This window comes from Rattus rattus, chromosome 12 (genome assembly GCF_011064425.1).
Source record: "Rattus rattus isolate New Zealand chromosome 12, Rrattus_CSIRO_v1, whole genome shotgun sequence".
In the NCBI taxonomy this organism is placed as follows: domain Eukaryota; kingdom Metazoa; phylum Chordata; class Mammalia; order Rodentia; family Muridae; genus Rattus; species Rattus rattus.
Window position 1 is genome coordinate 38,261,811 of NC_046165.1, and position 72,089 is coordinate 38,333,899.

Below are 72,089 nucleotides of genomic sequence, written 5' to 3' on the forward strand. Positions count from 1 at the left end.
TGAGTAGGAATTGCTTATGTGGGTGTACGATTAACCTCATTGTATTATTTTTAACCCTGTTGTAGTGTGTGTGTATGAACATGTGTATGTGTGTGTGTGTGTGTGTGTGTGTGTGTGTGTGTGTGTGTATGTTTCATTGAGCCGAATAATAACACAGAGAGAGGAAAACTAAATTGCCCAAAAGGTCAAAAGTTACACTTGATAGTAGAAGCAATGTAAACAAAGGGCATAGAAATAGAAAAAGAATGAAGGAAACAATTTGACAACGCACTGTCTGTGGTATGATGAATGAGTATGAGATTATGTTGGGTGGACATTTACAGTGTAATTATTCATGAAACTGGTTCCATTGACAGGTAAAATGCTTGTCCATGCTCTGTATTTCTCCCTGTCTTCCCACTGAGGGTCCTACTGGGGAAAAATTCTCAGCATAGCTCTTCAATTTCTTCCATTTAATTTCTACTTTCTTCCCTTTTGTGGAATTTTCTTTTTTCTTTTTTTTTTTTTTTCTTTTTGGAGCTGGGGACTGAACCCAGGGCCTTGTGCTTGCTAGGCAAGCGCTCTACCACTGAGCTAAATCCCCAACCCCCATTTTGTGGAATTTTAATTACTTATATGTTCCAGTCTAGGAAGTTCTTTGGTGCTCTTTACCTGTCTTTCACTGATTTCCACCCCTTGGCTGTGTCCCAGGTTTACAAATGAAGGTAGTGATGTCATTTTCCACTTTAATCACACCGATCTTTACTTCTAGCATTTCTATATTCTTTCCATGAGTCTTCTTCTCTCTGACTCATCTGTTCTTTCACGTTGTCCTCCTTTCCCATTAGGTTCCTCAGCAGATTAGACAGAGGGGGTTTTCAGTTTTGCTCTTTCCATGTCTCCTTGATACTGCCCTGTTTCTTCAAAACTTTGTTTGCCACCAAGGATGCATTAGAATGTACCTTCTCAGTGAAATTTGGGCATCTATCTGGTAAGAAGAATTCACGTCATTAGAGTATTTCTGTGAGGTTTTCTATTTATTTGGTTAACAGGCTGTATTTACAGTGTGCTATAGTCTCCGAGCTTACGATTTTGTTTGGTGTACTGTTTTTTATCTTAGCTGTTGTCTTTAGTTCCTAGAAGTCTCCCACATGAGCAGTATCTGAAGGCTGCAGTTCTTTTTAGCTGCAATCTTGTTGTTATGCAGAATCCCTATTGATTCAGGGTGTGGGAGTCACAGCACAGCATGTGATTATCTCTATCTATGTGCCTCCTTTCATGGCACAGACATTTATCAACTTTTAGATCTTTATCGTTGTTTTGTTTTGCATTTTCCTCTTGTAGAAAATAAGGTTTCTGGAGAGTTCTAGAATTGGGTAGTTTTCTTCCTCCAGGTTTGCTAGAATCCAGTTGATCACATGTGAGTTAGGCTTTATTGCAGATTTCCCTTTATGGAAGTCTCAGTGAAGGAAAGCAGAAAGCCCTGTGCATTGCTCAAAATGACCACACCACCACCACCACCACCACTACCACCACTGCCACCACTACCACCACTACCACCACTACCACCACCACCACCACCACTACCACCACCACCACTACCACCACCACCACCACCACCACTACCCCCACCACCACCACCACTACCACCATTACCACAACACCACCACCACAATCACCACCACCACAATTACCACCACCACAATCACCAGCACCACACCACCACCATTATCACTACCACCACAACTACCACTATCACTACTACCACCACCACCACCACCATCACCACCACCATTATCACCACCACCACCACCATCACTACCACCATACCGCCATTATCACCACCATCACCATCACCACCACCAACACCATTAAACCACCACCATCACCACTACCATCACGACCATCACTACCACCACCACCACTACCACCACCACACCACCATTATCACTACCACCACCACTACCACCATCACTACCACTACCACCACCACCATCACTACCACCACCACCACCACCACCACCACCACCACCACCACCACCTCTGACATGTACTAAAGTAAGAGGAGATCTTTCTCTGGTTACTCTAAAGGCAACAAAAGTTTTATAGCTACACAGGCAAAGTTGACAAAAGTGTCGAGGTTTAGTCAAGGCTAACCCTCCCAGGGAATGCTTTCAGCAAGCATCTTCCTCAGTAATTGGTCCACTGCCAGTTCTTGATGCTACCAAGGTCTCTGAAACCTAAGACTAGTCTGTCTTTTAAGTGTGGGGTGTCAATTTTCCCTGTAATCTCCACCTGATTATTTAAATTGCTGTTGTTCCTTGGCACAGGGTTTCTCTCTATTGTTGAGCATTGCCTCAGTCTTGCTGTCCTGCCACCTCAGCCTAGCACTGGGCTTACAGGAAGTGCCACTGCATCTGGCTAAGAGCTTTTGATTTTTAGTTTGCTTGGCTTTCTCCTCTCATCTTGATGGGAGTGATGACTTCCAAGTTTGTCGTATGTTAGATTAGAAACTGAAAATGGCTCTGGAAATAACCGAAATCTCCAAATTTCTCTCCCTACTCTAAAACATCATGCCTAATTACTTTGTGAGAATTGGTTTTCCATTTCTCTTAAGATAGTCAGCTATGACCCATCATCGTGTATGGAAACCTCTTAATAGATAGATGGCCTCTGTCTTGTGTGCTCAGCCTGAGTGGAGACCAATTACGTGGCTCGTTTTAGTTCCTTTTTACTGAAAGAGGAAAGACAGTGGGATAGAGGGGAGAAGAGGAGAGAGACAAGCACAGGTCTAATTTCTAATAGAAATTGCTAGAAATTTATGTCAGTGGAGTTTTAAAAATGTAGACTACTCTAGAAATCTGAGAAATCCAACCTCATATACCTTTTGTGGTAATGTAAAGCATATTTTAAATACTTCACATAAGTTTTTGTTTAAAATGAAAAATTATACTATGATTTATTTTGTGTTATTTATGAGAATTTTTCCTTTAAGCGAGTCTCTTTTTTTTTCTGATATACAGTCATTTTAGGTACCTCCTCTGAATCTTGGGTTTTAATAGGAATGATAAGCTATGTTGGAAGCTAGGCCTTAGAAACAGTGTTTTCAAACAATCAGGTTTCAAAATAGGCATGTTGCCAGCTGTCCTAGTAGACACCTGTAATCTCAGCATTTAGGACGTGGAGGCAGGAGGATTACTAGGTTTAAAGCCTGTCTATGCTATATCTTTCCAGGGTAGCAAGTATTACAGAGTAAGAGCCTGTTAAAATCAAGCAAAAAGTACCAAAGAAAATGGATTTGTTTTATAAAACAGTCTTTGATGAATAAGTTGTAACATTGGCAATTTTAAACAATGTAACTAATGTACAATATTAATTAAAGGCCATGGTAGAGGATAGTCTATACTAAAGGCTACATTGTTTCCTCTGCATTTATCCAATACTTATTCTGAATTAGCACCTCTTATTTGTGCTTATTTTCATGAATTTACCAGTCTATTCAGTAAAAGCATGGTTAAAGTGAATTGAATACTAACTCAAATGTATAAAGCACAAAGCACTTGGCTTTGAACTTGTATGATCACTACTTTGTAATGTATTTTCTTTTCTTTTCATTTTTTTCCAATAAAAGTAAACATAGCCCAGTGGAAAAGCAATGTTTTGACTCTTCCTTTTTATTTATTAAGCCACAAAGTAGCCTTGAAAGATTAGTTTTCACAGGATCCTAGAGCTATTTTTCTGTTTGTTTATTACTTTGGAAAAATAAAATGTGTATCAAGATAATTAGGCATGGCAGCTTACTTGATAGTTGGCTAACAGAAATTAACCTTTTTTCACAAGGCTATATATGAACATCCAGCTGTGTGCTTTAAGCTGAGCTCTGGTCCAAGGGACTGTCTTAAAGAATGTGAAGTTTAGGGGTTCTGGCACTGGAGAGCAAGGTCATTTCTGCTCTATTCTTGGCGATGTGAAGCTTTCCATGAACAATCCGATGTTTTTGCTTGGGTTGGGATCTGTCTATTGATGTGTTCATCTCCGAGCCATCTCTAGAGGATGTGAGTACTTTGGGCAAGAATGCTGTTTTCCCTTCTCATTTAATGGTTGAAGAAACTAATGTACAGTGAAATGATGTGGACACAGGCGGGGCAGGAAAATTGAGATCAGTGAGCACAGTCCTTGTGTTTGAAGCCTGTTGTTTCACCATTAGGCACTCCACCTAGCCTCTAGCCTTCTGGAATTCAGAATCAATCTCTTCTTCCTGGGAACTTCTGAGACTCTTTATCTGTATCTCTTTTATAGATTATGTATCGGGTATGACATAGATAATATATCGGGTATAAATACATGTTTTATCTTCAGTCCCACTCTGTGAGGCTCTTGAAGACTGAGGAAACCTATTCTTCAGTGTGCACGAAAATTGTCAACTCCAAAAAAAGTTATCTTCCATACAGAAGTTGCATAATTCAAACAATTATTTATCATAGATAGTGTGAATGAGAATTCAGAAAGGGAAAAGCAGACATGGGCTTTAGTGAAAGTCAGTGAAAGGACATAGACCAAATGCATCTTTGCCTCCTATGTCTCTGGTGTGAAATTTCTAGGACCAGAGAAAGGGTTCCCTTGAAGGGAAATCTAAAACAACCTCTTGCAGCATTTAAAAATGGAGGAATGAGTACCAGAGCTCATGGAGGCTTTGTTTCGATTTTGAGCATGTATTGAGAAGCTTTCTATTCGGCTATCCCTCAATAGGCACATCTGTCTCAAACTTTTAACAGCATAAGCCTCAAATAACCTAAGTCTCATCTTCTGCCCATCCCAACCCAATTCATACTTATCAGGTGAAAAACTGATAGCCCCACGGTGGCCATCATCCACTCTCCTTCCATCCAGCATGTCCACATCTGACTCCTCCCGTCCCTGACAATGCGGTTTGAGGGATTTGAAGTTGAAACTATATTTTATCTCTGTACCTTCTTCGTATTGGTAATAGAAAAGGTTGGCTGGAAGACAGATTGTGAATGAGAAACTGTGTTGCTCCTAACCTGTAAACCTGGCTTTATACTCTTAAAAGTCAAGTCTGAAAAATGACTTCTGCTGTCCTGGATTGGAGTAACTGCAATTCCTGACCGTTTTCATCTTACCTTTGACATAACACCAGTTGTTGAAGCAGAGAAAAGTGGTGGAAATTCCCTCTACACTGTCTGCCCTTAGGTGTCAACCCCAATGATTAGTTCTAGATTAAAGTTACAATGCTCTTGCTTCTTTCAATTTTCCTTTTTCCATTTCAAAAATAATGATCCTAGGTTACATTTATTTTGGTGATTATCACATCCTATGGGCTCAATATATTTGACTCAAGCAGGTAACCAAGTGAATTAGATATCATAACACAGATGGTAAATACCTCGCTGGTGTCACCAAAGCTTAGTAAGTAGAGTAAGTTTGAAATATGGTGATGGGAGAATAGCTCCAATTCAGTAGGAACAGATTTTGTTTAGCAAAAAAGTCACAATAATCTTCTATGTCAATATCATTTATGTCTGTTCAGAGATCCAAAATCCTAAGCGTCGAATTTCCTGGAGATCAGTGGAGTGTGAAGGAAAGGGGAAAGAGCGGATGTAATAATGCCATGAAGATGTACTAAAAATCACCTGGCTTTACAGAAGGCATAAATGATTCATTTGTAATTTAGGCCATACAAGTGAACAGCTAGAATATATATTAAAAAGATGAATTTTAAAAACTGAGGGAAAATTGGGGACTATTAAATGGAGCTTCTATTCACCCAACAGGCAATGTCTGACAAGTGTTTCTACCTGCTGCCTTAAAATATATTTCCCAGAGTTATACAGTGAGAGCAATAATGCTTATTTCGTAGTTACATTTGAATAACAAATATTCATTTTGTAACATAGAAATCGTGATTGGGAAGCCATTTCTTTTCAGTCTATGCAATGGCAAGGAAAGGCACAGTCACCATGTTACGTTGATTCTGGACAAATGGGCTTGTGAATATCGAGAATGATTTCCTGGCAAGGTAGGATGTCTCAAGGATGTCAAGTGACTTATCACATCCATGGGGATTGAACATAGTACATGTGACTCTGAAGATCAGAATGAGAATGGGAGGATAACATATTTCGGCTTAAAGTAAACAAGTTTTAATCTCCAATACTGTCCAGTGATAAAAACAGGCTGATGTGGGAAGTAGACAGTTATCCCTTGCTTGATATAACGAAGCAAAAACTAGATGACTTTTTTACCTAAAAACTCCACAGAAGAGCTTAGCATCAAATGAGTAACTTGTGTAGATGATTAATAATTCTTTTCAATACTGGAAGGTACCAATTATTGACAAAGACACTTATGACAGTATGCGTTCCTTTTCTTAACACTGCAGTGGCTACCAGCACTCTCAATACTTTTTTTCTGTAAATTGTCCTTCGGATTCTCTCCTGACACTCTAGTCATTAGAAAAATTTCCAATGAAAGCTTGTCCTTGCTCTTCCTCTCCAAAAGGCACAGATGTAGTTTGCCCTGACTCACACTTTCCTATTTCATGGGACACATCACTGGCAGGACACTGATAAGGCCCCATCTGACTGTCACCATTTAAACAAGAAGTAGATTTGACTTTCTGCTTCAGAGTTCAACTCTAGAGGTCCCCAAATTAATTAGAAACCTAGTTTTCTAATATCTGTCCCTTGCAGTATTGTTAAAATCACAAAATGATTCTTAAAAGTTTGGACAACCTCTTTACATTCCAGGCAAGGATAAGAAAAACAAGGGGCAATGAAATTTCTCTGGAGGTTTGTTTATTCCAGTGAGCACATCTATTCGCAGATACGGTTGGAAGCAGAGTTCTCCAAGACATGTTTCTCGGGGTTCTCTTATTAAACATTAGAGAGAAAAGGAAAACACAAAGGACATTTTCTGTCCTTGCAAAAGGCAACAGTTTTCATGTCTCCACAGCTGGACACATGATGATAGTTTTCTCATAGCTACATACTTCCCAGTGACATTCAGCTAACGTCTCACAGGTTCATAGATGTTCTCACCAAATGTATAACTTCACGTTCTTAAAACAGAACAAAACAAAACAAACAAACAAAAAACCCAACTGTTCTTTATTTGTGCAGAAATTTGTTAGGAAAACCACTGAACACAACAAGGAAGGAGGAATGGCCGAGTAACAGATGGTGGCAGTGGTTCAGCGTCTCCTCTGAGAAGGTCTAGGATTAATGGGCGTATGTTTTGTTTTAGTAGGAGCTGATCTTTTTCATGTGATCTTTCAACACCGCCAATGATGTTCTTATTTATTTTTCCATTAATCCAGCAGCTCAGCTTTACAAGTATACGTGAGGTTGTGGTTTGGGGACATAAAAGTGACTGAAATAGATATACTTATATACATATGGCATGTATGCTATCGTCTGGGGATGCATTCTGGGCAGCATTTATCATATCTTTAGTTTCATCCATATGTTCTTCAATGACTGTTCCTCAGATAAGGACTTATAGTATATTATGTTTTGATCTTTGTATTGAGAATGGTGGGTATACAAAGTTTATGGGAAAAACATTTCTAACTACAAACTAATTTAAGCAAAAGTTATAGGTGATTAGATTTAAAAGAGAGAGTCAGCTTTGAATGTGGGAATTTTTAGCAGCAGTAAGAATGAGGTAAATGTAAGGAGGGAGGAGGGACAATGGAAAAAGCAGAGATTTAATGACGAGGAGCTCAGACTTTCTTTATTGGCTTTGCAATCTTATAGCTCAAAAATAAAAGCTATTATGGCCATCTAAGAATACGTTTCTTCATAATCAAATGCAAATAACAGTATCCACTTTCCAACCTTATTGGAAGGCAAGTGATTGTATGCTCAATAAATTCTCATTTAATTAGTGCTTGCTGTAGGAACAAGGGATCAGCATTTAAAAGAAAATTTCATCAGGTGTAAGAAAACAGGGAAATAGAAACCACAGTCAATATTGTTTTGAAGAGGATCTTTGTTACAAGATAAAATTAGTGGGTAGAAGTTTGAGAAGAAATGAAATTTACATACTTTTTCAGGAATACCCCTGAGCTATATATTAGCTAAGGGGAGCTAGTAAGGTTTTTATAGGGACCTTGTGGAGGTGACCTTAACAAAGCATGTGCCTCAACTGTCATTTGTGAATAAGGCATGGGCATCATCAACCCGTGACTTAATGCAATAGAAGCATGCCACGTTTGTGGTATTGTGTCTAAGTGACATACTCGACCCAGCAGAGCCACTGGGGCTCTTCTCCTGCAGCACTGCTCCAAAAATGCACAACTTCATTCTTAGGAGGAAATATTAAAAATGTAAAGTGAAAGAATTCTACCAAACAAACATAAAAACCCAACAGACAAACAGCAACTTCAAACCGCATCAGTCTTCTTTAAAGCTGCTAAAGGCAGGAAAGTCAAAGAAAGGCTATGAGGTTACTGCAGATTAGAGGAAACTAAGAAACACATCATTTGAATGACACACTCCACTGTACAAAGAACGTTAGTGACAAGAGTAGGAAAATTCTGTTAGAATAAGCAGTTCAGTTAAGAATATTATAGCAGTGTGATTCTCCTAAGTCTTTTCACTAATCTGGTTAGATAAAGGAGAGCTTTCTTAGGAAGCAAGCAAGGAGTAAAAGAGAACTCTTATAACTTTTACAACTCTTCCATGAATCTAAATGTACTTCAAAATGAACACTTAAATAAACCGAAACAGGTTCATGTGCAACCAAGGCTAAGGACTCTACCTGAAGATGTAGTGAATCCTCACCAGAAGCTATCTCTTCCTAAACCTGGCTGCCATGTCGTGCAAGACTAATCCCCTAGCTGTTAAGAAAGTGTGATGCTTTTTTTTTTTAAATATTTACTTGTCCTTGGAGTGTCTTTAGAGATAGTGATGGTGAGTGCATTCAAATAGCCTAGCCTTGAGAAGTATTAGTAATCAAAGGAGACTTCTGCATGATGTAGCTGTAGGAAATCTGTATTCCTTCCCATCCAAGGGAGGAACTAAGAGAACACCCTCCACTTTCTTAATGAACTTTCCACATGAAGCATGTCAATGGCTTTCACCCTCTCTTAGAAGCCCAAGTTCTTTTTTTTTAATTTTTTTTTAATCTTTATTAACTTGAGTATTTCTTATTTACATTTTGATTGTTTTCCCTTTCCCAGTTTCTGGGTCAACATCCCCCTAACCCCTCCCCCTCCCCTTCTATATGGGTGTTCCCCTCCCCATCCTCCCCTCATTACCACCCTCCCCCCGACAGTCTAGTTCACTGGGGGTTCAGTCTTGGCAGGACCAAGGGCTTCCCCTTCCACTGATGCTCTTACTAGGATATTCATTGCTACCTATGAGGTCAGAGTCCAGGGTCAGTCCATGTATAGTCTCTAGGTAGTGGCTTAGTCCCTGGAAACTCTGGTTGCTTGGCATTGTTGTTCATATGGGGTCTCGAGTCCCTTCAAGCTCTTCCAGTTCTTTCTCTGATTCCTTCAACAGGGGTCCTGTTCTCAGTTCAGTGGTTTGCTGCTGGCATTCGCCTCTGTATTTGCTGTATTCTGGCTGTGTCTCTCAGGACAGATCTACATCCGGTTCCTGTCGGCCTGCACTTCTTTGAGAAGCCCAAGTTCTTACAATCTGACTTTTTTTTTTTTTAGTTTTGGCAAAGGAGATGCATTTTAAGTTTTGTTTGTTGTATGAGAGGAAAAAAAATGTCTTTAGACATTTTTAGATGTTGTGTATTCTTTAGAGCTGAGGAATTACCTTAGTTTAATTGGGAAGGAAGGAAAGAAGAAACAAAGCAAAAAAGAAAGCAAAGAAGGAAAGAAAGACCAAAGAGGGGTGGGGGGGCAGTTGTCTATTTTCAAAGCCCTGATTTAGAAGTATTTCTTTTACATAACCAATGTTATATAAATGATTGAATTAAATAATAATTCCTTTATTCTATATAAACCACAGAGAGCTAAGGACAGAGACTCCTGTCATTATGTAAAACATTAATCATAACTTTACATAGGCATGCCTGCTTCATTTGTAAACACACGGCATTTGGGATATTAATACTATCCAGCTTTACAAAAGCTTAAAGCTCTTATTCCTTGCAAAAGAATCTGCTGATAAGAGTGGTGATTTATATGTTTAAAATGGGGACTTTTGAGTATTTTAATAAAAAAGCTATTGAGGATTTTCACTACCTGATGAAGACTTACTTCATCTGTAGACTCAGTCACAGTATTCTGAACACACTGCGCTTGTCCGGTCAGTCGCCCCCCACCTTTCCTCATGCCTTTGTCATGCATAACCAGGGCTGATAATCATGTTTTCCTCCAGTGGCATTGTAAGTAGTGATGGCATGCTACGTTTTTTAAAAAAGCAAATGAACTTGATACGTGGCAGGTTCTAAATATATATCACTATTTTGAAACTTATTAATTTTTTATGAGAAGAATTAAAAGCAAATGGAAGAAAAGAAAAACGCAAATCCTATGTCACGTTCTGGGGACACTTTATATAGAACATAGCCTTTAGGATGATGTCGTTATGCAGGTGAAGGCAGACAAGTTAGGTCCAGGGCATGATTGGACAGTGAAACAATAAGGCGGGGGGGGGGCAAAGCTTTTGTAAAGTGGGAGAGAAGGAGAAAAAAAGAAAAATCAAGATGGAGACAGGGAAGGATGACCCAGATCCAGGTGGTCTTGAATTGCCAAGGTAGCTGGGATGGGTATCTATAGGCAAATTTATCGCTAGGTGGGCGGTTTATATCCTTATTAATTGATTGTAATTTTATTGCGTGGATGCATTGTGGATTGAGAGCTTAACATTCAAATCTGATTGTTGGGGTTAAAGTTTGTTGAGTTTTGATTTTACTGTCTAGTTAGGAGTTTATACTTTAACTACCAGGGGCCCTTGCTGGGAGTGTGGGCAGAGTCCGTGGTAGGAAGCTGCGATAGGCCAGCCACTGTTGGACTTCTAGAGCCCTAATTTTCCCAAATAGGTAGAACCAGATAGTGTGAGGCTAGCAGAGAGCCGCCGGGAGAGATACTAATCTGAGATAAATTAGCGCTAGTTCCAATGGCCCACTGGAACCAGAACTAGCAAGGGAGCAACACCGCCAGGGTACATGCAGGAACCTTTCCGATCTTTTTTTATTTTTACTGCAACATTAGCCCTACATTATCATTTGGGTATTTTGGACTTGCTCCTTTATGCCATCCACTCCTCCAGCGTGACCTACAATAAGCCATCTGCCCTACAATAAGCCATCTCTCCTACAACGAGTCTGCATAGTTTTATCCCTGAGTGCCTGAGCAAACCCCAGCGCAGAGCCAGCTCTCTCACTTTAGATCATCACACCCCTCAAAGGGCCTTTGGCATTACTCAGAAGTTGTCTCCTCAGTAACCGTGGCTCCCCACCCAGCACGACTTCAATTTCAAACTTGCATATTTTACACCTCCCACCCTCTCATTCTTAACTGAATACCTCACTTCATGTTTCATTCAGAAAATAGAAAACACAGAATGAAAACCCCATCTGCCCACAACTAAATCTAGAAAACCCGGTTCACTCGCCTTCGTCACTGCAATGCTACCACCTGTTGCTATGGAGGCCAATCTCTCTGCCCAGGCTCTAAGCCCCATCTCCTTACTCTCAACGACACCACACTTCCTGATCTTGCCTTCTAAATGTCTCCCATTACCCCCCACCATCTCCATGGGAATGCAGACATGCGCGTATACATCTTTTCTTCAAATGCAATCTTTCTTTAGCTTGGCTTTCCCTTCAGCTGTGTAGAATTTTCTAGGTCTTTTCAGAGCCTCCTTTAATGACTGTATTTTACTACCTGTGCCTCTTTCCCGTTTACACAGTCTCCATCCTTCCATGATCTGCTTTCACCTTCTATTTCATTGAAGCTTTATCATTAGGTCAGTTAACTCAGTCATGTAGACCTAGCTGGGGAAAAACACTGCCTGAAAATCCAATTCATCAGTTTCAGCAAATGAGAATTTGGGTTCTAATTTAGGTTCCCATTCATAACTTGAGAGAAAGGAAAAGAACATCACCTGTTAAGCCTTTGTGATCTAGCATTTCCATGAACTTGACTAGAACATTGGAAAATAAGCAAAGGCAGATATTGGAACTAAAGAGCATATCGGAATGGTGCACTCTTGCAAATGTCTGGTTATTTGGCATTAGAAAGTGTGGATCATGCTGATTTTAACCTTAGTGGGTTATATCAGCTAAATATGCTTCTTGACTCACAAGCAAAGATAATTTTGGTTAGATGGAGGCCTTAGTACACGCAGGCTGAGCAGCAGCCTGGGGCAGCAGATGATGACCTGAATCGGGCAGGTGCAGCTCCCATCTAAATGGCATAGCCAACGTGTGGATTAGATTAAGTGGAAAATAATCTTTTCATCCTAATTAAGATGTGCCTCAAAACAAGCAGATCTTTAACATATGGAGTGAAAGTAATTGAATTTGAGGAACTCAAGAAATTGACAGAGAAATGTGTCAGATGGCAGACAAATGGAGAGCAGGATTTAGAGTCAAAATAACTTGCGAGTTTGGTAGAAATCTTCTACAGAAGAAAAAGAAATCAAGAAATGTTTTGTTCAATTTTGAACGATTTCCATGAAAACACATTTTTCTTTTCAAAAAAAAAAAAAAAAAAAGAAAGAAAGAAAGAAAGAAATTTTGGTGTTTAAAATTACCTGTCAGGTATTCGGAAAATTTACTTGCGATTTACTTGAATTGTCCCATTCTCTAATAGTGATGTTGGCTCAACTTCTAATCTCCGTCTTGAACTCATTCATTTCTAACTCATTCCACTACTTCAAGCAGAATCCCAGGTAGCAGCATGTCTTACCTGGGCTAAAGCAATTGTATTTCAGCCCCCCCCCCCACCAGAGTTTCCCTCTCCACAGAAGAGAGAATGACCTTTACATATGTAAATCAAATCATACCAGTCTCCTGCTTGAAATCCTACAGTGGTTCCCATAGCAATTATGTAAAATCCGCATTACTTTCCATGACTTGGAGGGACCCTGTGTAATCCCATTCCAACCATCTCTCATCATCCTTCCTTCAGACAATTATACTTTGTCTGTGTTTCAGTGCATGTTGTTTCTTAGAGCATGCAAGTTTTAGTCCTTTTACCCTGAAACCTTCCTCTAACTTCTCCTATTTCCCTTCATACATGACTTGCGATCTCTTCAGAAAGGAATCGTTTCCAAAATCAGTTCAGAAACTCATTTTCTCATTTTCTTACCTTTTTTCTCTTCATGTTAAATGTACTTATGTCAGATTGTCATTTATTCCAAGAGCAACCTGAACCCAACAGAATTATTAAACTGTTCCTTTCCTATTTGAAAACCAGGTTCATTTTCTTCCAATAAATGAGGGATGTCTGAAAGCATTGATCTGTCAAGATAATCCATACAGCTGACTTTGCTCATCAATGTAACCATGGCTAGCTATAACAGATGGATCATTAGATGTAGGGACCCAGGAAGCAAACACGAACACTCTCTGCTATCATTGTCCTTCTCTGAGAGTAAAAAAGGGTCTCTTTGAAATGATTAGCAACCATAAAGATACCAAATATGTTCTTCACCTTTTCTTTGAAGGACCAAAATATTTTTCTTACATTTTTGAATCTAGGTTAATGTATAAGTTTATCAAATCAATGGAAACTGCATTTCATTCTTTTTAGTTTTCCTACACAAATCCTTTAATGAAAGATGTTGAAATCCAGTTCTTTTGTAAGTACTTATTCAGTGATAAAAATTTTTATATTGGGTAAGAAGGCAACAATAGTATCTTTATTGACATTTGTATTGCAAATTGGTCCACAACACACTTTTGTATCATTGTGATGCTGTGTCACTATGAGATGCCCACTGGCATGACTAGTAGCAAAAACCATATTTCCAATATGTCACCACGTGTCCTCGTGACTCTGGCCCTTCAAAGTGTCTGGACTCTGTGTTCTGCTTGCCACCTTCTGTGATAATTAATATTGATTGTCCAATTAGGAGGATCTAGAACAGTGATTCTCAACAGTGAATCTTAAATACAGTTCCTCATGTTGCGGTGACCCCCAAATATAAATTACTTATTAGACACTTCATAACCCATTTTGCTTCTGTTATAAATATCTGAGATGCAAGATATCTGATATGTAACCCCAAAGGAGTTGCAGCTCATAGATTGAAAACCACTGATCTAGAATCATTCACTATCTGTAAGGGATTACCCATAGAAGGTTAACTAAAGTGCGAAGACCCAATCCAGATGCGTAGGACCATCTATACATTTCACACTTGGACCAAACACAAAGGAGAAGCAAGCTAAGCACAAGCTTTCCGTTATCTCTGCTTCCTGAGTAGACACAAGGACCAACCACCTGGATACAGCTCCAGTCACCAGACCTTCCCTACCATCATGGATGGAATCTCCTACCACTGAAGGGGAAAGCAAGCCCTTTCTTCTGCCTCTGATTTTGTCAGGTACTTTACTGTACCAAGAGTCAAGTTGCTAGCAGACCCTCTGATACACAGCCACAACCTTAACCTTTGTTGCCTAGCACTTACTTGGAAAGCTTCAAGTTTGCCTGTGCCTTTATTTGGTGTTTGCTTTGTTCCACTGGAAGAAAAGCATCATGGGACAGAGACAGGCCTGCGCTGTGACTGTGTCACTCCTCTCTGACACTGTGCCTTCTGCTTGATGAGTATTTGTTGTCCTGCTTACCGAGCTATTTGTTTCGTAATATTGCACTCAACTTCCTAAATTCAGCTTATTTCAATAAATCACATTTCTTCCTTGGAACCGGTTCCTACTGGCCTCTGCCCATTGGAGGCACCAGAGGAAAACTGAAAGGCTGGGGCAAAACAAGGACCTTTTGCTTTTTAGTTTTCTGTTCCTTCTCTCAGCATCTCTGTGAAAACACTAAGTCATTCCAATAGATCAAGTTGATTCAGCAGCAACTGCTTCTAGTGTTGAGGTTTGCACATTGTCAGCATCGGCCTCAAGGTTCCCTTTAACAACAACAACAGCAGCAGCAGCAACAACAACAACAACAACAACAACAACCACCACCCTTGGAGGATTGTGTTGGAGCTGCACAGATTTCTTTCTCTGAACCAGTGAAGACAAAATACAATTTTATATGATGATTTATCCCCATGATGCTTTTCTTCCAATGGAACAAAGCAAACACCAAACAGAGGCACAGGCAAGCTAGAGGCTTTCCTAGTAAGCACTAGGCAACAAAGGTTACGGTTGTGGCTGTGTATCAGAGGGTCTGCTAGCAACTTTACTCTTTGCTGCAGCAAAGTACCTGACAAAACCAGAGGTAGAAGAAAGAGCTTGCTTTCCCCTCCAGTTGTAGGAGATTCCATAATATAAAAATAGGAAAGAACTGTGTATAAGAAAATATGGTACTTAACCTGGTGTAACTTGTCATTTAAGTTGTATATAATGACATGTCACTAATCCCAGGATTTTGGAGGGGAACACAGGAAGAAAAGATATTTGAGGGCGTTCTTGGGTAGGTAGTGAGTTAAGGGTGATCTTGGGCTCGCTCATAAAATTAAAAAAATCCTCTCAATTAATGTAAAAAGTCATTCTAATTAGTGCTTTAGTCTTTGAAATCTAGGCTGTATTTTACTCTTTGAGTGCGGCTGACCAGCTACATTTCCCATGCTGAGAACACCCCTGTGGCTAGTTCTAGCCATATTGGTCAATTCAATTGGAAGTGTACCATTTCCAACAGTTTCCCACGTCCTTCAGCCCCAGGAGATGCAGCAGTATTCTCATGGCAACTGCATATGCAGTATCCTTACTTAGGCTTACACTAACTCCATCTTAAGAATGAATGTGCTTTCCCTTCACCAGATCACATCTATTTGTCTTCAATAACGTAATGATAGGGCTAGGAAAGGAAGATGTTTATAAACCAAACTGTGACTCAGGATGAAAAAGCTTTGTTACAGATTAGGAACAGGGAAGGAAACTGAGAACACCCAAAGGAGAGCTTGGCAGAAGGGCCCTGCGCACTGACGTCTGCTCACACTGAGCTGAGTAAATGGTACCTTTCGTGTGCAGTGAGGACAACACAGCACCTTGATCACTTCCTCTTTCCACTCTCTTCTTTTCCTTCCCATCACAAAGAGAGACGCAGTTATTAGCCGATGGACTCGGGCCAAGGCTTTTATAAAAGCACATGATGGCTTTCGGAATTATCCATGTTTAACATCAAAACAAGTTGTAATATCTCTGCCCTTAGCAATCTGGGTAAATTTTAAAAATGTTCTTCCTTTGTAGGCCCTCTTGTCAGCTGCTGGGTTGATGTAAAGTTTATATGATTAAAAGTTTAAAAAAAAAGCCAATTGATAAACAAAGAACTATCCATTTGCTGGATTATAGTAGCGTAGAAATCAATTTAATTATGTTCAACTTATCAACTACATTCTGCCAAATTGCTTTTTTGTATGCAAATACAGCTTTGGTGGGTCAATGTATTTTATATTAGGAGCTCTGAATGTGATTACAAAACATTCTTTTCATCATATGCTACATGCCAAGAAATGAAACCGTCTCTCCACCAGATTTGTGCAGATGATGATTATCGTTATTGTTATTATTGGTTATTGTTATTTGGGGAACAGAAAGCGATGGGCTGCAGTGGTTCTGACTTCATGAACAAGGATGGGGAGTATCTTCCTGAGGAAAGTGTTTCTAAATATGTATGAGGACCTGAGTTCAAGCCATACTATGAAGGTTAAAAAATGTTGGGTCTAATGGTGCTTATATTACCTATATTACCTAACGCCAGGGACACAAAGACAAGACGCTCCACCAAGCTCACTGATCCTGATCCATGATGAAGCCCTGGTCCTATTTCAAAAAAAAATAAATAAAATAAAAAAATAAAAAAAAGAAAAAGAAATGAGTGGCTCTGGGATAATAGTGAAAGCCAAGGTTGACCTCTGACCCTCAAACACACATATATACCTTCTTCCAGTAAAACATACACATACGTGTGTACCCCCCCCCACATACAACTTAGGCAAAGGTCCTGTTCTTTTTTTTTATTGGTTATTTTATTTATTTATATTTCAAATGTTAGCCTCCTTCCTAGTTTCCTCTTCATAAGTCTCCAATACCATCCCCCTACCCTGTTGTCTCTATGAAGGTGATCATCCACCATCCACTCCTGCCAATCTAACATCCCCCTACACTGGAGCATCAAGCCCCCACAGGACCAGGGGACTCCCATTGATATCAGATAAGGCCATCCTCTGCTACATATGCAGCTGGAGCCATGTGTACTCTGTGGTTGCTGGTTTAGTCCCTGGGAGCTCTGGAGGGTCTGGTTGGTTAATATTGTTGTTCTTCCCATGGGGTCGCAAATCCCTTCAGATCCTTCAGTCCTTTCCCTAACTCTTCCATTGGGGTTCCTGAGCTCAGTCTGATGGTTGGCTGTATCTGCAAGTGTATTAGTCAGGTGCTAGCAGAGTCTCTCTCAGGGGACAGCTATACCAGGCTTCTGTCAGCAATCATTGTTTTGGGATCAGCAATAGTGTAGGGGTTTGGTGTCTGCAGATGGGATGGATCCCAAAGTAAGGCAGTCTCTGGAGGGCCTTGCCTTCTATTTCTGCTCCATTTTTTGTCCCTGCATTTCCTTTAGACAGGAACAATTCCAGGTTAAAAATTTTGAGATGGTGGGTGGCCTTATCCCTCAACTGGGGGCTGTGCCTATCTACTGGAGGTGGCCTGTACAGGTTCTATCTCCCTTTGTTTGGGTATTTCTTGTAATATCATACAGTGAGTCCCTGGACCTCTCTGCTCCCTGGCTTCTGGGACTTCCTAGTGGCCACCACTACTGTTATATATTTCTTTCCATTTTCCTGACCTTCTGTACTTGTCTCCTATCTCTGCCCATACCTGATCCTGCCTCCCTCTTTCCCCTCCCCCTCCTCTCTTCCTCCCATGTCCCTTCTTCCCTTTACCTCCTGTGATTATTTTGTTCCCCCTTTTAAGAAGGACTGACGCATCCACACTTTGATCTTCCTTCTTCTTAAGCTGCATATGGTTTGTGGGTTGTATCACGGGTATTCTGAGCTTTTGGGCTAATAGCCATTTATCAGTGAGTGCGTACTGTGTGTGTTCTTTTGTATCTGGGTTATCTCACTCAGGATGATATGTTTTGCAATGATATTTGTCTGTAAATTTCTTGTTTTTAATAGCTAAATAGTATCCATTGTGTAAATGAACCACATTTTCTGTATCCATTCTTCTGTTGAGGGACCTCTAGGCTGTTTCCAGCTTCTGGCTATTATAAAGACAGACCTGTTCTTATAGCTCCTATATAGATCTATCATATGCTCTTTTCTATTAACCTTTCATTCATTGGTTCTCTCATTCTCTAATATTCTTTTATAATTTTTCTTTTCTCTGTTCTTTGAACAATTGTTAGTTTGTCACTTAACATATCATCTCGTCTAGAATTGAGAACCCAAGACCCAAGACAGGTTGAGGAAACTCACTTCTCTCTTTCTCTCTCCCTCTCCCTCTTCCTCCCTCGAACTTTCTTCCCTCTCTCCTCCCTTTCTGATTCCTTCCTCTATCTTTGTGTTTGATCTGCCATTTTTTTCACCACAGATCTGCTTCAGTTTGAATGCCTCAATATGACTTTCTGTAAATTCCCATTCTCGGCACCATTCTCTCATCTTTCCTTTCCACTAATATAAATTTTCAGCACTTAAATCAAGACTTTTCTCTCTGAGGCAGTGTGTGAACTTTAGTTAATCCTCCGTGAATGTTCCCTTATTGCACTGCCTTAGAAGGCAGCAGTGAGATGAGACTCTCACAGCTCCCAGAGGGGTCAATTTGGTGTCTGATCTAGAAGTCAGATAGGCCTTATGCCTAGTTCTTTATTAAGACTGGGAGATAAAGGCTCTGTCTCTCTCACATAATAGTGCCCTGGATTTATACAGTGCCCTTTTCCTGAGCATCGAAAGGCATCTGAACACATCTTGCCCGCAATCTCAATGTGTCCAAGGAAATAAATGCTTGCCAATATACCTGTGTGCTAAGGAAAGGCAGAGTGGGGCAAACAGGATTTGCTCAGTAGGATGGCAAAAAGCTGTAATCAGCTTGCTTCTCCTTTCAGTTTGGTTTGGTCTTCCAGGGAATCTGTGTTTGGTTGAGCACTCTTCTTGTGAACTCACTGCAGCCAGATGCTTTCTTCCTTGGCAGAGTTGCATGCTATGCAAATCAGTAGCTCTGGGAGATGCAAATCTCACAGGCTGAATGGATTTTCTGTGGGCCAAAGGGCACTTACAAATTAATTGCAAAGCTGCCCTATGACATTGTTGTATAGTAGGCTAGCAACTTGCCCAAAGTCACTTTGTTTCTGAAGGTTGGGAGGGTGTGAGGAAGGAGTGTCTTTTTCTGGGAGCCTTCCTGTGACTCTATGATTACAGACTGATTTCTGACTTTCCTCTTGAGTCATAGGAACCAAAGTGCTGACAAAACACTCACAATTGTAACAGGTAGCCTAATTTGCATAGAAAAGGACATAGTCACTTATCCTCCTTCTAGCTTAGTCTCTGTGGGTTCAGATGAGCTGATTCCACACAAATTGGAATTTCCTCCATTGTGAAGGTTCTCATGAGACTTGGTTCAACCCTTTGGGTTAAAGCAATTAAAGCTATGCTGCCTTTATGGGGTTATGTGCCTGAGGCCCTGAGCACATTGTATAGAAATGCAGAGTTGAGCAAAATAAGCAAGTCAGAGAAATTTCTCCTTTTCATACCCAACACATCTGCATGAGCTTCAGGTAGCTTGCAATGTCATAAAACCACTCACTTGAAGTTCTGAAGGTCAGGGCTCCAACTGCCATCACTGGGCTGAGACGAAGGTGTTAAGTCCTTGTTGGAGGCCTCTTACTTCTTCGTACTTTTGTGAGTCTGGCCCTCCTTGGCTGCTATCCGAATTATTTCACCCTTTGGCCTCCTTGGTCACATTCTTCCTCTAGTCCCCCTTTGTGTCTTTTTTTTTTTATCTAGGATACTTATGTTTTAATTTTATGTCCATCCACAAAACTCAAGATTATTTTCCCTCAGAGAATTATGACTGAACCCTACTCCATAATAAGAGGACTGTAGACTAGGGAGTTGGGAAACCAAGGCAGTTCATTCTATAATTTTGCAAAGCTAGGCATTACCTCAGAATGGCAGGCATTTGACTACCTTGTCTGGAGTCATGCCTTCTCTGTATAATGGACTGTATTTCTGTGGATTGTGAGGCAAAATAAACGCTTTCTTTTTTAACTTGTGTTCCCCAGGGTATTCTATCACAATAAGAAAGTAACGAATGTGGAAAGAAACTCACTGAGAAGAAAAGTTTCAATAGAGAAGAGAGAAGCAAGAGTGGAATGAGAGATGACAATGACTAAAGTTTATTACATAAATGTGTGACATTCTTTAGGAGACTCATCCCTGGGGAATACTGATTCTCTTTCCTTGGGAGTCATTAATTACATGTAGGTCTTCTCCTAGAGGTGGGCACCCCAGTCAACTGTGAAAACATCATGTACATGTGAATAACACTAAATACACTCAGGGGTCTGTACTTACATATTTATTCATATATGTGTAACAATGGCAATGAAAAAGGCTATGGGTTGAGTAGGAGGGAGGATATATTGAATAAATTGGAAGGGGAGAACCATATAAATACAGTGCCCATATATACAGTTAAAAAATAAATCCATGAAACTGCAAAAGCGTATTATTTTTAAGTTTCACCTAAAATAACTCAGGTAATTTCTTTTTTACCGACCGTTCTCCAGTGAACACGAGTGAGTTTTTAATCCACTCTATGTTTGTTACGTTGCTCCTTCCATACTTATTGGAGAATTTTCTGGTTCGGCTGTATATTTGCCAGGCTATATCCGAAGGCAATAATGGAAGGATATTGCTTTTCCCAGACTCAAACCTATCAACATACATTTACTGGATTTATACATTTGACCATTCAGAGAAGCAATAAAAAACTAAAGTTCTCTGGAGTGTCCTGTGGGTTGGCTTCTTATGTGAGACTTGGGGGAGATTTTTCCTTATGAACAACTCCCTTGCCTCTTTTCCCTTCACGTTACATAATTGATATTTTTAGTACCCCATGGTATCTACAGCTCCTTGAAAGTTCTGTGCTACTTCTATTTCCTTCAAAGAGACTCTCAGGGTGGTATGTTTAGATTTTCATTGTCGTTCCTCTCTGTTTCCTTAGGGCACAAACTATTTTCTTCTTTTTTCTTTCTTTCTTTTTTTTTCATCTCAGTGGTTGATGCAGTAAAAAAAACAAAGGCTGGAAGATCCTAGAAACATTCTGAAATTAACTACCATTCATCTTCTGTGGAGAAGTCACTTAACAGAAATCAGAAAGTGTCTTGCAGATTTCATGCAGATATGACAGAGGCATCAGTGTATCCCAGATTTTGGGGAGGAATAAACTCTTCCAGGCTTATGATTAGGCATGAGATGCCTAATTTGTACACTCATGGGGAGAATCACGGGGTGTGAACCCTTGTAATAATTAGTATTGAAGCTTCCTTGGATTTGAGCAGAATTGGCACCTAATACAGAAAAATATCAGGAATACTGGAGCTTTCTGTGTTTTGTAAGTGAGTTGCAGTTGGTATGGGGAATAGTGTCACATGTTTCAGTAATTGTTCTTATGTGCGTAGGTGTTTTAAAATTTTTCCCTAGGTAGAATGTTGAACATTCTATTGTTTTTATAGAACAAGAAAAATACTACCAACTGGACAGGACAGTTTCATTTTTTCCCCCAGCAGTCTTGAAATATCAATGTAAATAGTTAGATGGGTGACTTGTTAAGATGTTTAAATTACCACAGCAATTAGGTCCCCCAGATCATGACTAGAAAGCCCACAATATAAAGGAAAGGGAACCTAGACAACAATTTTGCCAGGTTCTCTTCCTTATAATCTATGTATCAAGTACCTTTGGTTGCCTAAATCTGCTTCAGTTTATCCACATGAAATGTATCTTCCAGCTTAGGCCATCATGACCTCATATCAGAAACATTCTAAATTGTCTATAGTTTTGCGTTTCCTTCCCTAATAGCTTGTATTCTTTCAAAAACCTGCATCATGGGATTCCTTGGTTAAAAGCTTTCCGTGCAGCACGCAAGCCTCAGAGTACAATCTGAACTCTTAGGCTCGTCCTGTCATATTTCCTGATAATGCTGTGGATCCTTTCTGCCTCACCTCCTGTGTCGTCTGTTGTGGTGCACAGTAAACTGTTCTGACATGTCTTTGAGTACCTCAGATACGATCTTTGCAGATGCTGTTAGACTTTAGACTGGATAGCGTCAGCGCCTCCTCCTCTGACTCTTGTCCCGGTTCTTCTGCCTTCCCCACCCCCTTTTTGAATCTGGATTGAACAGGACCTCACCTACAATTTTTAGAAAGTCACACCCTCAGATTCAATTTCGCTCTCTTTCTCCCTCTTTCTTAGGGTTTCACAGTTAGTATACTTTCATCTTTGATTTTTTTCCTTTGGATGAACATGCCGGACAAGCCATGTATTGTCCATTGTCTTCCTTCAAAGGCAATGACGTGAACGTTCATTGGCTGAACAAGAGAAGCCCCATTAAAATGAGTTTATTGTAAAAATGAGAACAGACAATGTGAACAGCATAGACACTGACTGGAAGCACCCTAGTCTATATCCTGCGTTGTTCTCTAAGGAGACAGGCATGCTAACAGCACAACCAACGCTTCTCGTTTCCTTGCAACTCACCTCTCCATAGCACTCTAAATTGGTCTTAATAAATGATACCTGTCATCATCTAATCTTTTCCTCCAGCTTTAACTTCTATAAATTAGCTCTAATGGTTTTATGTTTTCTTGTTTATTCCTGTAAGAGTTTTTGAAGGACATTTACATTTATTTTTATTTTGAAGACCAGCTTAATGCATTTTAATGACAAACGGACGGAGCTAGTGCAGAAAACAGAGGAGAGTAAATTAAAAGCACTTTCATGCAGGAACCACTCAGAAAAGTATTGTGGGTGGCTGGTGAAGTAGGTAGTGGGGTGAAATGCTACAAACAACATTTAAGTGTTATCAGAAGAAATATACTGGTTTTAACAAAATATAAAAGCTGGCATTATCAGAAACATGGAAAGTTCGTCTACAATTGTTATAGAGTTGGGCACTTTCACCTATTAAGGGTGAGGATACAGGAACTTCCAGAGTGCTGGAGCCCACACTAGAGCTGTGAGAAGAAAACAAACAAACAAACAAACAAGCAAGCAAACAAAACACAGAAGAGCCATACAATGAGGTGAAAATGCTGGACCAAATGACAGCACATTTTTTTTCTGCCTGGAGACCCCAGTGTATGCTGAAGAAGATTAATGCATGCAGAACAGAGCTGTGTTCATATGGATTTTAGTAAGACACTATGAAAGCTGTTTCTCTCTGACTCCTGGCAGTGATGTAGAAACATTCGTTTCCTTTTACTATTTTAGGTCTCCATTAGATTGATATGTTGTCAAAAAAAAAAAAAAGGAATGTTATAGTGTGTCCACTGAATCATTTTGGTATATACAAAACAAAACAAAAAACTGAAGTGCCCCACTTCTTAGAACCCAATTTTACCCTTGTAATTATTATCTTTACTTGACTCCATTGAGCTGAATTATTGTATTTTGTTGCTGTGCAACCAAAAGCAAGGTAAAACAAAGTTTTCCTTTTTTCTTTTTTATTTTTCCATTCCCTCTCTGTCTCTGTTCTCTGTCTCTGTCTCTGTCTCTCTCTCTCTCTCTCTCTCTCCTCTCTCCTCTCTCTCTTAAAATTCCAGAGGCATAGAGTCTACCATGGCAGGTGAGGGAGGCATAGCAAGGACAAACAGGGAAACCATGGTGGTAAGAGAAGGATGCTGGATGATCGCTCACGTTTCATCCACATGCAGGAAGCATAAAAGCCGGAAGTGGGACAAGGCTGTAAACCATCAAGACCCATCTCCAGGGATATAGTCCTTTCAGCAAGAATCTATTTCTTAAAGGTTCTATCACCTTTAGGAACTGTGGCACCAACTGCAAATCAAGTGTTCAAATTCATAAGTCTATGGGGGAACATTTCTCATTCATTCAAGCAGAGGGTGGGGATGAGGAGCATATTCTAACTTAGTGTTCTCCATCATGGTGGCTCATTTCATGTATTCTCCTCTGACGTAAGATGCACTATGGCTGTCTTTTGGCAAGATTCTTACATATTTGGGACAGACAACACATAGGTCACTCTCTTTCTAAATGACTAACCAGATAGGCCTTACATCCTTCAAACTTCAATGGCTATGCTCTAAAGTGGAGATCCATTTTGAAGCCCAGTGTAATTTTCTCATACTTGAAGGAAAGTCAGAGAATCAGAAGTTCATCAGGCTTCTGATAGCATCTAATTTTCTGAACTGCCACAGTGCTAGATCTGTAAAGATGAGATCTTTTCTATTCCACCAAGGATGTGTTTTTGCAGCTGGCTTTTGTAGGGAGTAGCTTCTTGGGTACTTTACACTGGGTAGAACTTCAGGTAGATTGCTTTACTATTTACACAAGAAGTTCTATTTTTTTCCCGGAGTTCTTAAAGTATCAATATAAATGATTATATTCATAGCTGTTGTGGGTTACTTGGCTGCATGTCCATATTACCATGGTAATTAGGACCCACAGTGGTGGCGGTGTCACAATATAAAGGTCTGAGAAACCTAGAGGTCAATTTTGTAGAGTTTCCATTTTCATCATCTGTGCTTTACAAGCTGTGATACAAGACTTCCTTAACTTCTCCTTGGAGTTTGATGAGCCATTGGCCTTGCTGCTCGTAAGGGTGGTTGCTAGCACACCTCAAGTTCCACATTTCCTTAAAAAAGCAACAAAATGAAACAATACCCATGGTTTCATGATTCAGACCATGGCCTTAGAATGCAGCTTCCTAGTGAGAAAGAGCACACGATACTCTACTGGTGACATAGAAGATTTCAAGTCGTGTCCAAGTGAAATCTAATTCAATTTTGTTTACTTTGCAGAGTGAAGCCTGCAAATAAAATAGTGAACTTTCACCCCTTCACTTACAGGCATTCGCAAGCTTTAAACTAAAGGGAAGAAAACTTAATATTTAATAGAAAAAATGGATTTTCCTAAAAGATTTGTTTCTGCTGTCTCCTAATAACTTAAAATGCAATTAAAAACACACCCTCTAGTTATTGAATTGTTTCTGAAGGTCTGTTAAAGCAAAGTAATTAGCAGGCAGACAGGGAATACGTAATCAACTTTCTGTCTTCTCTCTGCTCTGGAGCTATCGGGCCTTTCCTGATGAAGTTTCTGTTAGACAAGCTAGTCAAGCGCCACAGCTCAAGCCAATAATTCTCGCATCCAGGAAGTGAAGGCAGGAGGATCACTGTAAATTTGAGGGCAATCTAAGTTACATAATTTAGGACATATCAGGACACAGAGTAAGATGCTGAAAAAAAAAAAAGAAAAGAAAAACATGACATGTAGAAGAATCCCTTCCTCATTTATTTAACCATTGCATATGCCATTCAGAAATGGCAAGTTGAGGCATTTTGCAGTTACATGGAGGAAAAAAAATCATTAAAAAGTTTGATGATTCTAATGTTTGAAATATGCACAGATGTTGCGGTAAAAACAAAAAAGGCAGTGGAATGGTTCCCATGTGTACCCTGGTGGTCACGCTCTTTTGCTACTTCCGGCTCTGGAAGGCCATTGGAACTAGCACTAATTTGTCTCAGCGGCTCCATGCTGTCCCCATCTATTTCTGACCCAAGATTCACAGGCCATTCCAACATGGCACCCTGTCAGGCTGCCCGCCCTCACTCACAATTCCCTTGGCTGGTTTCTACCACACCAGGCATACACATCTCAATTCCATGATGGCCCGGTGCATCTGGCCAACATACACTCTCTTGAACTCAATTAAGTTGCCCCATGAAAGAACACATAACACAATACCCTCTGATCTAATTGATAAGATATAATTTGCCCATCTAGACAACACAAAATCCTGTACAATCCATCTCTTTAGAATAGTCATAACAGTCTGTAATATGTGCAGAGAGGAATCTTAGCATTAACCTCTATGTTGTCTCAGCTCCTTCCTCCTTGCTTTGGTCTCCTCTCTAAAACTTTTCTCCTGCCCATCCTTCCTTCTCATCCAATGACAGGCCATGTTTTATCCTGTCCCTGCCCTCACTTGCATAATGACATCAACCTACACACAGATTCCAGGGGACAATCTGGGTCCAGTGTTGTGAGAACAAGAAAGGTTTAGGAATAGGAGAAGTTATTTGGTGGGACAAATGCTGACATTTTGAAATTTAGACAATATATCAGAAATATAGCTAAGTGGATTAAAGGAATAGAAGTGTGTAAACATAAAAAAAGAGAGCAGGGAGACTTAGCTCTAACTGCTTATCTGTTTGTATGCTTGGAATTAGAGCTTGTTAGGCAGAGACTAGTAGGGCTCAGATGGTATACAGGAATTAGTCAAATACAGAGACTCCTGTGTGGATGCAGTTTGTACAGCTCAACTACATTTTTGGATCCACAAATACATTGCTGTCTCTGACAACACAGAAAGGAAATGCAGTGAATGGCAATACAGGAGTACAAATGAATGATAATATAGAAAAAAGACTGGTCTCCCCTAAAATGACTCAGATTTCAGTCAGATAGAAAGACACGTTAGTAAGGGGTTTTGTAAGTATGATGCTGGCAAATGTTTGGATGTTATCTTGGAAGTGGCTGGGAATACCAAGTGAGTTGTACGTGGGAAGACAGTGTGATTGCTTTACAGTCTGTCAGCACTGTGAAGAAGAAAGCAGAGTATCCAGGAGTCAGAGATAAGGGTACTGAGGAGAGTCTAGTGTGCAGATCTAGGGGACAGGATGACTGTAACAGGGAGGGACTGCCACTGGAAGCACTGATGTGATGCATTGAATTAGAATTGTTCAACTACGAATTGCTTCACCGTTGGTAAAATGGGGACTATTTGTGGAGAAGGTGACCCTCAGTTTTCTGACTTAGGCCACCAGACAAAAGTGTGCCAGGTTGGAGAGGTGAGTAAGTGCTTAAGAGCACTGGGTGTTGAGACCACTTAGAGCTCAAGTTCCAGCACCCATACAGTGGTTAACAACCAGTGCTAGCTAACTCCAGTTCAAGGGAAACTAACATCCTCTTCTTCTCTGGCTCAGGGCATGAATGTGATACACAACACACATGTAGGTGAAACTACTCTCACACACAAAGAAGGAGGTCTTTCTTCCTTTTAATTCAGCTGTAAGATTGGCTTTTGTAGGAACTTCCTGAGAACTCTGCTTCCTTGAAGGGAAGACTATTGTTTCCTTGACTTGATCTGAGGTTGATAGACATTGGCTTATTATTTATTAGAGGAATTGGACTGTTGTTCTCAAAATAACAAATCAGACATGAGCCTTCCCCCACTTCCTTTGCTGGTGCTATTTTAGTTTCCTTTGTACCTGGTCCCTATCATTTTCATAGGACAAGGCCTTTCTTTTTGGAAGAATATGCCTACCATTATTTTTCTTCTCTTCAACATGCCTGAGTATTTACACAGCTGCTTTTATGTGACCTGGGAAGTCTATGCACAGTCGGTAATGTTTTCCAGACTTTCCAATTTGGCTGATAACTAAAAATAGATTTCAAGAATAGGGTTCTAAAGCTCATTTTTCCCCATTGTTCCTTACCAACCTTTAACACAGTTAATATGTGGGCCTCTAACCTTTCTATGTATGTTCAACAGGTCAGAAACTTGGAGTACAGACTTTGGTAGAGCAACTGGGGACCATTCTGCAAAACTTGAGAAAGTAAAGTAGATTTTTAAACCCTTTACATCTTATCTTAATTCTCTTGTCACTGTCTCAATATGAGTAATTGAGTAATCTGCTCTCATATGGCTCTAAAGCTTGAAGATCATCTTTAATGTTTCCCTTATCACCAAAGAATTTCATCCTTGAAACTGAAGGGCCCTGTTTAACATTTCAAACCCCATTTTACTTTTAGACTCCATTTTATGTTAACTTGCTGTTTTATTGAACTCAGTTGCTGGAGAAACCCCAACTTGTTCCAGGAACCAAGACACCCATAACAACATCCACAACCCCCGTAACAAACAGCCACTCCACTTGTACTAACAGTCAACCAGCTCTTAAGAGGAAAGACCTAATGTTCCAAACGTCTTAAAATAGATTCCTCAAGCTAGCTACTATTGTTCGTACCAATCTGAAATCATTACTGCCAATAGAAATGTTCCAAAGTACAATTTTTAAATGTCAACAAATTACGTAACCACCAAGTTGCAGAATAACTCACCCTTCTGTAACTGTGATAAAAAGGCAAGGCTTCACCAGCTCATGACTTTCCACACCTATTCACTGCATCAAAGAGGTTGGAGAGTCTAAGCTCAAGCTTGAATAAAGACTCCTTGTTTTCATATTCAAGTTGGATTCCTGGTGGTTTCTGTTCACCTGTGGGGACCACATGACCTGAGCATAACAGAAACAATTTTCTAATCTATCTCATTCCTTCTTTGCAAGGCATTGTCATTCTGGTTCATGTTCCCAGTCTCCCCTGCAAATGACAGGAGAAACACTTTAACCAGTCTTTCTCTCTCTATTGCCATTTTCTCCTGGTTCTAGGACTATGCATATGTGGTCACATCACCTGACTGAAAAGTGTGTTCCTCATTATTACTCACAAGAGGCACCTTTTACAATATATCGACACTCCATACTAGGATGACACAAAGGAAACTTGTTTGGATTATAGGACATTTGAGCTCACTTCTGGCTAGAAGTAGGTATGACTTTCATCTTTGTTCATTTGTTTGTTTTTTTCCCATTGAACACTTTTAATGTTTAATAGATCATCTAGATCCTTAAACCTATAGCTTCAATGTCATCATAGTTTCACGAAGACTGTAATGAGCAGTCATGAACAGTGACAAAACTAACCAGAGGCTACATCAAAGAGAACTAAGCTTCTACAGCTCACTTCCTTTTACAGGAATAATATAAATAGATGCACTCTAGAATGCACAGTGGTTTTTTATTCACTGAGGAATTTAAACGGGATCTTGAAGAATATAGGCATAGAATAAAGACAAGCTGAGATACTGTGCGACTCATGGATGAGGTGGTAAAAGTCACTTCTATGGGTTGCATCACTATCAGGTAGTGGAGGTCCTGACACGTACTGTGCCAAATGGAACACAGAGGGATAAAGTCACAGATGTGAGCCCTGGGAGTGGTGCCAGTCTAAAGTTTCTGGGAGGTAAAAACCTGGGATGGATGCTGGATGCTGTCAATAATCTTTAGACTTTTCCTGCCGTTTGGTTCCTGTGCACAGCCTCTAAGTCAACTTTTCCACATCCCCATTTCCTGTTACCACTGTCATCTTGGTGAGTCACTCTGGATACTTCCTCTTCCATCATCTTTAAACAAGACATAGGTGTTCTCAAAGGGACAGTTCTACCTTTGAAAGTTTTCCAAATCCCATGACTTATGCCAGGATACTTAACTAATATAAATCTACTACATATATTTTTATTCCATGCATCTTTGCTCTCACATTTGCTTGTCATTTATGTATATGGCCTGGTCACTTTTCCTTTGTTAAAATCTTATTTCTCAAGGTTCAGATCACATTCAACTTTCATCAACCCTCTTGATGACCCAGTTAGAAAGAGTTCTTCCTTTGGAAGAAATCTCATGCAATTTTACTTCCAAATCCCGCAAGGTGTTGGAGTTGTTTGAGTATTCTTCTGCTTTTTGTCAACAGATTCCATGATGTTTGGTGAAGAGGCGCCATGTCTTTTTTTGTACCTCTGAGTCTGGGGTCATACACCATCATTGAATGTTTGTTGCTATAATCAATGACACAGATGTTGTATTCATTAAGACACAACAGTCAATTTTAAATTCATTATTAGAATCTCTTTTATAAGACCTGGCTGATGGATTTATAAATGAATAGTGGACAACTAAAATAAAATAAGATTTAGCCTAAAGAGGTAAACATAAAGAGTAAATGCACTCCTTGTGTATATTAAATTCTGAAACAAAGTATCAAAAAGGTGCTGAGCAATGCAAGAATGCTTGGGTTAGACATACCTTCTCACAGCAGCACTAATGAACTACACACCCCTTTTGTCATGTAATCTTTCATGATAAGCACAATATTTTTATTTGTATTTTATATTTCTGGTTATATAACTATCAATTTTTCCCTTTGTGTTGACATGACTGAGTCTCCTGGAGAAAGAAATTGCTTGGTCAGTACACTGTGACAAGCTCTTATATTCATGTTGAAGGTGTGGACTATTTTGAGTTTTTACCCTTAAATTCTTCATCAAATTGGACTTAGACTACAAAGCTATAATTTTGTCTTTGTACATAAAAGGGAGTGATTAATTGCTGTCTATTGAAAAAAATCAGTTAATGGAACGATGGAAAAGAAACCAGACCCAGTGTGAGATTGCCTCCTTTTCAGGGCCAGAAACGCTCATAGGGTACTTGTCTGATTTAGGCTCTTCAGATGGGGAGATAAAAACGATAGCTAATTGTATCTTTAGAATGGGATAAACACTTGGGTCTTTCTCTGAGATTCAGCGTTTAGTCTCAATGATGCTTGCCATCTGAAATTGGACTGCCACAATCAGAGTAATTTTCCATTTAGGAGCCTCCTGCAGAAGCTGAACTCTGGCAGGGCCACTCTAGTCCTGTGTGCTTGATAACTTTGTGGCCTTTGTAATACTAGGGGTGAAGGAGGCTAGAGAAAATCGTCCCATATCTTAGCAACTAATTGATTTAGTAGGATTCATGACATTCAACAGACATCCTTATTACTTGCCTTGTCTTGTCCTAAATCCATCTTGGAACACTATGACATGGAAAAGCAATTTCTTCCTATGGAGATGCTTAAGCAATCTCACAGTGTGCAATAATGTCCAGTGTTCAGTCTGTCTGCCCAGCATGGCACTTCTTCAGTTTTGTGACCTAATTTGAGTGAATGACATGCACTTTTATGGGGGGTTTGGATGGGTGATTGAAAAAAAGGAAACAAAAAGAATGCTCAAACATGCCCCATTCTATGGTGAGAGAAACGATGCAAGTACCAATATTTCAATATGCAAACTGGCTTAAGTAAACCATACTGTAAGGTGTTTGACAAGCACAGTGTCATTTAATGAGGGATAGCTGTGCCACTTACTTGGACTGTTTAAGAATCATTGTTAGCATCAGCTGAGGGACTGCCAGCTTACAGAGCTAACATACAGAATTGAATGCTGGTTATAAGACAGAAAAGAGTACATTTGCTCATTTTCTTTCAGGAGTTCTTCTTTTCATTCTCCATCAATTTCAAATTCAATTCTCAGTGGCCATTCTGTGATTCAGAACTCAGATTTTTGTGCCAAAGCCCATTTTACTTATGGCCCTGTATTTAAATATTGGGGAAAGGAATGTGTAAGAACCTGGGAGAGACCTGTCTGGAGACAGAATTAAGTAAATGGAGAGTAGGTGAGAAAAAGTAAAAGGATCAGATTTATTCAGTAGGATAAGAGGGGAGTCACTGGGGGATTTGGGAGGCAATACAGACTGCATCTGACATCAGTTAATAGTGAGTCCGCAACTGTACTGGACACATTGTTGGGCAGTAAGCTTTAGATTGTAGATAGAGGATAGAATCATAATAGATATAGGAATTATAGAGGAGACTGGCTCCAATCCTATATTCCCAGGGAAAATGCATTTCTCAGCTGGTTTTAAGAAGTCACATTGTAAGGGATTTTTCCCATTAATCTAAAAATACGAATTTGTTTTAACAGCAATCTGCGTAAGGATGTCATTTCTTTTTATCTCTTTTTCATTTTTTTGTAAGTGGATGTGAAAAAAAGTTTGTATTTCCAAGACGGTTTTTTTTTCTGGGACAAAATATAAGAGATTCCTACAAGTAAAATTCGTTTGGAAATATCATTCTGTTTGTTCCGTTGACTGTCTTAATTCCTTTTCACTTTTCTTTAGAGGATCAGTAGATTTGGTTGTTTCATTTTCTCTGAGAATAAAGCTAGAAATTCCAAATGCTTCCAAATGGCCAGAAAAACCAATGCCTTCCTTATTTTATTTTTACCCAATAGAATTACGTGGCTGAAACTATTATTTTTCTTCATATTAATACTGACTTAGGCTACAAATAGTTGAAGATCATATGATAGAAGAGTTGTGTAAACATGAAATCACAGAGTTAAAGAATAGCTGCATCCTCAAAGGATATTGGAAATTCACTTATCTTGGTTTCGATATATGAGAGAGCATGGGATGTGTTAGCTTTTGAGATGGGGAGGTGGATAAATGTGCCAGCTCGTGTACAGTGATTATTTGAGGACTATTCTGGTTTATCCAGCTGGTTCTCCCCTATTGGATTAATTGTAGATTTTTAATATACTGCATGTCTCTCATGTTTCCACCACCCATGACTTATGCAATTAGGTACTAGGGCATGAAGCATGCTCTGGCAATGTGTTACCTCCAACATTCAGAGAATGATACCATTCCTCTAAGTAGATAGAAGCGAGAGGCAAAATTCATGTACTACTTTAAGTCTCCTGTATTGTGTAAAAATTTTTAAAGAATTTTTCAAAAGATTATTTCCTCCACTTTCTGTTTTTCATCTTTCCCAATTAGTGTGAAATACTTACAAAGAACTATATCAGAGAATAGCTACAGACATGTGGAAATATTGTCCGAGAGATCATCCCTGATGTCCCCTTTGGTTCCATGACCTTCTTATAGTTGACAGAATCTGTCCTGTCTTCTGGTACTACTCCCCTCTCGGTTCCCTGAAGCATCCTTTGAAGCTGGGACGACACAGGGAATAATGGATCATAGAGCACAATGCAGATGCAGAGAGGGAACACCCTAGCTAGCTGTTGACTTCATTCAGCTGAATTTCTATCTTTCGCAGCTCTATTTGTGACACAAGTAACTTGAAAGAAGGCTTGAAAACCTTCCCAGTATTTCTCAGATATATTCATTTGGGACTTTTCACTTTTCACAGAACAAAGCTATCCATCTATACAGTTGTTGATTACCTAAAATTCTTTCAGTGATAGACTTGTCAAATATAGCAAAAAAAATTTTTTTTCTCACGAAGCGTACTTGCCTTAAAACACTAAACATTCATATTAAAGTGCTTGTGGAAGGCTCAAACTTCATTGCCTCTTCTGTAGTTTTCTTTACAATCTTAGTGGAACTGCCTTTGGAGTTTATTACTATCTCCCTTCCCATGTACACAGGTTGGAATTGATGTGTGACCACCCAGAAATTATTTTAATATCCAACGAATCAAGCCAGATCAAAGGAAAGACTCAAAATCTATGTTACTGGTTATACGGCTTTCAAGAGTCCATTTCACTGAAATTGGTTTGGGGATGAGTTCATATGCTATATTCTAAGAGTATATTTAGGACTTCCTTTCGAACTCTTCTCAAGGCTTTCCTACTATTTCGCTCTCCCCAAACCTTGGCTTCTGTCAGCGGGAATGGGGAAAGTAAGTGTTTCTGCTCAGGTGCAAGGGAATCCTGGGACTTGGAAGCACAGAAACCATACAGCTCTGGAGGAAAAATGTATCCTAGTGGAAGGGCATCCTGATGCACAGGGCCAAGGTGGGAACACAACTCTGGGGTGGGACAGTGCCCGATGAAAGGTATCCTGAGACCTGGGGGCTCAGGAACCTTACAACACTGAATTTGGATAGTGTCCCAAGGCAAAGGCATCCTGAGACACGGGAGTTCAGGAAACACAAAACTCCAAGAGGAAAGTCCCCAGCAGAAGCACTGTAGCTCCCAGGAGATGGCATTCCCAGCTGAGCTGAGCAGCTATGGAGCCTCAGTTCTGTTCTTTCCCTTCATGTCTTCTCTTTATTGCTTCTTTTCTTCCTGGTTTCTTCCTATGAAAGCCACGGCAGGCAGAAAATACCATGAAAGAGATTTATTGCAGGGTCCAGGATGCGGAGGGACGAATTCAGGAATGGCTGCTCCGGCTCCTGGGAGTGGGCAGCAAGGAATTGAAAAAAGGGCAGTGTTTCTGTAGGATTTCTTTAGGTGGGTTGTGGTGGAGCTTTTTAAGGCAGAGATTTCCAGATTGAGAATTGGTAGGATTTTGAGTTCCGAGCTCGAGGGAACCTAGGGTTTGCTGAGTTTTCCTGTTTAGGGATTGGTAAGTTTCCTGCTCAGCGATTAGTGGGATTTTGCGAGGAGCTCAGGGATTGGTGGGTTTTCCTGCTCAGGAATTGGTTGCCGTTTTCAACCCCTTTTCCCTGTGTTCGCCCATGGGTAGGTCCTTCCAGCCTGCAACTAGCAACTAGCATTTGCTGAGTCACCTTCTCAGTGGGGTTGCAGGGTGGGAGGAGGTTAGAGGAGGAGCTGTGGATAGCTCCTGAGGGGCAGCTCTTGCTGAGTCAGAAAGGAGATATTCCATCATGGATAGCTTCTGTGGGATAAACTGAGGCAGGAAACGTCTCCTCCAGGACAGCTCCTCATGGTGGCTGAGGCAGGAAAGGATTGTCACTGTGGACAGCTTTGACAGCTGCAATCTGAGGTGATGTCACGGTGCTGCCATTTTGAAGGGAGCCATTATTTTTGACAGCTTCTGGGAGGGCATGAGCTGGGACTGAAGGAGGGGATGGCCACCGCTTTGACAGATTTTGATGAGCAGTGATTAGGGACCACAGGAAGGCCAGAAGATCTTTCCTCATTGCCTGTGACCCTGTAAGTCTTGCTAGCTGGGCTGGAGCAATGAAGATAGCTGACCCTCTACAGATGCGAGGAAGCAGGGAAGAAGAGTACAGGTGTTTCTTTGAGAGAAAACTGTCCCTCTGCAGTTTCCCTGCTTCCATTTTTAAGAGTTAAGGGTGTGGGAGACTTGGACTTAAGCAAGTTCTAGAAACAGTTTCTTACATACAGCGCTCCCATCTCTCCTCCATTCTATTTCTTGAACCAGGAGGACCAATCCCATTCTAAAGTTCATTTATTGCACTGTTAGTTACTTGTATGGTATATTTGTCAGCATTGGGATGGATAGAGTCTCAAACCATCCCAGCCTCTCAGCCTCATTGATTTTCCAACATCCTGAAATACTTCACCTCTTCAGGAACAATGGGACCACGACACATCCCTGTGTCCTCAGCTTTTCCTATGCAAGTTTGATTTTTGTCGAATCAAAGCCTGAACTTCTGCTATTATCACTTTTCTCTCTTATAAGCCTAGTGAAGAGAGGGCAGGCAGTTTCTTTGGTCTTTTACTACTCCTAGATCACTTTTCCTACATTGTCTTCACATTCGTTTATCACTTTGGGGAATCCCCTCCCTTTTGTGAGCATTTAGTACCTTAAACGTTTTCAGCTCTACATTGGCTGCTAACAAGTAGTAGTTATCACACACTGTTCCTTTTGTTGTGAAGACCACCTCTGCCATATTCATCACTTTGGGGAATCCCCTCCCCTTTTTAAGGATTCAGTTCCCAGATTTTCTTTTCTACCCAACACCACTCTAGTCACAATCTTAATTATTTTAAAATCCGTGTACAGGATTTTCCTAGTGCTCGACATACTCAATTTCTTGGCCCAGTTTTACCCCAGACAACCTCCTGTGGCCCGGATCTTGATGAATTCTTTACTCAGACACAGCCATTAACTCAATTTCAAACATTTCATTAACTGATTACCACCCATCCTTATCTTCCCAGTTTACTCAATTACTTCACGTCCAGTAATCGTCCAATGCCTCCCACAGTCTATTATTTTTTCTTCATTCCTAACCTCCTTCCCTAATCCCTGATCAATTTTGAATTTTGTAGTCAACCATTATACTCATTTCCTTGCAAACACTTTTAACTCCCTTGCCCGTTTTCTTTTTGTTAGGACTCATTTAGCTAAATCACAATATAATCCTTCTGAAGACAAATGGGGGTGGACAATTTAGGTTAAAATGGAGATCGTGGCTGTATAGGGTGATGCATGCCTTTAAACCTAGCAGTCAGGAGGTAGAGGTAGCAAGATCTCTGAGTTTGAGAATAGCTTGGTCTATGTAGCAAGTTTCAGGCAAGCTAGGGCCACACAGTGAGACACTGTCTTAAAAACAAACAAACAAACAAAGTTACAAATATAATCAACCAAATAATAGCAAAAACTTATCATCAATATCATGACAAGCCTTATTCTTCATCCTACCAATGTTCTTAATGTCTTCATCTAAACTTCACACACACACACACACACACACACACACACACACACACTCACACTCACACACTCATACATACTTTCCTCTAGAATCTGCAAGGTCTTTTTTATAGTTACTTTCACCTGACAATTCTTCTTTGTATTTCACTTATAAGATAAATACAGTCAGAAGAAAACATCCACATGCTCTCATTACCTACTTGTGTCTTACCCTGCATATCCTCACTCTGCAAGTGATCTTTGATGTTCCTGGATGAAGGCAACATTCCAGGTATGATTAGATGCCATCATGCCTTCCCTACTCAAAGACAGCAGTTTAGTGATATTATCTTTTTCTTCTTCTTTCCTTTCCTTCCTTCCTTCCTTCCTTCCTTCCTTCCTTCCTTCCTTCCTTCCTTTCTGTTGTTCTCTCTTCCTTTCTCTCTCTCTCTCTCTTTCTTCCTTCCTTTCTTTTTCTCTTCCATTTTTTGCTTAAACATCTTCCATTTTCTTTCAAAATACTCTAATAAGCTGATAATATGCTATCACTTCTCCAATATTTATAAGCAGCCTCCTTTTATTAGGATCAAGTATTCTTGGTGTTGTACAAAGAAATACAGGAACAAAGCAAAGGTAACTGGGCAAGATAATTTCATTTGAACAATGGGTAAGCAACAACCCACACTAGTTAGGAAGATGCCAACATAGGCTGTTGTTCCCTTTCTTTATAGTCTAATACAGGCTGTGTCTGTGTCTTTTCCCCATTAGCTGGGGTATGACCTCATAGTCTTTCAGAATTAACTAGTTTGGGAAAATCATCATAAAGCAAATGAAGTTGTGGGTGTAGATGATGTGGTAGTGTTGGGTTAGGAATGGAGTCTGCCACTCCAGTTTATCAAGTTCTAGAAAAAAAAAGGCTACCTTTGCATAAACATAAATTTAATGAATTTGGGTGAGATTAAACAATTGACATAAGCATTTTATGAGTTGAGAGATTTATAAAATATTGGTCTATGGTGGGTCAATTACCTTTGATAGAGAAAATTATCATATTATGACTCCCCACTTCTTGCTTTAGATGGTGAGCACTCTCCTTGAGAGTCACTTGCATTTGCTGACTTGCACTTTTAAGTTGCTTCCTTCCCTTTGTGTGGAGATGAGCTGACTTCTGAGGTGTCCATTGGTGATTTCCTACCACTTTTCTAGACACTTTGCCACTGAGTCCCTTTGTTTCCTTAAGTCTTTATGTGGGAAAGTGCACTAGTTCATTCTTTAAACATCTACTCTTTTTCTCCTCTCAGTTGAAGAAAAGATTGCCATGACTTTCCAACAATGTAAATACAGTCGGAGTTTATATTTCTTCTTCTTTTTTCTCCTCCTCCTCCTTCTTCCCTGAATAACTCATCTAAATTACAGTATCCAGATGCACCTAATTATCTATATACAGACTATGAGGCATTCCATTGAGATGGTCTTTAAACATCATACACTGTTGATTCCCAAACATATTTGCCTGTACTCTGTCATCTCCAATTGTCCATTTTTTTTAATTGTCCCAAATCCAAGTCTGTCTTTTGTCCTTGACTTTCATGTTCTATTTGTCTACATTTGATTCTTCACAAATTCTTTTGATTATAACTTCAACATTTACTCTAACACATTACACTCTTACCAATTGGCTGAACCTCCCAAGGAACTTGCTCCAAAGTGTGCAATAGACTCTTAACAGATATTTTTGTTTCTTTCCTTGTCTCACCTCCCCCACTGGCTGTTTTTCTACTGAGGAGATAAAAATCTTGCAATGCCTAACTTAGTTCATATCATTCCTACCCATGTGGCTCTCCACATCCAGTCAGACCCTAGATTATAGTGCCCGGGGCCTTTCTGACTTCATTTATTTGATTCACAACAGCTTTCTTACTTCTTACCAGAAACACACTGGCCTGGTTCTGTCTCAAGGCCTTTGCACCCACTGTTGATGTACAGAATTAGTCTTCTCTCACATATGCATGATTATTTCCTACACATCAATCAGAAATGTTATTCAATAATCATCTTCTCCATAATGGTTACCTAAAGACTTTATTCAAATTCACTTCTTTACATTAATCTGAGTATTTCTTTCTCATTTAATAATTAACACATGGCATGCATTTAACATTCTATGAATTCCTTTAAATATTTTTATTTAATATATTCACCTTATAATCTAAACACAGTGAAGACAAAAATGTTTTCTTCTCTTCCATGTATCTTCAGTGTCTTAGCACATAGAAGGTACTTATACAGTTGTTGAAAAAGACATGAAATTCTGAAAACTGGTATAACAATAATGATTGGGAGTAGAGAGTAAATGACACTGGATTTTACTTGCTTTCTTAGTATATCATGGTTGCAAACGTGCTTTCCAGAAGTTCGTGGAAAGATGCTAAAATGTAGACTTGGAATGGAAAATTGCTTTAGGCGAGCAAATAATACTTTATGAACTACTAGAATTCTAATAAGTTTGGTTATCATAAAGCAAATGATGACCATTGTACATCTGGCAGACTACTTAAGCCAACTGACAGAACAAGAGGGAGGATTAATGACTACAGTCACTAGGCTCTCCTAGCAAATGCACATCAGTTGTGTTTTTAAAAGGACCAGGAATGAGGATGTACAAACACGTGAGGAAATAGAGTGTTTCATTTTCGTCACGGGTAGATATTAATATTTGCTGTGCCTTGGCTTCCTCCAGTGTCTCTGATTCTCAAATGATATGGATATGCAGAAGTATTGTAGCATTTATAATTCTCACAGAGGCAGGGACTATTTTAAAGCACTACCACTCAGCAAGCATAGAGAATGTGAGGCGATTAAGAGTTACCAGTTACCAGGCAGAAATCATGTTTCATTGTTGGCTACTAGAGAGAGGCGAACTATGGATTAAGTAACATGTTCTGGTGGGTTATTGTGTTCTGCAATGTATAAGAGGTTATGACAACTGCTTTAACATTTTGAGTGACAAAGCTTGATAAATCTGGAAACACTATGGCAAATTGAAACACTTGCATTGTGCTCACTTTGGGGTCTCGCCCGCCTCTGTCGTTATGAAGTTTTTCCTTATTTCTAAACTTTTATAGCAGTTTAATCCTGTCTCCTCTTTTATAGTGGTCATAAAATTATTCAGCCTTCTTTTAATATACAGCTGCTGCGTTTGACTCTCTGATCTCCTGGAGCCCTGAATTCCTCTGTGTGCAGAGTATTTCACTTTATTGGTTTTTAAATTTTCTTGCTGCACTCTTCGTATGAGAAGTTATTCTCATATTGTATGATGGCATTTTAAGCTTGGAATTGATAAGTTCGTTCCCCCTTTCTTAATCTTAAATAGTGCAATTAAGTTCCTTTCTAGCTCTGCTGATTGTCAGGCCAAAGCAACCAAGGTTTTAAAGAACAACCTTTCACTGCAAGTCAGTGCTGTCAGACACTCAACCTCCCTTACCCACCTAATCTGTGTTTTCCACTAAGCATGCATACCCTACCCTATAATCACCAATGGCAGCAATTGTGACCTGCTTTGAAAATCAGGAGGCCATTACCTGACAAAAATCTTACATTTAAGTAATGTTTTTGTCCCCAAAGAAACTTGCTGTTCTGTGGCAACAATCTCTGTTCTTCAGACAGCATCCATTTAATGGAAAAGCGTGTGCATGCTCTCTTATGACTGTGCGTGCATCCTCGCGGGGAGTTCATCCTGACTTAGTGTCCTCCCTGGGGAAGAACTTTTCAGGATTGATAGAATGGTCCTACAGGTCTCATGCAGGAAGCAATGTTTGCTGTTGCTGCGGGCTGGTCTTTTAAGGTGGTCAGCCAAAAGCCAAATAATAAGTCCAAATAAAATCCAACAGAACATTGAGCAGTTGCTAGGGGCAAAGAAAAGTGTCAGTTTAGACTTTTTGCTACAGCTTTGAGTTAAGCAGAAATGTGTGTGCGAGCCTTGGCCTGGAAGAGGATGCTGCTGTGTAATTCGAAGTCAGCAGAGCACAAACACTGGTTCCTATTAGTATCTGCAGACATTGGTAGTTCTGCTAAACTTCCTTTTATAAAAACGAGCTCCTCCAAGGGGGTCCAACATTTTTACAATTTGCTCGATTTGTAGCATCCATGTCCCTCTTATCTCAGGGATAGTTTGTTATGAAACTGCCTCATTAATTGAGGAGAATTATGTATCTCTTCAGATATTGTGCATGGCACAGGCCTTCCTTGGTATAACAGGAAGCGAGAACTCATCAACTGGTATTGTATTTCAGATGTGGTAAGGCTTAGAAATGCACATGACTATGACAGAGTCACACAAATGGTGGGCTTAACTTTGAAATGCAGGCTAAGGCCCTGACAGACTCAATGAGACCATTTTATTGATCTTCACGCATTTTCACCTTGAGTACCAGATTCAAGAGTGAGTAAATAGACTCGGCAATCAAACACTATCCTAAAATGTCCTAAAAATAAAATAAGTGCTTCAATAATGAAGAAAATAGCGAAAGCTTTAAAGTAGTAATAGTGTATTTCCTTTTCCTTTGCCTCAGCCTCCAGTACAGGTTACGTGATCCTCTACTATGGCACAAACCTTAGGATCTTCCCCTGTACTGTAGGATGACAGCATCGTATTCTGTGTGATGAGATATTCATTTCTTAGCACACTTCTTAGAAATATCGAAGGTTTGGAACATGTGTTAGCAAACTTGTAGCCAGTGCACCAGAATAGTCTTGCTTGAATCTTGAATTCTCTGGACATCACAGAAGACATCAATCCATGGATTGATAGTAACTGTATTTTGTGGTGCTGTTCTTAAGATCAATAGCTCATAGACAGAGGTGATGGGCTTCCATGTTTGTTTTAGTCAATATATTTTAAAAGCACAGTTTTCCTATAATGTAGGGAAGTTGGGATGTCGCTATTAGGGTAGGACCAATTAATACCTTCAAAGAAGTACATTGCAGTGTATTTTTCAGGTATTTTAATATAACTTACTGCCTCATAGAATTTTGTAGTTTCATAAATACTTTATAGGATCATTGCATAGAACTCAAGAAGGAAGAGACACTCCTGTGCTTGACATAATCTTGCAAGGCTTTAGTGTGGAGCATCCCACACTATCTCATTAGCCTTCCACCGTCTACTTCAGACTTTTATCCAAACCAAGGACTACCAAACAGGAAAGGATGGGTTTAAGATAATGCCCCTTTCATAGTTTATCTGAGTTACAGATTTGAGCATTGTTCTGAGATCAAAATAAATTTTCTTCACCATTACTACTGTATCAAATTAACTCACCCTTTGCAGGATCAGACTGAAAAGCTTGATTCACATTATTCTTGCTTGGTGATCCAAAGGCTGAGAGTGTAAGTGTCTATTATTTTTCCAAGCATATGTCCTTTCTCAAAGTTCATGCCACTCACCAAATAATGACTGTTAGTTCAATGCAGTTCTACAAGAGTTGATCTAACGTTCTAATAGTTAAGAGAAATCAAAACTTTGACTGATAGAAGCATTGCCAAAAAGAAATGCTGGTGAGAAGATAATTTTGTAAGCTGGGCTTCTTTTTCTAAACAATAGTCAAGTTTTTGCTTTTAGATTACAATCTGAATAATTAATTACAGACTATGTCAAATGGCATGATAATGGATATATTTCAGAAGAGATTATTTTCTGCTCTTGGTTATAGATAAACAAATAGAACACAGCAAAAATAGTAATGGCCTAGACTAGATGGAATTTTATTTACTGTTTTTCAAAATCTAAGAAGTATTCAAGGCTGATTTGGTATCAAAATTCAGATTTCTTCTGTCCCAGTGCTATATCATTTGCTTTCTTGTTTTATATTCAAGGTGACCTGATGGCCTAGAATGGCTAGTCTAGCTTCTATCACTGTGCTGACACTCAGAAAATAAGAAGGTGCAACAAATATAAAAGAGATCAAATGTAAACATCAAAGCATTTGGATATATATATATATATATATATTATTGCATGGCTTATCTTGTATGATATACATTTATGATCATCATTGTATATATGTATACATCATGATATACATGATGTACAAGGCTGTATTGTGGGGCAACACATCCCCAGTCTATCTATATATACCTTTTACTTATATCACATTGGACAAATTGAGGAACCTGGACACAGCTAACAGTAATGGAAGTTGGTAGACAAATATTCTGAGCAACTGGGCATCCAGCAAAAAAAAAAAAAATTAAAAAAGAAGAGAACGATTGTTGGTATAATACTAACAATTGTTAGAACATTGGAAAATCCTCATTTCTTAAAAATTGAATGACTTTCTTCTCTGAGGTGGTTTCTCATAGAGGCATTCAAACTTCACCGTCAAGCATTTGAAATTTTCAGTGCCTTGATTTTTGTTCCTGTCTTTTAGTTTTTAGCCTTTGATTAAGTTTTTTTTTTAATTATTATTCAGTTACTTTATTAGCACATCATTAGGTTAAGGTTTCCTCTTGCTTTGTATCTCTTAGTTATAACTTACTTTTTAAATTTTATCCTTGTTCTTTTATGTATCAAGTTAAAAATTGACACAATTTAAATTAAGTGTAATTTGAATAAATAATATGTCCACTTTACTACTGCTATAATTATTTTCTTTTCTTCTTTTGGTTTTACAATATCTAAACATTATCAAGTCCTTTGTAGACTATCTTTTATGAATTTCAAAAAAGTGTAACAAAATAATGAAATTTCTAATTTTGAGATTATAACATTTTTTAGGGTAGTGTAGATATATATTACATCAACTCCATGGAGATCAAATGTCTAGAGAGGATGAGTTCCTTGTAGTTTAAGAATGTGAGTTTCAGAACAACAATACCAAACAACCAGAAACTAAACTACCATCCAAAAAGTACACATGGACAGACCCATGGTCCCAGCTGCATATGTAGCAGAGAATGGCCTTGTTCGACCCTTGGTCCTGCCAAGTCTGGAAGTCCCAGTGTAGGGGAATGTCAGGGCAGGGAGGTGGAAAGGGGTGGGTGGATGGGGGAACACCCTCATAGAGGCAGGGGGAAGAGGGTTGAGATGAGGGTTTATAGGCGGGAAATTGGGAAAGGGGATAATATTTGAAATGTAAATAAAAAAATTCAATAAAAATTATTTACTGTTAAAAATGGGAGTGTCAATTATGTTGGAAGCTGCACAATGTTTATATTTCTTTGTTCACCCCTTTTTTTGTTTTTTTTTTATTAACTTGAGTATTTCTTATATACATTTCGTGTGTTATTCCCTTTCCTGGTTTCCGGGCAAACATCCCCCTCCCCGCTCCCCTTCCTTATGGGTGTTCCCCTCCCCACCCTCCCCCCATTGCCGCCCTCCCCCCAACAGTCTAGTTAACTGGGGGTTCAGTCTTAGCAGGACCCAGGGCTTCCCCTTCCACTGGTGCTCTTACTAGGACATTCATTGCTACTTATGAGGTCAGAGTCCAGGGTCAGTCCATGTATAGTCTTTAGGTAGTGGCTTAGTCCCTGGAAGCTCTGGTTGCTTGGCATTGTTGTACATATGGGGTCTCGAGCCCCTTCAAGCTCTTCCAGAGTTCACCCCTTTTTGCCAGGAGAAATTCTTAAACAGCCAAGTGCATAAATGAGAAATTTGTCTATTTAGGTAAATAAATTCTATAGTCTTGGGACATAATAATACTAAGACATACAATAACTAGTACACATGAATTAAATTCTAATGGCCAAATAGTTAAGACCTTTAATGATACTCATTATTAGTGCTATGGCAACAAATCCCTCTTTGACCTTTAGATTAATAGACCATTTCGTTCACAACATGGTTAAAGAGTAGAATCCATTTGGTACTATTCTGTTCAATTTATTCTTTAACAATTAATTGCAAGTATAAGATAGTGCTATAGCATTGCAAACTGTCAGGCGGAGGTACAATAAATAGAATCAGTCACAATGGGTCAGCCTACCCCATCACAAAGTATTCTGCTTCTCTGTAGTAGATGTCCACTCTCAAAGGTTTTAACACAGCTCTCTCTGTTATTTGACTTTACCTGGATGAGAACTGTAAGTCTCTCAAGCCCTTGATCCCCAACACAAACAGCTATTTTTAAATCCTTCTGATAAAGGATGAATCTATGCTTATAGAAGTTATACATGTAGCAGTAAATTCTAACAATGCAGCCAAGATTAATGAGGTGGGGCCACAGAGATTTCGATCTTGCATAAATAAAAGATACAATCAAAATCTGTTTTAAGGTTAGTCCAGGGGGCCTAAGCAAGATCCTTATATCTTCTGGATCTTATTAATGTTCCCTCTGGATAATTGCTGCTACATAAGCTGAATTTATCTGCAACTAGAAAGAACTAAATCAATAGAATTGGCCAAAAGAAAGAAAGCATATGATGCTCTTGACTGTACAATTCATTGCCTAAACTGGTAACAAGTAAATAACATTGACATACAGCCATTCTTGCCACACATGAGAAACAGAGATAGGTAAATGTTGCAGTGATTTGGGGAGCTATATTACTTGTTGTTCTGATTAGCATGAAGATTTTATTATTACTGAAAGCCCTACTGATAGTATACACATTTTCCTAAAACCTTTAGCAAGGGTTCCAATTTTGGACTTTCAGATCTAATTCCCTTTATTTAGAATTGGCGTAAATAATCGTAATGTTCCCAATCACAACAGGTTTTAAATGCTATTATATAATTATATAATTTAGCAGTATTTAGTGTTCATTAATTTTGTTTGTGGCTGAGTTTTACAGTTTGGCTTTCTTCATATTTTGTTGTTACAAAATAAGTAAAGATTTATATAAAAACACCAATAATGCAAGCGATTTTTTTCTTCCAGACTTAGAAAAGTTTCGCAACCTGCAATTACATCAAGGATTGTTTATGATATGTCCTAGATATTTGGTTATAACAGCAACTCCTAAGACCTCTGTAGAAGACTTTCTAAAGGCACCATGAATATGCATGTTCAGAAAATTTTCTCTCCTTGCTTGGAAATGTCAAGTAGATGCATTTCTCCAGTGCTCTTTCTTGCTTGAGGAAATGCAAATAGTCCACTATTCCTTTCTTAAAGAGGCATCTTGTCCTAAGGCAAGGTTTGGAGACCCATGGCTATGTTATAAAGAGAGGGCTTCACAGGAAAGACACAGTTTATAATAGTTCATCAGCTGGTGACATTAGGAAACCAATTCTAAAAGGAAACATGAAGGCTTGGAGAGGTGACTTTGCTACCATACCTGATGACTTTGATTCAATCCCTGGGACTTACATGGTGAATGGAGAGAATCAATTCCTGCAAGTTATTCTCTGACTTCACACACACACATGCGCACACAGAAAAACCATTAAAATTGATGAATATTTTAACTTATCTTTTTAAGTAGAGATTAGGGACCAGGAACACACTTTCAAGCTGCATCATGAGGACTCTCACATAGACCTGGACACAATATGGCTCACTTACTCACACAAAGCTAATTGAAGATAAAATCAAGGTTTTAAGTGTAATTTGTTATACCCTTGCTAGTGACCACTTTGCTACAAGCTATCATTTTTACTACTGGTGGGAGTCAGTGATAGGTTCAGAATTATTGCTTGATAATGATACCATTACTGTGTGTCACTACTGTACTTGGTCTTGGGGCTATTTGTAACTTGTTTGATTCCCAGCACAGAGCGGTAACGGAACAGGCTATTCTAAATGTGCACATTTGTTATCCAGACGCTATAGATCAGGGTCAGCTGGGAAGCAACAGACAGTACATTCAGGGCTGTTGTACTCATGTTGAATTATGTCTGCTCACCCAACCCAACACCATTCACTCTTGGCAATTTCAGATGGAACTGGCCTGTACGCCAGTAATTTGTGCATATTTGTGATTGAATGTAGGTCCAGTAAGGGAAGCCATATGGTTTGCCGTTCATGTCTGATGCATTTGCAAAGTAACAGATGCAAAATTGAGCACACCTGGAATTCAGAGGCAGAAGCCCTGACAGAGCAATCTGTTATGTAACACTATATATGCTGGAAGATTTGTGGGGACAAACTCCCTACGGAAACAACCTGCCTGCATATAACCCATGTCTTAATACATAACCTACACTGGGCTGTTGGGCATTTATTTTTCGTAGCTGGCTACATTTATACTCTCATTAGTTTTCTATGACAAATGAATAAATATGGCAGCCCATAGTTTATTTGAGGGAATAAAAGGAATGGGAGGTATAATTTGCAAATGCAGGCATTGCCTTCAGTATATTATTTGGCAATAATGTGGTAATGTTTCTATGGAAATAGAGCACACTTGCATGCGGATGGTAGTATGTCTGAGTTTTGCTGAGTTTTATGTAAATAAACGTGACAGTTTCTTCTGCATTATGCTTTTGCTTTATTGATACTGAGACTCCCTGTGGCAGAGGCAGGGAGTGTTGCTGAATGTCATGTGGACTGTCTACATGGGTCACTTAAGTCAAACTTGGGTGTATAAAGCTGGACTCTAGGCACAGCTTGGCCTAGGCACAGCATAACTCTAGTATATTTGACAGTTCAAAGTCTTCTCCCGTCTTTATCATGTGATAAAACACTTACCCTGACTGACCGAGAGAGTGCTGGTTTTGCCTCAAAGGAACATAGACATTTTATGATCTAAGGACGTTTGATTTAAGCAGTGTGATGAACATTTCAGCTGCCACCTGAGAATGCACCAACCCATTCTGGAAGATACTGAAATTTATTTATTTATTTATTTATTTATTTATTTATTTATTTATTTATTGTATGTGAGAAACAATAGAACAGAGGAAAAGCAAAGATAATTACCAAGGCCAAGAGATTTGTTCCAGTAGCCAGCAATTGTGTTAGGTTAAAGAAGGGCTTCCAGAGATAAAGAAGAGACTACTAGTGTTGGTAGGTAGTATGTTAACCTAAGAATTATAATAAAGGAAGTATCATTATTCACACATAGTATGCTTTAATAGCAGTTATAAAACTCAACAGTGGACCTTTTTATTAGCGCAGAGATAAAATTTTAGAAACTTCTCCAAAGTGGAGAGACACCAAGGAGGAAATGGGACTCAGGAAGATAAGTTTATTCAGATAAGAATATACATACCTTGGTGAGTGAGAGCAAGGTAAGCCCATGGAAGGAACTGCATCACATTAACCCAAGCATGAAGGCAGTCTGGAGCAAAAACAAACAAACAAACAAACAAACAAAACAAAAAATGCCCTCCCCATATACAGTTCAAGCTCTTGATTCATCTTCCACCCAATTCTGCCTTGGTAATAGGAGTAGACTTCATACCAACAGCATTTATTAGGAATGAAATGATCATGTTTTCAGGGGAGAGTAAACATGTAATGACCTTCGTTTTGAGAAAAAACCTGAAGGGAATCCAAAAAAGTTTTCCCCTATAAATAATGTGACTAAAGTAACTGCTGGTGCTTTTCCAAGGCGACATGTAAAATGACACTTGTGAAGGGTAGATTATAAGGAGCTGCTGACTCGTGCCTCCTCTTTCTCACCGATTATGATATCCTGCATGTTTCTTTACCTCATTTCTTCATCACCATTACTGCTTCAAGGAGAAGCCAAGAAGCCTTTTCATGGTCTCGTACTATTGGGGAACCTTGAAATATACAGAGAAATGTTGGTATCTACCCTTTGAGTTTTCCTCTTGTATAATTGCTATCACAGCTATACAGTTCTAAAAGTTCTGTATGACTTTAAACCACATTCTTTCATCTCATAATATTACGCATTTGTGATACAGTTACTGAAACATGAATTTTGTCCTTTTTCATAATTAAACCATTAACATTACTGTGTCCTGAGTAACTAAAAAAAGATCTTGATCATTTTAAAAACACATTTATTTATTTACTACATTTGTCAAACATTCACATAGCCCCATCTCTGTGCTCAGTACCATTCTTAACCAATATTAAAGTCTCAAAGGTACAATAAGATGTTTTATGGTGGGCTAAGATTAGGTTAGTTTCAATTATTCAGATTATTGAAGAATTTGTAATTTATATAGGTATGGAGTAGAGTTTCAATTGAGTTGAGAAATCATACCTGAAACTGAAATTACTCAGCATCCCTTACATGTGATGTTAGCCACGGTTCTCAAAGTCCATGGATGAATTTTCAGAAGTTTCATTTATGAGACTACCTACTTAATGATAGTGACATAAAGATATACAATATTTATATATTTAGCATATATAATTATATTTATATATATTTAATATATTATAAACATACACACACATATATATACACACATATATATATACATATATATATATTATTAAAATAGAATTACCTCACTGCCTCCTTTTTCCCTCCAATCTCTCTTACATGGCTCCCCAGTTTCAAATTGATAGCTCTTCTTTTGATTATTATTCTTAGGTTCTTTTGTTGTTGTTGTTGTTGTTGTTGTGTTTATATGAATTTAGCTTTGACCACTTTGCATAAGATAACCAATGAGAGGACTCATCCTGAGGAGATGGTAACTCTCTTTTCCCCCCAAGGTCAGTAATTGCCTGTAATTCTTTGTCTAGAAGTAGGAGATAACAAAATCTCCCTTCTTTTCATGTTAACTCATCTATCGTTCTGTTCTTATTTATCATTCACTTCTATAAGAGAGTGTTTCACAGCATACTTCCTCAGATTCTAGCTACTACAATCTTTCGCCCCCACCCCCCCACCCCTCTCCCTGATGTTCATGAGTCATGGAACTGTTAATATGGATGCAGTCATCATGCTTGGCTCCCCATGATCCATTGACCCCTGCCTTGTGGTTTTCAGTGATGGCTTCCATTTGCTGTTAGGAGAGACTTCTTATCTGTGGGTAAAAGGACAGGATACAGGATGAAGTAAAGAATTATGTTGGTCTAGCAAAGTGGTAGTAGGAGAAGATTCTTTTCTAATGACAATGACTGCAACTATTTTCAGTACAAGGCATGATTTTTTTTTCTACGTTTGAGTGGGCCTTAAGTCCAATTAGATAGCTGTTGTCAAGTGAATACCATTTAATGAACAAATTTGTTTTAATAAAGGAAAGACCCCAGACAGCATCTATATTGAGAAGTGGTAGGGGTGGTGCCACACATTGGCTAGTGTTTATCATCTCTTCTTCATTTTAGGTTTGGGTTTTATGAACAAACGTGTGAGAACTTAAAATATTTACTGTGCAAAATGGGTGCAGAATAAAAATCATTAACGTTTGTATACAAGAATTAGAATTATATTTTGTTCTAAAGATGTATGTAAACATCAATAATAAGAACCAGAGTTGGGCATGGTGCAGCCCACCTGCAATCCCAGTACGTGGAAGGTAGAGGCAGCTGGTCTCTGTGACTTAGAGTACAGCCATGGATACATGCTGAGACCCTATCTCAAGAACAAACAAAATCCATAAAATCCGGTGAAAAACTCATGAACAATTATTCACGTACAATGAGAATAGACACTTAGAAAGTGTGAGCTGCTAAGCATACCTCTCTTGATATCAGTTATCTAGTCAAGGACTTCAGCTGGGACTCATCATAGACTTTGTCTAATCTACCACTAAGTTCAGATCTTCTCTAAAATGTCACAGATCTAAATAGAAATTGTGAACAAAACATTCTATCATGGATTCACATGACAATATAGAATGGTCGAATTAAAAATGACCTCTCATGGTCATTTATCAGATCATCTATTTAATGACAGTGATATATATATATATATATATGTGTGTGTGTGTGTGTGTATTATATGTGTATGTATAATATTTATATATTTAATATATAATTATATTTATTTATTTAATATGTTAGCATTGTAGAAATAATTAAAATAGAATTACTTCACTTCTCTCCTTTCCTCTCTCCAACCTTACCCCAGCCTACAGTCTCAAAAAGGATAGTTTTTTTTCCTTTGATTATTCTTGGTGTGTGTGTGTGTGTGTGTGTGTGTGTGTGTGTGTGTGTGTGTGTGTGTGTGTACCAATGTATAAATATAACATTCTGAGTTTGTTTTTGTTGTGTTTATATGGTTTTAGGTCTCATCACTTTGCATTAGATAACCAATGAGGGGATTCATTCACATGAGAGGCAATTTTCATGGTTGCTTTCTTCTGTCCTTCTATACTGTTGTGTGATTCATGATAGAAATTTTTGATAGTGAAAAATGCTATGAAGAAATTAAAATATGATGACCACTTAAGGTTTAGGGGTCACTAGAGTTTCTTTAAAAGAGTGACATTGAAGAATTGCTAGATGACAAAAAACGCTGACCTGTCAAATATTTGGTAGCAGAGCGTGCCTGGAGAGAAAATAGAAGGTAAAGGAAATATAAGACAAGAATGACTTTCAGAGAATCAAACAATAAAGGGTGATTTTTATCTAGCCTGAAATAGTATAGAATTTAGATTAAAATATATGTTATGAATCACAGTGTAAATTTTGAATGCTATTACCTTTCAGGAGGAGGAAAATTCTTGAGTTGGACTAATTTCCCCACCTTTTCTAGTAGGACATCAATATGGACTTCTGACGTTAACACATATTGCTCAATAGTATACTGATACTGCCTTATGTTAATGTCACTGTTGCTCTGATGAAGCACAATGACAAAGGCAACATGGAGAGGAAAGGGTTTCTTTGGCTTACTATTCCACATTACTGTTCATCATCAAAAGAAGTTAGGACAGACACTCAAGCAGAGCAGGAACGTGGAGTTAGTAACTGATGCATAGGCTATGGAAGGGTACCGCTTTCTGGCTTTCTCTACATGGCTTCCATAGCTTGCATTTTTTTCCATATAAAACCCAGAACCACCATCTCAGGGACAGCTTCCCTTACTAATTATCAATTAAGAAAATGCTCTACAAGGTGCCTACATCCCATTCTATGAAGGAAATTACTTATTCATGATTTTATCCTTTCAGGTGACTATAGCTTATGTCAAGTTGTCAGCCAGCACATATACTTAATTAATTAATTAATATTTAAATTATTTATGCCATATAGAGTAAACAAATTTTTTGCATGGAATCAACAATGCTTTTTATTTGCCTATTATTTTTACTTCTACTGAAAGTTCAGGGATTCAAAGGAAACTTAATGTATGTGTGCTTAAAACCATGGTGATGTCTAGCATTATAAAATTATTTTCTTTTTTCCTTCCTCCATATTTTCTATGTGTGAAAACTGAATAATATGTCTAGAATTATGCTCATCACGTGATAGTGCTAGCTATTTTCTTACTTGTCTTATTATTAATTTGAACAATAAACTACCTGTCATTTGCTAGTTATAGCATTTTGTTTGTTTTACTGTAATTTTTACTTCTTTTTTTCTCCATTTTTATTAACTTGGGTATTTCTTATTTACATTTCGATTGTTTTTCCCCTTCCCAGTTTCCGGGCTGACATCCCCCTAAGCCCTCCCCCTCCCCTTCTATATGGGTGTTCCTCTCCCCATCCTCCCCCCATTACCACCCTTCCCCCAACAATCTAGTTCACTGGGGGTTCAATCTTGGTAGGACCAAGGGCTTCCCCTTCCACTGGTGCTCTTACTAGGCTATTCATTGCTACCTATGAGGGTGGAGTCCAGGGTCAGTCCATGTATAGTCTTTGGGTAGTGGCTTAGTCCCTGGAAGCTCTGGTTGGTTGGCATTGGTAATTTTTACTTCTTGTAAAATCTTGTAAAATTCTCTTGTCATAGAAATTGATATTTTGCTTGTCTCTCTTTTTCATTTTGTTTTTAGTATTAGGAATTATGTAAGATATCAAAATCTTTCACCTATAACTTTTAGATTTTGAATTTTTTCAAAGATAGACTATATAACATAGACTATGCTCTTTAAAAATTTTTTTCTTTTCTAATTTTTTAAAAATATGTTTTATATATATTTCTAATGTTATCCCCTTTCCCAGTTTCCTGTCCACAAACCCCCATCTCATCCCCCCTTCTACTTCTTCTTTGAGGGTGTTAAGATTTTTAGTGGTTATTTTATTTGTTTATGTTTCAAATGTTATCCCCTTCCTCATTTCCCTTCTGCAACCTCCCCATCACATTCCCACTACCTCTGCTTCTATGAGGGAGCTCCCCCACCCACCCACTCCTGCCTCACTCACCCTAGCATTCCCCTGTGCTGGGTCATCAAGCCTCCATAGAACAAAGCCCTCCCCTCCCATTGATGTCAGATAAGGTCATCCTCTGCTACATTAGCAGCTGAAGCCAGGGGTCCCTCCATGTGTACTCTTTGGTTGGTGGTTTAGTCCCTGGGAGCTCTGGGGCTTCCGGTTTGTTGACAATGTTGTTCTTCCTATGGGGTTTCAATTCTCTTCATCTTCTTCAGTCCTTCCCCTAACTCCTCCATTGGAGTACACATGCTCAGTCTGATGGTTGGCTGTGAGCATCCACATTTGTATTGGTCAGCTCTGGCAGAGACTCTCAGGGGACAGCTATAGCAGGTTCCTGTAAGCAATCACTTAATGGCATCAACAATAGTGTCTGGGTTTCATGACTGAAGATGGGATGGATCCCTAGGTTGAGCAGTCTCTGGATAACTTTTCCTTCAGTCTCTGCTCCATTTGTTGTCCCTGTATTTCCTGTAGATAGGAACAAAATTCTGTGTTAATAGTTTTGAGATGAGTGGGTGGCCCCATCCCTCAACTGGGAGCCGGGTCTAGCCACTGGATACGGTCTCTACAGGTTACCTCTCTCCCTTGCTGGGTATTTCAGCTAATGCCATCACAGTTGGGTCCTGGGAGCCTCTTGCTTTCCTGGCATTTGGGACATTCTAGGGGTTACCCCCAGTTCCCCACACCCTGCTGCTTCACATCTCAGTTCAATTTTTTGACCTTTTGTCCTTCTCCCCTGTCTACTCCAACATGTGATCCTATCCCCATTTTCCCTCTCCCTCCCTCTCCCTCACTCCACCTCCCATGATTATTTTGTTCCTCATAAGTAGGACTGAAACATCCATACTTCGGTGTTCCTTCTTCTAGTGCTTCATATGGTCTGTGAGTTGTATCATGGTTATTTTAAGCTTTTTGCCTTATGTCCACTTATCAGTGAGTAAAATCGTGTGTGTTCTTTTATGACTAGGTTACCTCACTCAGGATCATATTTTCTAGTCCCACTCATTTGCCTGAGAATTTCATGGAGTCATTGCAAGTATAGACAAATTGGGTCTCATAAAATTGAAAAGCTTCTGCAAGGTAAAGGACATTGTCAACAGGTCAAAATGGCAACCTACAGAATGGGAAAAGATCTTTAATAACCCTACATCTGAGAGAGGGCTAATATCTAATATATACAAAGAACTCAAGAAGTCAGACTCCAGAGAACATGGTTGTCAGGAGGCAGAATGCAAATTGATCCATTCTTATCTCCTTGCACAAAGCTCAAGTCCAAGTGGACCAAGGATCCCCATATAAAACCAGATACACTGAATCTACTAGACGAAAATGTGGAAAGATCCTCAAATACATCAACAAACACAAAAATTTCCTGAACAGAATACCAATGGCTCAGGCTCTTAAGATCAACTACTGGCAAATGGGATATCATAAAATTGAAAAGCAAAGTACACTGTCTATAAGAAAAAAAATGGCAGTCTACAGATTGGGAAAAGTTCTTTATGAATCTTACATCTGATAGAGGATTGATATCCAATATATACAAAGAACTCAAGAAGTTAGACTCCAAAAAACCCTATTGAAATTGGGGTACAGAGCTAAACAGAGAATTCTCAACTGAGGATCTCAAATGGCCAAGAGGCATCTAAAGAAATGATCAACATAATTATCATCAGGGAAATGCAAATCAAAAACATCCCTGAGATTTCACCTTATACCAGTCAGAATGGCTAACATCAAAAACTCAGGTGACAGCAGATAATGACACAGATGTGGAGAAAGAAGAACACTCCTCTTTTTGGTGGGATTGCAAGCTGGTATAACCATTCTGGATATCAGTGTGGCAGTGCCTCAGAGAATTGGACATAGTAATACCTGAGGATCCAGCTATACCACACCTGGGTATATGCCCAAAAGATACTCCAATTTGGAACAATGATACATGCTACACTATGTTCACTGCAGCCTTATTTATAATAGTCAGAAGCTGGAAAGAACCCATATTTCCCTCAGCAGAGGAATGGGTATGTGTTTGTGGGTGTTCTGTTGTTTTTGTTGTTATTGAAGACCAGCCTTAGTCCATGGTTATCTGATAGAATGCATGTGATTATTTCAATCTTCTTGTATCTGTTGAGGCCTGTTTTATGATCAATTATATGGTCAGTTTTGGAGAAGGTGCCGTGAGGTGCTGAAAAGGTTTATTCTTTTGTTTTAGGATGAAATGTTCTATAGCTATTTGTTGAATCCATTTGGTTCATAGCTTCTGTTAGTTTCACTGTATCTCTGTTTAGTTTCTGTTTCCCTGATCTGTCCATTGATGAGAGTGGGGTGTTGAAGTCTTCTACTACTATTGTGTGAGGTGCAATGTGTGCTTTGAGCTTTAGTAAAGTTTCTTTTATGAATGTGGGTGCCCTTGCATTTGGAGCTTAGATGTTAGAATTGAAAGTTCATCTTGGTAGACTTTTTCTTTTGATTAGTATGAAGTGTCCTTCCTTATTTTTTTATAACTTTTGAGTGAAAGTTGATTTTATTCAATATTAGAATGTCTACTCTAGCTTATTTCTTGGGACTATTTGCTTGGAAATTTTTTCCCAGCCTTTTACTCTGAGATAGTGTCTGTCTTTGTCATTGAGTTGTGTTTCCTGTATACAGCAAAATGCTGGGTCTTGTTTATCTGTCTAGTCAGTTAGTCTGTCTTTTTATTGGGGAATAGAGTCCATTGATGTTAAGAGATATTAGGAAAAAGTGATTGTTGCTTCCTTTTGTTTTTTGTTTTTTTGTTAGCGGTGGAATTATGTTTGTGTGGCTATCTTCTTTTGGGTTTGTTGAAAGAAGATTACCTTTTTGCTTTTCCTTGGGTGTAGTTTCCCTCCTTGTGTTAGAATTTTCCAACTATTTTTTTTTTTGTAGGGCAGGCTTTGTGGAAAGATATTGTGTGAATTTCATTTTGTCATGGAATATCTTGGTTTCTCCATCTCTGTTAATTAAGTTTTGTTGAATACAGTAACCTGGGATGGCATTTGTGTTCTCTTAGAGTATGTATGACATCTGTCCAGGATCTTTTGGCTTTCATAATCTCTGGTGAGAAATCTGGTATAAATCTGATAGGTCTGCTTTTATATGTTACTTGACTTTTTTCTCTTACTGATTTTAATATTCTTTCTCTGTTCTGTGACAATAGTGTTTTGATTATTATGTGACAAAGTTTTTTTTTTTTTCTGGTGCAGTCAATTTGGAGTTCTGTAGGCTTCTTGTATGGTCATGGGCATCTCTTTCTTTAGGTTAGAGAAGGTTTCTTCTATAATTTTGTTAAAGATATTTACTGGCCCATTAAATTGGAAAACTTCACTCTCTTTATACCTATTATCTTTAGGTCTGATCTTCTCATTGTGTCCTGGATCCTAGATGTTTCAGAGCACCTGGGAGTCTGGCTCCTCTGAGTGTTGTAGGTGTCGGTGTGCAGCCAGTACCCAAGTTTTTCTCAGGATACAAGTTCAGACCAGAAGGAACTCATGCCCCCTGGCTGGGTGTAGTTTCCTGCATCCCTAGATCCTGGGGGACTCGTTACTCTGGATGTTGGGGCAGATGTTGTGGCTTCCTCACCTGTGATCCTGGATGTGTTAGAGCACCTTGGAGTTGAGCTTTCTCTGGTGTTGTGGGACTGGGTTCAGAGCTAGCACCCAAGGTCTGTTCAGGGCACAGGTTCAGACAGGAAGCTCAAGTGTTCTTTCTTTCTTTCTTTTTTCCCTCCCCCTTTTTATTGGATATTTTAAATTTACATTTCAATTGTCATCCCCTTTCCCTGTTTCCTGTCCGTAAACCCCTATCCCATTCCCCCTCCCCGTGCTTCTATAAGGCTGTTCCCCCAACACCCACCCAGCCCTTCCTGCCTTCCAGTCCTGACATTCCCCTATACTGGGGCATTGAGCCTTGGCAGGACCAAGGGCTTCTTCTCCCATTGATGTCCAACAAGGCCATCCTTTGCTACATATACATCTGGAGTCCTGGGTTTGTCCATGTGTACTCTTTGGATGCTGGTTTAGTCCCTGAGAGCTCTGGTTGGTTGGTATTATTGTTCTTATGGGTTGCAAACCTCTTCAGCTCCTTCACTCCTTTTTCTAACTCCTCCATTGGAGACCCCATTCTCAATTCAGTGGTTGGCTGTGAGCATCTTCCTCTGTATTTGTCATGTCATTTGTCTGGCAGAGCCTCTCAGGAGACGGCTATATCAGGCTCCCATCAGCCTGTACTTCTTGGCATCTGCAATACTGTCTGGGTTTGGTGACTGTATATTGGTTGGATCCCCAGGTGGGGTACTCTCTTGATGGCCTTTCCTTCACTCTCCACTCCCTCCAAACTTTGTCTCCATATTTCCTCCTATGAATAGTTTTGTTCCTCCTTCTAAGAAGGACTGAAGCATCCTTACTTTAGTCATCCTTCTTGAGCTTCATGTGGTCTGTGGATTGTATCTCGGGTAATCTGAGGTTTTGGGCTAATATCCACTTGTCCGTGAGTAAATAACATGTGTTATTTGTGACTGGGTTACCTCACTCAGAATGATATTTTCTAGTTCCATCCATTTCCCTATGAATTTCATGAAGTCATCGTTTTTTTTTTTTTTATTATTATTATTATTATTAACTTGAGTATTTCTTATATACATTTCGAGTGTTATTCCCTTTCCCGGTTTCCGGGCAAACATCCCCCTCCCCTTCCTTATGGGTGATCCCCTCCCACCCCCCCCCCCATTGCTCCCCTCTCCCCCACAGTCTAGTTCACTAGGGTTCAGTCTTAGCAGGACCCAGGGCTTCCCCTTCCACTGGTGCTCTTACTAGGATATTCATTGCAACCTCATGAGGTCAGAGTCCAGGGTCAGTCCATGTATAGTCTTTGGGTAGTGGCTTAGTCCCTGGAAGCTCTGGTTGGTTGGCATTGCTGTACATATGGGGTCTCGAGCTCCTTCAAGCTCTTCCAGTTCTTTCTCTGATTCCTTCAACAGGGGTCCCGTTCTCAGTTCAGTGGTTTCCTGCTGGCATACGCCTCTGTATTTGCTGTATTCTGGCTGTGTCTCTCATGAGCGATCTGCACTCACATTTTGATCATCCGTCTTGAGTTTCATTTGTTCTAGGCATCTAGGGTAACTCAAGCATTTGGGCTAATAGCCACTTATCAATGAGTACATACCATGTATGTCTTTCTGTGATTGGGTTAGCTCACTCAGGATGATATTTTCCAGGTCCAACCATTTGCCTCTGAATTTCATAAAGTCATTGTTTTTGATAGCTGAGTAATATTCCATTGTGTAGATGTACCACATTTTCTGTATCCATTCCTCTGTTGAAGGGCATCTGGGTTCTTTCCAGCTTCTGGCTATTATAAATAAGGCTAGCGATGAACATAGTGGAGCACGTGTCTTTTTTATATGTTGGGGCATCTTTTGGATATATGCCCAGGAGAGGTATAGCTGGATCCTTAGGCAGTTCAATGTCCAATTTTCTGAGGAACCTCCAGACTGATTTCCAGAATGGTTGTACCAGTCTGCAACCCCACCAACAATGGAGGAGTGTTCCCTTTCTCCACATCCTCGCCAGCATTTGCTGTCACCTGAGTTTTTTATCTTAGCCATGCTGACTGGTGTGAGGTGAAATCTCAGGGTTGTTTTGATTTGCATTTCCCTTATGACTAACGATGTTGCACATTTCTTTAGGTGTTTCTCAGCCATTCGGCATTCCTCAGCTGTGAATTCTCTGTTTAGCTCTGAACCCCATTTTTAAATAGGGTTATTTGTCTCCTTGCTGTCTAACTTCTTCAGTTCTTTGTATATTTTGGATATAAGCCCTCTATCTGTTGTAGGATTGGTAAAGATCTTTTCCCAATCTGTTGGTTGCCGTTTTGTCCTAACCACAGTGTCCTTTGCCTTACAGAAGCTTTGCAGTTTTATGAGATCCCATTTGTCGATTCTTGTTCTTAGAGCATAAGCCATTGGTGTTTTGTTCAGGAAATTTTTCCAGTGCCCATGTGTTCCAGATGCTTCCTAGTTTTTCTTCTATTAGTTTGAGTGTGTCTGGTTTGATGTGGAGGTCCTTGATCCACTTGGACTTAAGCTTTGTACAGGGTGATAAGCATGGATCGATCTGCATTCTTCTACATGTTGACCTCCAGTTGAACCAGCACCATTTGCTGAAAATGCTATCTTTTTTCCATTGGATGGATTTGGCTCCTTTGTCAAAAATCAAGTGACCATAGGTGTGTGGATTCATTTCTGGGTCTTCAATTCTGTTCCATTGGTCTATCTGTCTGTCTCTGTACCAATACCATGCAGTTTTTATCACTATTGCTCTGTAATACTGCTTGAGTTCAGGGATAGTGATTCCCCTGAAGTCCTTTTATTGTTGAGGATAGTTTTAGCTATCCTGGGTTTTTGTTATTCAGATGAATTTGCAAATTGTTCTGTCTAACTCTTTGAAGAATTGGATTGGTATTTTGATGGGGATTGCATTGAATCTGTAGATCGCTTTTTGGTAAAATGGCCATTTTACTATATTAATCCTGCCAATCCATGAGCATGGGAGATCTTTCCACCTTCTGAGGTCTTCTTCAATTTCTTTCTTCAGTGTCTTGAAGTTCTTATTGTACAGATCTTTTACTTGCTTGGTTAAAGCCACACCGAGGTATTTTATATTATTTGGGTCTATTATGAAGGGTGTCGTTTCCCTAATTTCTTTCTCGGCTTGTTTCTCTTTTGTGTAGAGGAAGGCTACTGATTTATTTGAGTTAATTTTATACCCAGCCACTTTGCTGAAGTTGTTTATCAGCTTTAGTAGTTCTCTGGTGGAACTTTTGGCATCACTTAAATATACTATCATATCATCTGCAAATAGTGATATTTTGACTTCTTCTTTTCCGATCTGTATCCCCTTGATCTCCTTTTGTTGTCTGATTGCTCTGGCTAGAACTTCAAGAACTATATTGAATAAGTAGGGAGAGAGTGGGCAGCCTTGTCTAGTCCCTGATTTTAGTGGGATTACTTCAAGTTTCTCTCCATTTAGTTTAATGTTAGCAACTGGTTTGCTGTATATGGCTTTTACTATGTTTAGGTATGGGCCTTGTATTCCTATTCTTTCCAGGACTTTTATCATGAAGGGGTGTTGAATTTTGTCAAATGCTTTCTCAGCATCTAATGAAATGATCATGTGGTTTTGTTCTTTCAGTTTGTTTATATAATGTATCACGTTGATGGTTTTCCATATATTAAACCATCCCTGCATGCCTGGGATGAAGCCTACTTGATCATGGTGGATGATTGTTTTGATGTGCTCTTGGATTCGGTTTGCCAGAATTTTGTTGAGTATTTTTGCGTCAATGTTCATAAGGGAAATTGGTCTGAAGTTCTCTTTCTTTGTTGGGTCTTTGTGTGGTTTAGGTATAAGAGTAATTGTGGCTTCATAGAAGGAATTCGGTAGTGCTCCATCTGTTTCAATTTTGTGGAATAGTTTGGATAATATTGGTATGAGGTCTTCTATGAAGGTCTGATAGAATTCTGCACTAAACCCGTCTGGACCTGGGCTCTTTTTGGTTGGGAGACCTTTAATGACTGCTTCTATTTCCTTAGGAGTTATGGGGTTGTTTAACTGGTTTATCTGTTCCTGATTTAACTTCGGTACCTGGTATCTGTCTAGGAAATTGTCCATTTCCTGTAGATTTTCAAGTTTTGTTGAATATAGGCTTTTATAGTAAGATCTAATGATTTTTTTGAATTTCCTCTGAATCTGTAGTTATGTCTCCCTTTTCATTTCTGATTTTGTTAATTTGGACACACTCTGTGTCCTCTCGTTAGTCTGGCTAGGGTTTATCTATCTTGTTGATTTTCTCAAAGAACCAACTTTTGGTTCTGTTGATTCTTTCTATGGTCCTTTTTGTTTCTACTTGGTTGATTTCAGCTCTGAGTTTGATTATTTCCTGCCTTCTACTCCTCCTCCTGGGTGTATTTGCTTCTTTTTTGTTCTAGAGCTTTTTAGGTGTGCTGTCAAGCTGCTGACATATGCTCTTTCCTGTTTCTTTCTGCAGGCACTCAGCGCTATGAGTTTTCCTCTTAGCACAGCTTTCATTGTGTCCCATAAGTTTGGGTATGTTGTACCTTCATTTTCATTAAATTCTAAAAAGTTTTTAATTTCTTTCTTTATTTCTTCCTTGACCAGGTTATCATTGAGTAGAGCATTGTTCAGTCTACCACGTATATGTGGGCATTCTTCCCTTATTGTTATTGAAGACCAGCTTTAGGCCGTGGTGGTCCGATAGCACGCATGGGATTATTTCTATATTTCTGTTCCTGTTGAGGCCCGTTTTTCACCAATTATATGGTCAATTTTGGGGAAAGTACCATGAGGAGCTGAGAAGAAGGTATATCCTTTTGCTTTAGGGTAGAACGTTCTATAAATATCCGTTAAGTCCATTTGGCTCATGACTTCTCTTAGTCGGTCTACGTCTCTGTTTAATTTCTGTTTCCATGATCTGTCCATTGATGAGAGTGGGGTGTTGAAATCTCCTACTATTATTGTGTGAGGTGCAATGTGTGTTTTGAGCTTTAGTAAGGTTTCTTTTACGTATGTAGGTGCCCATGTATTTGGGGCATAGATATTTAGGATTGAGAGTTCATCTTGATGGATTTTTCCTTTGATGAATATAAAGTGTCCTTCCTTATCTTTTTTGATGACTTTTAGTTGGAAATTGATTTTATTTGATATTAGAATGGCTACTCCAGCTTGCTTCTTCAGACCATTTGCTTGGAAAGTTGTTTCCCAGCCTTTCACTCTGAGGTAGTGTCTGTCTTTGTCTCTGAGGTGTGTTTCCTGTAGGCAGCAGAATGCAGGGTCCTCGTTCTTGAGATCAGTTTGTTAATCTATGTCTTTTTATTGGGGAGTTGAGGCCATTGATGTTGAGAGATATTAAGGAATAGTGATTATTGCTTCCTGTTATATTCATATTTGGATGTGAGGTTGTGTTTGTGTGCTTTTCTTCTCTTTGTTTTGTTGCCAAGATGATTAGTTTCTTGCCTCTTCTTGGGTATAACTTGCCTCCTTATGTTGGGCTTTACCATTTATTATCCTTTGTAGTGCTGGATTTGTAGAAAGATATTGTGTAAATTTGGTTTTGTCATGGAATATCTTGGTTTCTCCATCTATGTTAATTGAGAGTTTTGCAGGATACAGTAGCCTGGGCTGGCATTTGTGTTCTCTTAGGGTCTGTATGACATCAGTCCAGGATCTTCTGGCCTTCATAGTTTCTGGCGAGAAGTCTGGTGTGATTCTGATAGGTCTGCCTTTATATGTTACTTGACCTTTTTCCCTTACTGCTTTTAATATTCTTTCTTTATTTTGAGCGTTTAGTGTTTTGACTATTTATGTGACGGAGGTGTTTCTTTTCTGGTCCAATCTATTTGGAGTTCTGTAGGCTTCTTGTATGCCTATGGGTATCTCTTTTTTTAGGTTAGGAAGTTTTCTTCTATGATTTTGTTGAAGATATTTACTGGTCCTTTGAGCTGGGGAGTCTTCACTCTCTTCTATACCTATTATCCTTAGGTTTGATCTTCTCATTGAGTCCTGGATTTCCTGTATGTTTTGGACCAGTAGCTTTTTCCGCTTTACATTATCTTTGACAGTTGAGTCAATGATTTCTATAGGAATCTTCTGCTCCTGAGATTCTCTCTTCCATCTCTTGTATTCTGTTGGTGAAGCTTGTATCTACAGCTCCTTGTCTCTTCTTTTGGTTTTTCTATATCCAGAGTTATTTCCATGTGTTCTTTCTTGATTGCTTCTATTTCCATTTTTAATTCCTTCAACTGTTTGTTTGTGTTTTCCTGGAATTCTTTCAGGGATTTTTGATTCCTCTCTGTAGGCTTCTACTTGTTCTCTAAGGAGTTCTTCCGTCTTTCTTGAAGTCCTCCAGCATCATGATCAAATCTGATTTTGAAACTAGATCTTGCTTTTCTGGTGTGTTTGGATATTCCATGTTTGTTTTGGTGGGAGAATTGGGCTCCGATGATGCCATGTAGTCTTGGTTTCTGTTGCTTGTGTTCCTCGCTTGCCTCTCGCCATCAGATTATCTCTAGTGTTACTTTGTTCTGCTAATTCTGACAGTGGCTAGACTGTCCTATAAGCCTGTGTCAGGAGTGCTGTAGACCTGTTTTACTGTTTTCTTTCAGCCAGTTATAGGGGACAGAGTGTTCTGCTTTTGTGTGTGTAGTTTTGTCCCTCTACAGGTCTTCAGCTGTTCCTGTGGGCCTGTGTCTTGAGTTCACCAGGCAGGTCACTTGCAGCAGAAAAGTTGGTCTTACCTGTGGTCCCGAGGCTCAAGTTCGCTCGCGGGGTGCTGCCCACGGGCTCTCTGCGGTGGCAGCAACTGGGAAGATCTGCGCCGCCTCTTCCGGGAGCCTCCGTGCACCAGGGTTCCAGATGGCCTCCGGTGTTTTCCTCTGGAATCAGCAATGTGTGCAGAGAGCAGTCTCTTCTGGTTTCGCAGGCGTGTCTGCCTCTCTGAAGGTTTAGCTCTCCTTCCCACGGGATTTGGGTGCAGAGAACTGTTTATCCGGTCTGTTTCCTTCAGGTTCCGGCGGTGTCTCAGGCAGGGCTCCTGCCTCACCTGGGCCCTCTCCCACGGGAGCCCAGAGGCCTTATACAGTTTCCTCTTGGGCCAGGGATGTGGGCAGGGGTGGGCAGTGTTGGTGGTCTCTTCTGCTCTGCAGCCTCAGGAGTGCCCACCTGACCAGGCGGTAAGGTATCTCTCCCACGGGGTCTGGGAGCAGAGAGCTGCTGCGGGCCGGGATCCGCAGGTGTGGGGCTTCCGGTAAACACAGGACGTGCCTGGTCCTAGAGGGATTCTGCCTCTGTTGTCCCGATTCCACCCGGCAAGTCACTTGCAGCAGATAAGTTAGTCTTACCTTTGGTCCCGAGGCTCGAGTTCGCTCGCCGAAGTCATCGTTTTTAATAGCTGAGTAGTACTCCATTGTGTAAATGTATCACCTTTTCTATATCTATTCCTCTCTTGAAGGATATCTGTTTTTTTTTCCCAGTTTCTGGCTACTATAAATAAGGCTGCTCTGAATATAGTGGAGCATGTGTCCATGTTATATGTTGGAACATCATTTGGATATATGCCAGGAGTGGTATAGCTGGGTCCTCAGGTAGTACTGTGTATAATTTTCTGAGGAACCTCCAGACTGATTTCCAGAGCGGTTGTACTAGCTTGTAATCTCACTGACAATGGAGGAGTATTCCTCTTTCTCCTCATCCTCTCCAGCATCTTTTGTCACCTGAGTTTCTTAAAATCAGGATTGGAAATATGAATGCCATAGTAGCTTGGATTATTGTTTTCATTTTTTTTACATTCTCAACCTGAATATCAAAAATGTAGCTATTTTATGTATAACTTTGTAGTGTCTGAGATAATATACATATGTGAAATCTACCTTCTTGCTAGGTTGACTTTAGACTTTGCCACGTGAATTGCACTAGCCAACAAAAGGTGAAAGGAAGCAGAAGCTGTAAATTTGTTACTACTTGTCATTCCCCTTGTCATTCCCAGAGAGATTTTTGTCTCAAATGATGATTTTCTTATTCCATGATTACATAAACACAATAAGGTTGAAAGCCAAGGAAGTTTTTCATTCATTTCCCTAACCTGGTCCAGTTATGATTTTGCCAGTTACAACTTATAACTTATGATCATTGAATTTTTTTCTTTTTTTATGTCAACCTGTTTTTTTTTTTTTTAAACGTGCAAATTATTGTCTTTAAAGACTGGAGAGTTGGTGCTGTACTCAGTAGGTAAATACTTGTGGGGAGCGGGTGTGGCGGCAGTCCCAAGATGGTGCCCAGAACTGCAGCTAAGTCTCATGACTAGCACCTGACTTCCTCACACACCTGAAACTAGCCAAGTCCATTGTGAGAGCTGCGCAGGCGCACCATGACGAAAGATCAGGTCATGTGACATGGACCTATGAACTGAGATTACGCAGTCTGGACTGAGGAGGCAGAGTTGAGGGAGGATATAAGGGAGTGTGTTCGGGGGCTGGGAGAGGGAGAGAAGCAAAGAAAAGAAAGATTCCTGTACGCATGTTGTAAGGTTCCTGAATAAACTGCTTTGAGAAGAACATCGTGGTGTCGCTCCTTTCTGCAGGACAGAGACAGAAGCGACAAATACTCCTGATGAAGATCCAAACTAGACTCCCCATGACCAAAAATAAAAAGTTGGGTGTGCTTACATACATCTTTTTTTTTTCTGTTCCCTTATTTTATTTTATTATTATTATTATTTTTTTTTATTAACTTGAGTATTTCTTATATACATTTCGAGTGTTATTCCCTTTCCCGGTTTCTGGGCAAACATCCCCCTCCCCCCTCCCCTTCTTTATGGGTGTTCCCCTCCCCATCCTCCCCCCTTGCCACCTCCCCCAACAATCTAGTTCACTGGGGTTCAGTCTTAGCAGGACCCAGGGCTTCCCCTTCCACTGGTGCTCTTACTAGGATATTCATTGCTACCTATGAGGTCAGAGTCCAGGGTCAGTCCATATATAGTCTTTAGGTAGTGGCTTAGTCCCTGGAAGCTCTGGTTGCTTGGCATTGTTGTACATATGGGGTCTCGAGCCCCTTCAAGCTCTTCCAGTTCTTTCTCGCTTACATACATCTTTAATATCACTGTTGGAAGTTATAGGAAGAGAGAAATTGCTGGTGCTGCTGACTGCCAACCTGAGTTCCAAATTCAGTGAGAGACTATCTCAGGGAAGCAAGACAGGAAGTGGTAGAGTAGCACAACTGAAGTCTTCCTCTGCTCTGTACATAGTCACCAATATATTCACGCTTAATTCCATACCCATGCACAAAACACACATCTTTGTCATAGGATACACTCTTTCTATAGCACTAAAAACATGTCCAACAATTTGTAAAAATGTAGATACAAAGACCTATGTAGTAATAACATTTAATATTCACATTGGATTTATTGTATATTTAGCATAATTGTAAAAATATATTTTAGACTTCATAATAACTTATTATATTAGATTCATTTTAAAAATTAATGTGTGAATTTTATTGTACAAATAATATTTTTAGGTTGAATGGATGTAAACTTTTGAAATATATTTTATTAAATAACGTTGGTCTTATGAGCATAATAAATATCTAGGATGTATTTATAGGGATATATCATAGAATAGCCAGTCACAGAAAGAGCATTTGAATTTTTAATTAGACAAAATAATGCCACCTGATATTTCATATCTTATGGAGGACAAAGCTGGGCAGGTGGATAGGATGTCAATTTCATACCTATGTATAATTTTTATCATATTCATATCATAGTACGAGAGGCAAGGTTTCTTCAGGAACTCTGAAGTGTGAGAAAGAGATGGGACTAAGCTTGAGTTCTTCAGGTTCATGTAGGATGAGAGTGAGAGCGAGAGCTGGCTTATGGGAGCTGTGTGATGGATCCCACAGACAAGGTTTCAGACTTATTGGAAATAAAGTGGGGAGTAAAATGAGCTAAGAATGTACACAGTTAGGTTCCGATGTAAAAAATATGACAATACATGGAGAAGAGATTACAGGGGTAAGAGACAGTGAGGATGATGAAGAGAGCTGTTGCAAAATTTAGGTAGGAAGTAACTGGTGATCTTGGTTAGAATGACAGTTATTCAATTATAAAAAACAATAATATTCTTTTATTCAATTATAAAAAACAATAATATTCTTCTTGTAGAAAAAGGAGCCTTCATATTAAATAAAATATGCCAGATTCAGAAAGACAAACACCAAATTTCTTTTACATATAGATCATCTATTGACTATTTATCTAACTATCCTCTGTCTATCATCTATTTATCATATATCTATTACATAAAATTAGAAAAGAGACTCTGAGAAGCTTTGAATGAAGTGTGAAGGGAGGGGAAAAGTAAATGAAATGAAGGAATGGGTGCGGGTGAGCCTGCTGCAGGATGTGTGGGTGCGGGTGAGCCTGCTGCAGGATGTGTGGGTGCGGGTGATCCTGCTGCAGGATGTGTGGGTGCGGGTGAGCCTGCTGCAGGATGTGTGGGTGCGGGTGAGCCTGCTGCAGGATGTGTGGGTGCGGGTGAGCCTGCTGCAGGATGTGACGGCAGCGTTGGGTGGCCTAACTGGAGCAGCCTTTGAGAGCTTGCCCTGTGTTTGTGAATAAGGGGGAGCCAGCACACTGAGCATTGGGGCTACCACCCAGGCTCAGATCCAGGGCTTTGAGTTGGCCCACCCCCAAATCTATATCATTTGTGAACTGCTGGAGTGTGTGAAAGGGACAGACCTGCTGATTCAAAGTGGCAGGATCTCCATTACACAAGGCAACAACAGGATAAGCAGGAGGAGTCCCAGTGAGGATCCAATATTGGTGGTGTGAGAGAAGCCAGAGACCTCAAACCAGACCAACTGCTCATTGAAATGAACATTTGCAAGTGAAGATGTGTGGACAGAGGGGTATATTTTAGCCCACGCTGTGACACACTACAGCTTCCACAATGTGATGTTTCCTATGCTTGTTTGTTGTTATTCTTGTTTTGTTTTTGTGTGTTTTTACATTTTGTGGGGGGGAGTTGCAAGGGCAGAGGGAGAGTACAAGGGGACATGGAGATGAGTGGAACTAGGTGCATGATGTGAAACACAAAGAATAATTTAAAAAGTTAATAAAAAAAGGTTATAGGGTGTATGAAATGCAAATTATCGCCCCTTTGTTGTAGGTGGAGCTAGATAGAAATTCACTCAGTCAAAAATCCCTTCTCTTTCTCTCTCTCTCTCTCTCTCTCTCTCTCTCTCTCTCTCACACACACACACACACACACACAAACATATATACACATACATATGTGCATACACACATACATACATATGCATACACACAGGCACACACAAACAGACCACACAGACACACACACACACAGACACACACACACATATACACATACACATACGCATACACACATACGTACATACGCATACACACATACGTACATACACATACACACACAGGCATACACACACAGATACACACACACAGACACACACACACAGACACACAGGCACACACAGACAGACACACAGGCACAGACACAGACACATACACGCACACACAGAGAATGATGCGAAGCGGAACTGTTTATGGGCAGGAGGGACTGGTCCAAAGAAAGGAGATGGAAGGAGGATTGGTGAGGTGGGGAGCAGGCAAATACAAGCGAGAACAATGATACACATGAAAGAAAAATGCCCTAAGCCTTTCTCTACGCCAAATGAAAAAATGAAAGATTAAAAAGATATCTTATCCGAGGCAACAACAAAACTAAGATGTGGTTTGTAAGGGGCATTTAAAGACCACTTCCATGTTTCTGCAAAACATAGTATCGGTGGTCAAACGATATTGCTGGCAAGTTTTGTAGATGTTAAGATGCTGTCTGGAAACATGCCTTGATATAAGGTCAAGAATAACATTGAGGCTTTTTGTTATGAAAAGCAAAACACAGACACAGCACAGTATCTGGTGAGACCCAGAGAAAACAGTCACAGACAACTAACGTCTAGATGGGTCATGTTCACAGGTTATTCTTAGGCTGTCGACCTGGTCCCACTACCATGCTGTAAAACAGCACTAAGTGACAGAGTCAGGGTGTGAAGCAGCCTCCAAGGAGACAGAGTGATGAAGTGTAAAGAGGCTTCCAAATCGAGCCCCTGACAGAAACAATTACTGGCTGCAGGCTCTTTTGTGAGTTTCTTGAATTATCTAGTGTCATTTATAAAACGGGATGAAAATATTTACCCTGTGTGTTTGCTTTGGATCTTAATTCTACCAATGTTTACAAAATACCTTGCACGTAGTAGATGACAAAAATGAAGGTCTCCTGGCCTCCTGCTGTGCAAATTAATTCATATCAATGAGAGCTCACATTTGCCTAAACGACTAATGAATATTCCTATGCTGATTTTACTCCCTGTCCATTGTCATCTCAAGGCCTAGAGTTTGAAACCATGGACTTAATAACTATGTTATGTTCTAGAAAATATGATATATTTTAAGACAAACTACATTTTATATCATTCTACACAATATAATTTTTTTTACTTTTTATATTTCCCAAGTAATTTTATGGGAGCATTATTTGCTTTCTTTAATAAAGAGCTTTGAAGGACAGAGCAAGGTGTCTTAGTGCCTATCTAGAAAGCCTGAGTTCATGTGTTTGTAGTATGTATCTCTCCTCATGCTGCTTCCTCAGACACTAGGGCTTTCTGAAGTTCACCCAGGTCTGAAACAAGCCCCGATTTCCAAAGGAATGAGTTGCTTGCAAAAGAACTATATTGTTCTCTGAAGCTTTTTTGTTGGGGAATTATTTGGGAGAATTTATATCCTTCAGAATTTGCTCAATCTGAGTCACTCACTCATTTTGACATACTGCATTTTAGAGACAGTACAGCACAGGGTAAGGATCTGGTATCCTGAGACCATTTAACCCATGACTCTTAGGCTAACTCGCTTCACTGGTATTCAGTATTGTATGATTTTTGGGATATTTATTTATTTATTTATTTATTTATTTTTGACTCTGTGACACAGCCCTTTCCAGAAGCAATAGTAACTTTAATCAGTAATAGGTTAGTCACACATCATATGCCACTCCAATCTCCATTTAGAATGTTATTTGTCATCCCAAGTTCTATTTGATAAAAAAAAATCACTTAATTTCTCTGTCTCAATCTACCCCATGAGCTCTCTCCCAAGGAATGAGTCTCAGACATCCTTGACTCCTCTTGCCCTGTAGTCTGGTAGTCCAGGCTTGACTTTACTGTGCCCTTTCCTGCTGCTTCCCAACAAGGTCTTGCCTCGACTATTTTAGTACCCTTCAAGCAGTCCTGCTGCTTTTCCTCTGATGCTGTTCTCTTGTTACCATCCCACAGAGGACATGGCCGATCCACTGACTACGTTGGGTCTACACATCAGCCTCTCTACTTTGTTTGATCTCAATGCTCTCCTATCAGACTCCCTTTTCTCTCCTATCTACTTGGCTGTGACTACAGTGGCCCTTCTTTAGTGCTGTGAACCAGCTCTCAAAACCTCAAGGCTTTTGATCATTCTTATTCTTTGGGAGCAGAATTCTCTACCTCCAGATAAGAAAATTGCTATTTCCACATCTTCTTTATGTCTGTGTTGAAATATGACTGCAGCAGAGAGGCCTCTTGGGACCACTCATTATTAAATAGCAAACTCTATGTTTTTACTCTTTGCCCACTCTTCTGTGCTATTGCTTTTTCTTAGCTTTGTTACTGCTTGACAAATACATTTTTCATTTCTATCTTGTCATACAATGCTGTTAGATATATTAGATCACTAAAAATAAAGACTTTTGGTCAGTTGTGCTTACGATTACAATAATGCTTGTCTTGAATTGGAAATTCAAAATCATATTTGTTGAATGAATAAAATGGCGATAATATTTATAGTATAGCTTGTCATTTTATAAATTGGGTAAAAGTGCTTTCGTTTATAAATTTCAATTATTTTTCTTTGATTGCTTTTATGCCTCTGACCTTTGGATATTTTATAATTAACTATGACATTGATAATAAATAGGCTCAATTTGGGCCATAACTTCTACAACAAGCCTTTAACTATGCCAAATGGCTAATGTTACAGACAAGGAATTTCTTGTAAAATATAAGAAAACAAATCTCCTTTAAACTTATTTTAATTGCATATAATTTTCACGCAATGCTCATTCTTATTGCATTTATTTTATTTACTTTAAAATTGAATACCTGCTCTACATGGGAGCCTGAACTGGATAAAAAGCAAACCTGGTCTAATGCTGTTAAGACACTGTATCCAACATGTAACAGAATGGATGAGTAGGAATCCTTCTTCCGAATTAATTCCCATTGACCATCTTCTGTACAGCAAAGATGAAAGGCTGCATTTTAACTTGTCGTTAGGCCACACTAAGACTATCTTATTGAATTTAGAAACACGTGCACTTGAAATTGAAACTCCACCGACTGCAAGGAGAACTTGCTGCGGATACATTTTGCCTCCTTCCCTGTGGTGTGCTGCAGCTGATCTCAGCCAAAGCACTTGTGATGCTTGTTACTGCTGCAGCGTCAATGAATTTAGAGTGCTAATCAATTAGCAGTAAATAGGTTTCTTTGTCAATTTGGAAGCATCCCAAGAAAGGTAAAAAGAGAGTGAGATAGAGTGATAAATAATTTATACTTGGAAGGAATCCCTAATTCTGTCTACCCACTTGTAGGTTCAAAGTTTTTCATTGTTAAAAGGGAAACATAAGACCATTAACCAGAAAAATCACAGGGTATAAATTAAATAGGTTAAAGAAAGAGATATGTAGATTTAACGGTGTGTTAACTTCTCTCCGTCTCCCTGGATTTCAAAACACACACTAAAATTCCTAAACTACAATTGTCTCTAATTCTCCTGAGCAGTCTTAGCATTTTTTTTCTATTGTCTTGTCTTTTGGCTTGCCTAAATTATTCTTGTGTATATCCTTGATTCTGTGTTTATTCTTCTTTAGTAGGTGTATATGTGCATTTCAGGATCTCACCTTGTCTAAACTTTTCCATTATTACCACATTAATATCTTGGAGAGAGTGATTTGGATAATCAGAGCTCTGAGTGAAGATGCTTTGTAGACTCTTGCCAAAAATGGCTACCATTTACACCTAGTTTATCGAGTTCTGTCAAAGTGTAGATAATAGAGGCCTGTCTTTCCAGTCTAGTATTTGAGACAAGGGGACTCTGGTAGTACTTCTATATCTTCTTTCCCATCAAAAGCATCTAGAGGTAGTGGACTCATCTAGTCTTGCCATTGTTAGTATGCAACGACAAAGTCAGTTAATTACCAACCAAAGTCTAGCTTCTTGATCTTCTCAACTTGTTAAACTTCACTTCTTAATTTAGGGCTTTATCATACCCACAGCCTCTTATCTGAGCTCTGGGTCCCTCTTACATTTTCCCAACCCTCTAACCTGTCAAATAATGAGTTTGGTTTTTAATTTTTTTCTTTACGTTTTTGTATGTTTACATTCCTTTTTTAGAACACCCTGTTGTCTAATGAAAATTGCTTCCAACTTGCTTATACTCATTCTGTAAATATATGTCCTGCCTTGAATTAGATGCTTAGGTATGGGTTTTGGCCCATATTGAAGAATAATAGCCTCTCTCTCACACACACACACCCTCGTGGATCCACTGGACTTGCATCTTTCAATATCAGATCATTCTTTAGTTTTTGTTAGCTGACAGTTTTATGGATTTAAGTGTTGATTTTGGTCTCAGTAGAAGTGCAATGAAAAGAAATAACCACCGACTTTAAACACAAAGATAAACATCTGCAAGGCTTAAGATATTTTATATGAGATCAGTTAAGACAATTGTGTCTTTTCACTCCAACTTTATTGTATTTCTTCTCATGAGTGGCTGTACTGAAGAGGAATGAGAATTCTTCTTTGATATGATTGAAGGAACGGGAGTGAAATACTTTCTTTC